The sequence below is a fragment of the Gossypium hirsutum genome, chromosome D03, assembly GCF_007990345.1.
Source record: "Gossypium hirsutum isolate 1008001.06 chromosome D03, Gossypium_hirsutum_v2.1, whole genome shotgun sequence".
Lineage (NCBI taxonomy): Eukaryota > Viridiplantae > Streptophyta > Magnoliopsida > Malvales > Malvaceae > Gossypium > Gossypium hirsutum.
Window position 1 is genome coordinate 2,378,192 of NC_053439.1, and position 72,089 is coordinate 2,450,280.

Sequence of the window (72,089 nt, forward strand, 5' to 3'; positions counted from 1 at the left end):
CTTTTAAATTTCAATTGGAACGTTTTGAAGTTTAGACGTCAATTAAATAAAAGTTCAAAGACTAACATTTGTTCGGTTAGTAGGATATCGCCAATTAGTGTTGGATGTAATAGTAAAGCACATTGCACTTATAAAGAGAGAACTCATATTTAAACCTTAAAGATGACATTGTTGAGAGGAGTCACAAACCCTGAAAAGATTAATCTCTATTAACCGTAAAACAAACATGAAAGCATATCGAGATAGTCATATTGTGAAATGATGGAGTCTATGGCACCAATATGCCATAATTTTTAATTTTGGCAACCATTTGGGATTTCATTAAACACAAAAGGCCACAAAAACGGATCATAGAACAGTCCTACGGATCAGGCCTATAATCGAGTCAGCCAACCCAACAACAACCAATGGAAAACCAAAACAAAAGCTCATAATTTGTTGTATGATCGATATGAATCTCATGTACATATTTCTGTCTAATTAACCTCGATTATCAAAGATTTAATACTTTAGAACTTGAATCAAATTTGGTATGTAATGAGATGTCCTATTAGTTTTAGCAATAGCCCAACTCCATTTAGTAACTTTGGGATTTGACCCATAATTCACTTTGATGAGTCCAAGAAGTACCCAAGGCAGGCCTTAAATAGATCATTCATGGACCACATCTATATATTGTAACCCAATGACAGTGGCTTCATTACTTCTCAACAAGTTTAGGGTTTACAAATAAGAGGTTCTGATAAATCAAGTTAAATAGATTGATACAAGTATTAATGTCATGTATAATTATTTAGGTTGGGATGAACTATGAAGTTGGAATATTAAATACAAGCCGAAGTTTCATCTTACCTAAGCTTAACTTTTTACTAAAATTCATTTTTCGAATTTAATTTTTCTCTAACCCTCACAAATATCAAATAAATATTCAAAATTAGACGAGTAACCCCATCTTTAAGCAGGCTTATTACAAATAAAGCACTATGTGTGCATCGTTTAGAATTGGATGATATTAAATTTAGATGTTATTGATTTTATAACAGACATAAAGTTATACAAGACAAATAATGTTTTTAGAATCAGATCGATGATTAAACTAGATAGTTCATCGGTTCAATTAAAAAATCATTAAAAACTTAAAATATATATTAAATTTTTTTAAATCCAGTTTAACCAATTTTTTAGTCGATTTAATCAGTCTATACTAATTCCAGATTTAATCGATTCCAAATCATTCTTTAAATCAATCCCCAATTGATTTCCAGTCCAACCAATTCATTCAATTGGTCCAGTCCAATTTATAAAAGAAAATACAAATTTCTTTTTGCATGCACAAATAATTAGGAAACAAATAGAAATATTTTGCTTTTAATTATATATTATTACCCTTTTGTCAAATCATCATTTACAAGTGATGGTATCAAATTTACAAATTATTAAGTCCACAGACATCAAATATCATCGCAAATTCTGCGACCCTAAATTTTATATCCAGTTTTCTCAAACTTTTTGGCTCAAAAGCATCAAATTAGTATTGTCGACACGAATCATCATAGTTATAGACGTTGCTAAATAAAACAGCGGCGACGAAATTAATGCAGCAATTAGAGGAAAATGGAGCAAAGCCTGAAATTTGTGCAGTGGGAACCAACCATGCAAACCTCATTAAGATATGAAATGTGTGTCAAAAATTCCCAGTTGCGAAAATCCCGAATCTGCCTGACATAACATAGACTAATGTGTCATTTCTTTGTAGATATGAAGAAATCATCATCATTTAAACTTTGCACTTGTCATTTACCCAATAGTGATTTAAGCTTTGGATGCCAAATTGGCGCAAATACACTTAATTTGTATTGCACTTTTGCTTGTCTTATCAGTCTAGATTTGTTATTGGTGGAAAAACAGTGTGAAATCTCTCTTCCAATATTCCATACACATAATCAAACAGATTCCAGTCTCAATTGAAGGTTAATTATTTAGTGACTTCTTATCTGAATGATTTAGAGTTGATTTAAGATCAAGTGTAGATTCAGAGGTTTATCCTGTCTAAATTTAAGCTCAAGTATTTAGTAGTCTTTTACAGGAATGAATAAAGTGATTGAGAGTAGATCATGAGTAGTAATGAATAGTGATGATTTTGGCATTTATAAATGGGATAAATTATAAAAATAATCAATTTTTTGTTTGTCTCATACTACATTTTAATCACTTGTGTTTAAAATGTTATATTTTAGTCATTTACATTATTGTTTTCTTATAAAATGGTCACTTTGCTGTTAAGTTCCGTTACCTCTCAAACGGCAATCTTACGTGGTAGCCCAAATGGGTTTTTAACGCCAACTTGGATGTCTAAGTGGGACGATAATAAGTTTTTAATTAATCGAAAATTTTAAATTAATTACACCATGAACTGGAAATGAAAAATTGCTCGCCTCTTTTTTCTTTTAGTTTTATTTCTCATTTTAACTAGAAAAATTATTCTCATCCCAGTTGGCATTTAAAACCTATTTGGGCTGCCACATAGGATTGTCGTTAGGGAGCTTAAAGGTAGAGTGACTACTTCATTTTTATTAAATTTTTGTAACTTACTAAATTTGGGTATTTTACAAAGTCAAATATTCATCTGATAATTAATTTAATTCAGATTCAAAATTTAAAACAAATCACAAATACAAATGTTACAAAAAAAAATTGTATCTCAATTGTTAATAAATTGGTGAATAGGGACTCAAATTTTGGGCAAAATTGCAGTGTTGATGGACTGTCTTTCAACCAAAATTGTTGTCAACAATCATGCCTTGAATCTGACCTTGTATTGATAATTATGTGAAAATAGAACATCGGTAATGATAATATATCGCAAAGAAAAGAGAAATAAAAATAAAGAACACACAGATTTTTACGTGGAAATTCTTTCGGGAAAAAATCACGGGTAGAGGAGAAGAAAATTCACTATGTTGAATTCGAATGATTACAAGAGGAGTTTTAACTACATCTATTTATAGGTTGAAAAAACCTAATTCTAATCAAAGTCAAATATATTATGCTAGTAAATGCTAAATATATTATAATCATAAATACTAAATCTTCTAGAAGGAAGATATATTTTATTTAACTTGACTTGCAAGCAATCTCTTAAAATTTGGGTCAAACAACTCTAACAATCTCCACCTTGACACGAATCCTCAACGAACAAGTTTTTCACCTCTTCCATAAAACCCCTTAAGGGTTGAACTTTAGCAATGAACACCAACCAAGTCTAAGCAATGCTCAAACTTGGTTATAGGAAGTGACTTAGTCATCATATCTGCAGGATTTTCATGAGTACTAATTTTGCTCACAACAATATCACCACGGGCAATAATATCACGAACAAAATGATACCGAACATCAATCCCGATTGGGACTCATGTGAAAGGTGCAGCCCGAATCAAGGATCCACTCATCGCTCACTTTAGAATTGTTGATAGAAGCAATTAGAAGTTCACCATCGCTGTAGTCTTCTACAACATCAGCTTCACCGAAATTTTCTAGTTGTTTTCCCTTTTGATTCGCAGCCTCCCTTTTGATCTTGTTCTGTAGCTTATAACACTCAGATTTAATGTGTCCTTTCTTCTCGCAGAATTTACAAGTTTTAGCTCTATTTGAATACTTCAATCTACCCTTAGATTTACCGCGAGGATTCCGTTCCTGTGTCCTTCCACGATCATCATCAACATTCCGATCTTATCTCCCATGAACAATGAGACCCTCTCCCTTAGAGTCAGGTTTAACCACAAGATGTTTCATCTTATCATACGAGGTCAAAGAATCATAAACCTCATTAATCGTGAGAGACTCGCAGCTATATAAAATCGTGTCTCTAAAGGTTGAATAAGATGGGGGCAACGAACAAAGTAGAATCAACCCTATATCTTCTTTATCATACTAAACCTCCATGGCCTCCAAGTTTCAGAGAATTTTTTAGACACTGTTTAGTGTTCGTGCACAGACGCACCTTCCTCCAAACGATGAGCATAAAGAAGTTACTTCATATGCAACTTGTTGGTTAGAGTTTTCAACATACATATTTGTTCCAGCCTCTTCCATAATGCAACGGCGGTCTTCTCCTTCATCACATCCTGCAAAATTTCGTTAGACAAATGCAGATGTAATTGTGTTAACGCCTTTCGATCCTTACTCTTCTTCTCTTTATCCATTAATGTCTATGTTGAATTCGAATGATTACAAGAGATCTATTTATAAGTTGAAAAAACCTAATTCTAATTAAAGTCAAATATATTATGCAAATAAATACTAAATATATTATACTCATAAGTACTAAATATTCTAGAAAGAATATATGGTTTGTTTAACTTGACTTACAAATAATCTATTAAAATTTGAGTCACACAACTCTAACAAATTTAATAATCCAAAAAAAAGTGGTCTTTCAATCGAAAGAGAAGGGCAGCACAGGTGGGTGGGTTGGTATCAAATTGGCAAACTCTATAATTCCACCTAACCAATTCTAACTAAATTTGGTGCCCTTCTATGATTGTTTGCACATGTAATTGCTGACATCAAGATTACATAAAGACCTCTCTTGATTATAATATTTGTGCACATATCCACTAATTAACCCTTTTTATATTAACATTTGACTTTTTCAATATATGTAAATTTCATGTCAATAATGGGTATTGTTTTATTAGTTATCGGGTTCCATATCTTGAGGAATAAAAATAATAATAAGGATTTTCGAGTTCCCTTAATTACAGGACTCATCGCACATCATTTACAGTAGGGATATTATCTCGTTGTCGATTTTGTAGACGAACCCACCATAAATATAAAGGAAGCACAAAAAGAGAAATGGCTAATGGAGATGATTCAAAGAACAACATAGGATGAAGTAAAGACTTATCAAAAGAAAGAAAAATATGACAAGCTTTGAAAGCAGGGAGAGCAAGCTCGATAAAAACAATACTCAACACATAAAATATTCAAAAAAGACGAAAGCAAACTTCCTTCTAAAGAATCCTAAATCTCTTATTTACCAAAGTGACAAGACGACGAAAAGACAAATTGAAAAAAAGAAAAACATCAAGAGCTATGAAATTGTTTTTCATTCAAATAAAAGGCATTCAACTTTGGGGACGAAGTAAGTTTGAATCGTAGTTAGTACAAATTTGAGTCCACTATCAATGTTTTCAATCAACCAAAGTAATTTATATTGTTATCTAATTTTTCTCTTCCAAGTTCAGCAGCTCAGCAACTCGAGATTTTGACCAAGCCTAACATTTACATCTACTTTTTTGGTTTTATTTTAATCCTCCTATTATGTTAAACTTTGGGATTTATTCCCTCTAGTTTAAAATTTGGCATAATCTGATTTCTCCAATTTATAATATTATTAGTAGATTCAAATTCTGCTAACATGATAGCATGAGTTTTTACTATTAAGAAGTTATCCGAACTATCATTTTAAGAACAACAATTAACAACGTTATAAATTTAAACCTATCGATAACATTATAAATGTATAAAGATCAAGTAAATGGATTCAATCACACTTCAACACAGTAGCGAGACTATTTGTATAAACGTGGGGAATTTTGAATTGTGTGAAGTATATTTTCCCTAAACGTCAACCATTTTTATTCAAGAGTCCTTTTCATAAAATGATATTTTATAGATTCTAAAAAGTAAAATTTCAACATTAATTGTTTTTGTTAACTTTAACCTTTAAATTGCGGCTAAAATCTATTTGCAAAGATTTTTGCAATAATTTAAAGCCAAGTTGATAGCATTTTAGAAGGAGGGGCAACCAAAAATAAAAGGTCTTATAAGAGAATCTCCCATGATATGTGGATCACTTATGTAGGTCCAAAAACCTGATACAAACAAGATTAAGATCAATATGGATACAATTAACCAAAAGTTTTAACTCAAAGAAAAAGAAAAAGAAAAAAGGGAAAATAACAATAAAAACCCCACCAATGGTGGTGTAGCCGAAAGCTTAAATAAATTTGGGACTATACAAATTGAGCAAAAACTACCGGTGGCTAAAGCCAAAAAGGGTCATAATCAAAAGGGCTGGCCCCCATGACCATGGCTAATGTATCTTAGATTCCATGAACCTGTGAAAGGTGGTTGCATATGCATGAGCTCATTTGATAGGAGTCCCCCCACAACATGAGGCTGCATTTTGTGCGTGGATATTGACTCAAGTTGGTGCATTTTAACTCCACCCATCAGATTGTGATTTGGTTTTAAAACTCTTTATGTTCAACTTTAATTTCCATTCTGTTTAGTTTAGTTTGACAATTCCATTACATTGATTATGTATTAAAAAAATATTTTTATATTTTATATTTATATATTTTAATTATTTTTATGTGGATCACTATGTCACCATCACAACGACTGAGTCAACAATTGTTAATACCTATGTCAACACTTTAACGATCAGTGACAGAAATTATTAATAAAAAAACTTAATTGATATGTTTTTACATAATTAATTTCAAAAAAAAAATACAGGCATCGACAAAGTTTAAAACATATTAATAACGTTATATTCAATTTAAATTCAACTCGAATAAACACAATTCCAAATAAAAAAATTATTTTATATAAATTCAGATTGATTTGTTACATTAATCCAATTTCGACGTATTTCTTTTAAATTTATCAATATTTTTAAATCACCTATATAGCTTAATCTCAAATATATGGATATATACACATAAATTCGGTTCATTCCATGAATCAAGTTGCTTTAGCTAGTTATTTGGGCGGTGGCTATAAATGCTTTGTTTATGGACCATCGTCCGTCGGCCGTTATTTCATGGTTTTGACAATGTGATACGTAAATAAATTGGATTAGGCGACGGTCCAGCCGTCGTCGGCTTTAATTACGGTTCGATGCATCTTGACTCACGTCACGTGAGTCGTTGCCTAATCCATTAACTGACAAAATCCCACTAATTCAATTTTATATAATATAATATAATTTATTTTCTGTTTCTCCTAGGAAAATAGACCTTTTGACTGCAAGTGGCAGATATTTTCTGGTATACAATAGATTTTTGGTACATAATAATTTTTTTATTTGATTAATTCAATAAACAAAACTTGAAATTTCATTGTTTCCGTGTGACAGTATGTATAGCAGTTCACATGTATTTTATATTCATACGATATTGTTTATTATAAAAATATATAAATTACATGTAAATTGTTATGTAAATTTTTATGTATAAAATTTTAACATTTTAATTAATATTTTCATCAAATTAATAATAATTCGGTTCTTTTTTCAAAGAATTGATGATCAAATTTGATACCGTTATAAGTGATATATTAATTATTTTTAAAGCAATTGTGAGAATATTCCTTTGATAAAAATCTACGTTGAGCCGTTAAATACATGTTCCCATGAATTTTATGTTTGCCTAAAGTACTAATGTAAAAAAGTAGGGTAAGCTAAGCTATAAGGCTCTTTTCATGCTTATCCCGTAGATTAAAAAATTGTAAGCAACTTGAATGTCACCCAACTTTTTTCAATAAAGTTAATTTTAATAACCTCTGCAACTCAATCACACAATTTGCCCATCTTCATTAACTTTATCTCATCTTTAATTAATCATAATTATATACATGATTCACTATAAAACTATCACGAAAGACCCTGTATTAATCAGATTGCATTTGATTCTTTCTATTAAAAAAATAAGATTAAAGAGTAAATTGACCACTTTATGTTAAAAATTACATTCATTTGTACTATTAAAAACTTATGTGGTTAATGAAATAACCAGATAGTCATATATGACATGTCATGTGTATCTCATACTAACGTATAATATAATTTTTAATAATAAAAATAGATGAAATTTTTAACAGAAAAATTAACTTACTTTTTAATCTAATGTTCTTGAGGAGAAAGATAAAATGTAATTTACTCATAGTACACCCAATTTGTTAGTATATAAAGGCTATATTATATATTATCACTTACATGTAACTTGGACTCTTCCTAATAAAAGAAAATAACAAACTGAAAAAAAGAAAAGAAAAAGTGAGCTCCTATATCTAATGAATAAATCACACCATTCTGCCACTTTCATGCAAAGAATTGCACAAAAAAATGAAAATTTTTATAAAAGAAAGAAGAAAATTGGGAAAAATAATAATTAGTGGCCAGAATTTCGGCTCTCTTTTTCAGTGCAGGCTTTGATGTATGCATGTTGACGTGATTTTACCCTTTATTGTCAGTTAAGTAACTTGGAACTCACACATTTTAAGCAATGCTTCAACCCCACAATTCCCCCCATTCATTCACTTTGGACACTAATTATGATGTGGGACTTTCTGGTAAACAACTTGGTGTAACTTCAGTTATATCAACTATTTTATAAAGTTTATAAATTTGTACGAAATGATTACATTATTAGTTATGGAACATGAATTTAATCATAATATCGTTTTAATAACTTCTTTCGTGCGTAAATAAAAATAAAATTAGATTTTGGGCTATGACCGCTTCTTAGAGAAATGTTCAGCTTTGGGGCAGGTTAGATGATTTAGTTTTACTTCAAAAACAATGATATAATAAGGTTACTATTTAATCGGATAATCTCAAAATCGTTTAGTGACAACAAGTTTGAAGGATCAAAATTGACTTTAATAAAGTGGATCGAAATTGTTTATTTTACCAATATATATATTATAAGGTCTGATGGGATTGATAATTGAAATGGGTTCAAAACTAAATTAAGATAAATTCACATATGATGAAACTTAAATTTAAGAATATATATATATTTAAGGGTTTAAAAAAGGTAAAAAAAAAGAAGAACCCGAACTAATTTGACCTCTCAAAAATTTATCATTTATTTTTTATCTCCTAAAATAATTTTCTAGCTTCAGAATAAATATGAAAAAAAACCCAAACTAAACCAAGTCCTCGTTGGCTTTATAATAATTGAAAAATAAATGCAACTCAAAAAAAAAACCATAAACTCTTTCCATATCCATTGAAAAAACCCCCTAAAATATACCAATAAATGGAATTACTTGAAAAAGAAAAAGTTGGGCAAGAAAGTGAGCACATGATAAGGTTAGCTAAGGTTTTTGGTTCTTGGAATTCAACTACTAAAAGCATCCAATACATGTTGATGCTATTAAACAATACCCTAAAAAAGCAAAGTATAGAATACATATAGAAAGAGGGTAAACCAAAAAAACAATGAATTGTAAAGTAAGCAAAGGCCAAAAAAAAGCTGAAAATTGATTGGGTGCTTAAGAAAGGGAAGAAGAAGAAAAGAAAAACGGTGGCCAACAAATTTCAGGGTATTAGAACATGCCAACATGTGATGGCTAAGGTTTGCTTGCAGACCCTTATTTTTTAAAATTTTTTTACAAAGAGAACTGGATTCCAAGCTAGTTAATGCGAGTGGTTCGATGAGCAACGCACGCAGACATATATAGGGTTTAGGGTTTAAACACAAGTTGGCCAAATTGATACTGAGGATTTTGATAAAATTCCATATGTAATTTATATGGGTGGCTAGCTAGTTGGACAGAGAGGGTTATCCCAAAATCCTACACCGCCTTCATGGGATATATTAATTCTCATTGCATTCGCATGTATATTATTAAAATACACTAGATATTTTGCATTGCCTACATTTTTATTATATTTTATATGAAATATAACTTTTTTTTTTATTTTAACTTTTCATATTCGTTTTATGGTATGTTTAAGGTTTGTGGCTACCCCTCTTAACAATGTGTCTTCGTTCTTACTTTGGGAATACAATGATAAAAGGTTTCTTTTATGCTTCAAAAACAAATAGGCAAAATGTTCCGCCAACGAATCTTGGGATTAAATTTTAAAGGAGTATAACTAATTTTAAAAAATTAGGGATTAAATTAAAAGATTTAGTTGTTCTAATTAAAACTTACAAAAATTTTATGGGCAAATTGATTTGATTTGATTTTATGCTTTTCTACTGATTGTTTATTTAATTTATTTTGGTAAATATTTATATATATATACATAATGTTGATTAATTGAATTTCATTTTATATAGCTTAAGCCATTGCCCATAGTTTATGAGCTGGTCAAGTGGTTAAACGTGTTTTTCATATCAATATATCTCAAAGAAAAAGGGTCAAATATCATATGCCCTCACATGTATCATGGATGACCCTAAATTAAATCCAAAAAGTCCAAGTAGTAAAGAATTTAAGGTAATTTAAGAAAAGGTTCGTGTTCGATTTTAGTGGATGGAAAAAAATGTGAATATTTGCTCTTGGTAAAATTTGATTTCATCCCTTACAACATATATAGCACTTATAGATAATTATGTAAACCTACCGTCTTTTTAAGCAACCTCAAGCATGCACACAGGGTCTCGTCAAAGTCAAGAGAAAAAAACCACTCGTTATTTGAAAGATTTTTCAGAAATAGTCAACCGCTCCTCTACAAGTATAATTGAAATATAAACACATGATTTATGCTATGAAAACCAACATATGAATTGTAGAATTAAATTAAGATTGTGAATGTTTTATTTTAAATCAACATTAAAAACGTAGTGATATAATAAAAATTATAATTATGTGAATAATAAAGTTAAAAAAAATCTTTAACGGACCCTTCATATCTACCACGTTTTTGAAGATAGAGAGGGTGGTAAGCCGTAATTTTCATACCAACATTTAGAAAATTTAAATAAAAATGAAAACAAACAAAAATAACAATCTTGCCTATCACGTGCATTAATTATACCAATTTTTATTTTTTTTCAAATCCATCCCTGCGACTAAATTGAACCCCCTACGCATACCAAAATAAAATAAGCCACATTAAATTTAAATTTAAATTTTTTTTTAAATCCCTCTCCTATATATAGAAAGGACCTCTTTGCGCCACCATAACCACCATGTGAAATCCTCTGTTTTTTCTCTGAAACAAAGACCAAAAAAAAAACAGAAAAAAGAATTCATTTTTCTTTCAAAAACACAAAGTTGGAGTCTTTAATGGAGTGGGTTCGAGGGGATACGATTGGGAGTGGAAGTTTCGGCACTGTAAATTTGGTGGTACCCAAAAACGGGTGTTCAAGATCACCATTAACGGCGGTCAAGTCATGTGAAGTGGTCGACTCTGTTTCACTCAAGAACGAAAAAGAAGTGCTCGATCGAATCGGTTCTTGTCCACAAATTGTCCGTTGTTTTGGCGATAATTACACGGTTGAAAAGGGTGTTAAGCTGTATAATTTGTTCTTGGAATACGCTAGTAAAGGAAGTTTAGCTGATGAAGTTAAAAAAAGCGGCGGAAATTTGCCGGAATCCGATGTTAAACGGTATGGGAAATCGATACTTAAAGGGTTACGATTTGTTCATTCAAAAGGGTTTGTTCATTGTGATGTTAAGCTACGCAATGTTCTCTTGTTTGGTAATGGGGATGTAAAATTAGCTGATTTTGGATTGGCGAAAAGGAATGGGGGAAAACAGGGGATGGAAATTAGGGGGACGCCGTTGAATTTAGCACCGGAGTCTGTTAATGAGAATTCTTATGATTCGCCGGTGGATATTTGGGCATTTGGATGTGCCATTGTTGAAATGTTTACGGGAAAACCAGCTTGGAACTTCGAACCAGGGACGAACATGGCGGGTTTATTGATTAAAATCGGGGTTAGTGATGAAGTACCAGGGATTCCACTAGAATTATCCGAGGAAGGAAAAGATTTTCTCGGAAAATGCTTCGTTAAAGATCCGAAGAACCGATGGACGGCTGAGATGCTACTTGATCATCCGTTCATGGCCGGCGATGAGATTATTTCATTAAATCGATGTCAAGAAGAAGAAGAATCAATATCTTGTTCATTTGAAGAATTTTCAGCTTCACCGAGATGTCCCTTTGATTTCCCAGACTGGGTTTCAACTGAGTCAACAGCTTCGAGTTACGTTTCATCGGGTTTGGATCGGATTCGTGAATTGGTTTGTGATGAAGTACCTAATTGGCTAGCTTCAGAGAACTGGATCACATTGAGGTAGAAGAAAGAAAGAAGAAAAAAAAAAGTCAGCCGTCATTAAATCTGACGGCTCTGATCCAATTGATTTTCCTTGGCAATTGGTGATGATAATTTTTTTTATTTTTAATTGTAAATTATTAGTATAAAGAAAAACCATAGATCAACTGACCTTTTTTGTGATTCAAAATTTCTGATTGGCTACTAAAATGGCCACATAATGTATAGACAATTCATTACAATTTCCCACTTCCTTTCCCATTTAGAATCGAGTCGAGTCGAATCAAATTACAAATTAATATAAAGATTGAAGTTAATATTTTTTTTAAAAAGGCTTAGATTGCATAATTAATTTTAAAGAGGGATTAAAATTATAAATATTCTATTTATTCGAATGCTTAAAAGAGTCAAAATAAATTATTAATATACTAATGATAAATACCCATTTGATTAAGAAAATTCAAACATCGTCTCTGATAATTATTGAAGTAAAAAACTAAATATTTAAATTAATAAAACAATATTATATTGAATTAAAACAAATTCGAAAAAAATAATGATTTTCTCAGTACCCAAAAGAAAGCAAAGAATATAGGGAGGCTGCCGACACCTCTGTAAAACAAGCCCGTCGGTGCAGGATAAAATGATTGTGTGGGGAGACTTTTATTTTCTTTGATGTTATTATCGATTTTAGTATAAAAAATAAATAAATCCTAACATAAATATTATTATCAATATTATCAATATAAGAAGACGTGGGTTCAAATAGAAATATGATGTCAAAAAGAATAAATATAACGAAAACCTTTTATATTAATTAATTAAAGCATGATGTAAATATGTGGACATGATTGCCCATGCCATCCAAAATGTAATTATATAATAAATCAACGTGTTAAATGTGATCCATATGTTATAAAATAATAACACCCTAATGTACTTTTGCTCATAAATTAAAATTTTCATTAAGATTTCTTAACCTACTAATGATTTGTTTGCTTTTAAATGATTGATTTCATCTTAGCTTTCCTTGTTTTACAAGTGATGTGCATTAGTTTGTTGTGTCTACTTTGATTATTGCAAATATATAATATTTTAATTTTGAAATAATTAAGAGTTTTGTTAATTCTGTACTTTAATTATGATTAAAATATAATGAATCTCTCCCCTAACTTGTCTTTTCTTTTCTTTGCTACTATGATGACTTTGAACTTTGAAGCAAATAGCTACCAATTTTAAGGAATGGTTGGCGAGATTAAATTTTAAAATTTTGAAGATAAAAAAAATTGTTTTAAAAATAATTTTTGAAAGAGTAAAAATTAAAATGAAAACCCAATACTTGAGGGGCTGTTGATTAAGATTTCTCGATTGATCAGAGAGTCAAGGTCTCTACCTGCCCTGACTTTGTCTTTGGTAAGAAATATAAGAGTTAGCCCTTAAAAGAGTTCACTTCAGGTAAAAGTATTATCGAAGTCTTTGTAAAAAGAATCGGATTGCATTTTACTCTTTCCACTCAAAAAATGGGCAAATTAGTCCATATATGTTAGATCAAAGAGCAAATTGGTCATTCTGTTAAAAATTTCATCCATGTTTTTAGTGTTAAAATTGGTCCATTAACATAAATGGTGAATTTTTATCTATAACCACAATTTTAACAATAAAATAGATGGAATTTTTAACTGAAAATGTCATTTTACTTTTTGATCTGACATGTAAGGACTAATGTATCTATTTTTTGAGTAAAATGGACAAAATGTAATTTGACTCATAATATAGGAGCCTCCATAGTACTTTTGTTGCTCGTTTCATATTCATTAACTTGTATATTTTTAAAATAACAGTATTTATATCAATAAAACCTTTTTGTCAGCAATAAAGTGTTATTCAAGTAAATTCGAACTTAAGCTTAATATTTAAAAAAAGTTTGGATAAAAATATTGTATACTAAAAATATGCCTTTTTTTTAAGTAAAAGATTAGCTAAATCTTAATGGAAAAATTTTAAAGTACGTGGGAGCAATCTCATGATTAATTGGAGACTCCCTTTATAAGTTGATTCTTACAATAATAGGCTTGTGAGAAAGGTGGCCTTACAGAGATTGGGTTTAACATTCAAAGCATAGCCCAATTTGAGTTGCTTGGCCCATTTTTAATTTTTACAATGTTTTAATTTTGTTTTTTTTATATACATATTATGCAATTTATATCAAGTTAAAATATGCTGTTAGTTTATGTACTTTTAGAGAATTTGAGGTCTATTCATTGTATTTTAAGAATTAAAAATTTTTTTTTTTTAAAATTAAAAATCCTAATCCAACTATTATCGTTGTCGATAGTTTTTATTAAAATTTGTTAAGTTAACATGTTTATTTTTTTATAATCATATGCGACGCCATAAGAGGGCAATCTAATCAACATGTTAAATTAACAAATTTTGATGGAAGATAGTTATGATTTTAATGATTGAACTATGATTTTTAAATAAAAAAAAGGAAATTTAATTTTTAACTTTTTAAATATAGAGACTAAATCTCAATTTCTCTACTAATATAGGGACTAACAACATATGTTTTTGGTACTAAATGAAAATTATATATAATACTATTATATAAATAATAAAATTTACTTTAATTTTTGATGTTTAAAAATTTAATAAAAATAAAAAAAATATTTTAAAAATTAGAGGAAAAAAATAATATAAGTGAATATTAATGAATCTAGAATATACATTTACAAATATGAAAATATTTGAAACCATAAACATATTAAATTTAAACAAATATATATTAGATTATGGTAGATCCACTTTGTGGGTAAAAATAATTATGTAATAAATTTATAAAACAACGATATGAAAACTAGGTATGATTTTGGTTGAAATGGTAAAATTAGAAAATAAATTTCATAATGTCTTAGGTTCAAATCCCTTTCATGTACATGTAATTTTTAGATTTTATATAAAATTATTAAAAAAACCTTAAAAATAATATTTATTGTTTTGCATAAATAATGAATTTTTAGTAAATTCACAATTGAGTTGGAACATGGTTTATGAGTGACACCAACTTGGTCAAAATATTAAACAATGATATAGATAATAGTAAGACAATACATAGAATCAACTCGAATACGTCACTATTGAAAGTGGATACCTTTACAAGTTGGTGTTTTTGTAGAATAGAGTCAAGCAAAATAAACTGAAAAAATGACTCAAATCGAAGTGTTTGGACAATTTATGATATACAAGGTTACAAAATCTTATTCGAATTGAATTGAATTCTTTTTTTATTTAATTTATTTTTCTATGATATAAATATTTTATATTTAAAATAGTCAATTAACTTAAAATTTTTATATAAAAATATTTTTAGAAAAAATATATATAAGAATTATTGATTATTTTTATTTACTTGAAAAAAAAGAATCCATTTTAAAAATATTTATGAAAAAAAAACACTTGAAAACTTTAACAGCTAATGTCCAAAATCCATAAAACAAAGCATATTTTGTCAAATTAAGTCCAAAAACCGAAAATCAAAATTCATATGGAAAACCCAAAAATTTAATTGAATTAAACTATCACGGACAGTTAAAAAAATTTAAAAAACTCGACTGAATCGAACTAAACTTACCCTATTACATATAAAGATTTCTAACTTTGAATATATATTTCTTCAAATTTCTAGTGGTATATACTTGGAGTTGATATAAATGTTTATTCGAGAGAGCCTGAAACCATGAAAGAGCTCTTGAAATCCGTGACGAAATCACAAATTTTGTCGTAAGGGATCGAGATAAAGTTATAAATTTAAAGGGCAAGAACACAATGAAAATTGGTGTTTATGCAAACTATTCTCTCCTTGCTATCGCCCTTGCTCTTACTTGATTGATTAACTCAGAGTGTGCTTGATTGATTAGAAAAGTTGATGGATAGAAAAAGGGGATAGAAAAGTGAAAAGAAAATGAATTTTGAATATGTTGGGAAGGAGAGAGAGAGAGAGAGAGAGCCTTGTTTCTTCATAATGCATAAAAATAAATTATTCCAAATTAAAATGAATAAAGGAGAGGGTAGGATGGAATAAAGGAGAGGGTAGAATGGAAGGATAAAAAAATGAAAGAGTAGAAAAATATAAATACAAAAAAATATATAACTTTTTTATTGGTGTGCTTTGTAGGAAGGATGAAAAAATTGAAATAAAAAATAATTTTCTTTATGTTTATTGCTTGCTTGATAAGTGTTAAAAGTAATATATTTTGACATCATTCTTAATGTGTTTTTGAGATTATCCGATGTTAATTGTGAATTTTATATTTCTTATCCTTTAAATTCATGTTTTAATGCTTAATAGAGCACTTGGGAGTAAAAAGAGCGAAAAACAAGTGAAAATCGGAATGTCAGAGCAAGCTACAAGAGCTACATGGGTTGGACCATTCCACACGACCGTGTGACCCACACGGGTGTGTGGTAGACCATGTCGATTTCACGGGATTTCACACTCAACTTTGAAAATCGCGATTTTTTTATTTTTCGGGCATTCTAAAACGTATATATGACAAAAATAGGAAGCCAGAAGTGAGCCGCCATAGAATACTCAAGAAAACAATTCAAAAAACACCATTGAAGCCGACTTTGAAGTAGATTTTCGTCAAGATTGAATATTCTCATTTAATTTCTTAGGAGATTATCATGAGTTTCTTTATTTCTTTCTGTTATACTGTATCTTGAATGTTTCTATTTTTAAGTATGAACTAATTTTCTAAATACTTAGGGAGATGAACCCTATGATGGATTCTATCGTTTGATTTTTATTTTACACAATAAATATTTGGTTTCTTATTCTCAATTATGTGTGCTTAATTCTTGGTTTGATATTTCTAGAGTATTGATCCATGTTAGATATGTTTAAATCGAAGGTTGAATAGAGTTTATTTAAGATTAGATATTGCGTAATTGAGTGGAGTTGCATGCGATTCTAGAAATAGGATGACATAAATATATCGGATTAGAGTTAAATCTAATAGGGAATCCATAACACGAGTTAATGCGATAATAAGAGTTTTAAATAAAAAGAAATTTCAATTAATCAACCTAAAGTCAGTTGCTCTTATGCTCGAAAGAGATATTTGCATAATTTAGGAATTTCTACGGATCATGTTACTAAGTAAATAGTAACAGATAAACTCTAGGTGAATTCTTTTCTGGATATTGGTTCGCTTCTTGGTTTTTAATCAATTATTTTCTTGATTTGTTCTTTGTCGTGCTCGTTAGTTAATTTTAGTTTTAATCAATCACTCGAAATTATTCTGTTAAATAATAGAAAGACGGTAATGGCTAATACTTTTAGTTTTCGTGGGAACAATAGCTTTACTTACCGTAACTATACTATTAATTAATAAGTACACTTGCCTTAGTCAAATTTTTATTTAGTTCCGTGGACATCAATTGAGTCGAAAAATGAGAAAATAAAATGAAACTTTTAAAAAATTACACAGTTTTGATCTAACTTATATTCATCTCTTATTTTCTTTTCTCTTATTGTTCAAATTTCGAATGATCTGTTTTTATGCATTGAAAATGTTCTTCCCTATTATTTTTATTTCCTACCAAACACATTGAATTGTTTTATCATTCTTCACTCGACCAAGCACGCCCAAAATTGAGAGAGGAATGAATATTAGTTCAAAATATGTATTTTTTTCTTTCAAATTTTTAATTTTCTTCTCTCATTTTCTAACTCTATCAGACAATAAATGAAAAGAAAATTGATTATCTTTCTTATTAAACACGCCTATAAAAAGAAAAGTTATATTTTTATGGCTAAAATGACCTTTGATATTGAGCAAATTAATCACAATAAAAGAAGTAAAGCAATTTAATCTCTGTCAATTTCGAAAGTGAGTAAATAAGGACAATTAATTACAACATTAATATTTCTTTATTATCAATTTTACATAGTTTTGATTGGTATAATAACAAATTTAGCCCTCAAAATTTATTAATTGGTATCAATTAAAATGATGTACAATTAATTGTTCTTACTTACTCAATTTCAAAATTGACAGAGATTAAATTATTTCAATTTATCTCTTATAAAGAACAATTTATTCAATATCAAAATTAAAAAATCTTTATAATTTCTATCTTTTCAGTTAGCCAAAGTTGAACTTTTCCTGGTTAATGAATGTGGTAATTAGCCAATTTTGAAAGTTTTATTACTAATTTATACCAAAATCAAATTGACTGACAACTCAACATTTATTTTATGCCCCCCTCTAACTCTAAATTCATTATGCTCAAAATAATAATTTCAACCTACAATTTCTATATATATAATGACAAATCAAGGATTTTTGCTTACCATTTGTATTTATTTGTTTGATTAAGAATTGAAATAAAAACATGATACCATAAACCAATCATTATAAAATATAAATCCAAAATAATTTAAAATAAAATAACTTTAAACGAGATCATATATGACGAAAGTTAAATTAAAATAAATTTAAAATTTGAACAAAATTCACAAATAATTTACTCAAACTTTGATGATCAAAGTCTCGTGACCTTAATCTTACAATTTCAACCAAGGTCTCATTAATTATATATGAGATAAAGCAGCATTTAATCTACATTAATCTCTAAATTTGGTCAATATGATAACTCGATACTTTGAAATTACACCACGTCATCAACTAACAAATTATAATATTTTTAATAAAAAGTTAGGTGATGATGTGGCACAATATTAAATGTCTCATCGCATATCAACTTTGACAAAAAAATTGTCAAATTTAAAAATTAATGTAAAAAAATTTTAAATAGCCTTTATCACTATAAATAAATAATTGCTGATATCATTATTAGAAGCTTTATGATAATTGTCTACATAAATGACAACATTTTGAAAGAGAAATTTGAAGGATGATGATGATGATAAACATTAATACTGGGACCATTTCTTTGAATTAAACCATATAAAATTTCCATGTTTAATATTTGGAAAATGGAAATAAATATAATTAATTTTAATTTTAATAAAAAATAAATCTAAAACTTAACCCTAAACCAAAGAAATAATTATTTTTATTATTATTTAATCTTTTAGAATCTTACCCCAAATTTAAATATAGATTCTGAAGATCTAATTACTAAAATAATACTTTATTTTAAGCTAGAAGATGGAAGAAAATGATGAGAAAATAATGGCCACGTCTTATCTTACTTTTATATAAAAGTATTTTCAAAACATTTAATGACCATTTCATAGTTTCATATTGAACGTGCCTAAAGAGAAAATAAACTTTTCCTCTGATTATATGGAGCAAGAGGCAGAAATTGATTGTTTGCCGATTGACTTATTGGCTCATATATTCCTCATGATTACTTCTTTCACCGATTTAGCCCAGTAAGTTCCTTTTAGTATTATTATTATTATTATTGGGTTTTTTTTTTAATTTCTGGGTTTTCATTTTTTTTTTGGTTGTTGATGATGATGATGACCTTGAAATAGTTAATAATTATGGGTTATGGTATAGGGCAAGTGGGGTTTGTAGGAAATGGAAACAAGGGGTGAAACAGGCCCTTGCTAGAAGACAAACCCTGAGTTTTGCTGGTTTTAAAATGGATGATGATTCCACTGCTCGTCTTGTTCATCATGCTTATAGCCTCAAAGAACTCGATATGTACTCAATCTCTTCCCTTTCTTGATCATCTTTCTTAATATATATATCATGTTCATTCATCCAAATTCATGAACCACACAATTCATTATATGGACTTGTTAGAACTTGTAGTGAAAATCCATGGATTTTTTCTTCATTTGGAATTGTTTCTCAATTAGCATCAATTGATGCATTCCATGACAGTTCAAGGAGTCGTTGGGGTTGCCAAATTACTGACAATGGACTATGCCAAATTTCATTAGCAAAGTGTGTTAGCAGCTTGACATCTATTTCCCTTTGGGGTATCACAGGGATTACTGATAAAGGTGTTGTTAAATTGGTACGAGACAAATCTTCTTTTTTTTCATATGCTCAACATCCATGTTAAACGGATAAAAGTATCATGAAAGCTTCTATAAAATTCAGATTACATTTTGTCTCTTTTAACTCAAAAAATGAATGAATTAGTCCATGTTCGTTACATCAAAGAATAAACTGTTCTATTTTGTTAAAAATTTCATCATTCTACTGTTAAAAAACTGGTTTGACTAATGAAATAATCAAACAATTACACGTAACGTGCCACATGTAACTTATTCTAGTGTACAAGGACCAGTTCATAACAGTAAAAATTGATTTATTTGTTTAATGAAATGATCAATTTACTATTTGATCTAACATTTATGAACTAATTTGTCCATTTTTTGAATGGGAAGAGCAAAATACAATACTTATAATACAAGGGACTATGGTACTTTTACCTGTTAAACGCATATCTGGACATGCTCACACTTTTGCCTCAAATGGAATTATCTGAAACAGATAACAAGAGCCAATTCCTTACAACATCTAAACGTTGGAGGTACATTCATTACAGATGAATCCTTATCCGCCATTGCAGATAGCTGTCCACGATTAAAGGTGAGTAACATATCGATTTATTCATCAGAAATCATCCGAGATACTGAATGTGTTTGGTCATAACTATCTAATCTACAGAGTATTGTCCTATGGAGTTGTCGTCAAGTGACAGAAACAGGGCTGTTTGTACTTGTAAGTAAATGTCGGAAACTAGAGTCAATCAATGTATGGGGTACAAGAGTTCCTCTAGATTGTTTCATTGGATTGCTTACTATCCGTCCAGCTCTTCAAATAAAACCACAAGGTTTGCCCTTAAATGTAATGTTACCTGTCGTTTAAGCTGTTCATTTTAGTGAATCATTGCATTGACAAGAACATTGCCTGTAAATATCACCTTCTATGATTTTCAGTAAATTATATTATATGAAATTATGATTCCATAAATTAAAAGTTTGTATTCTAACAGCATAGATTCTACTTACATTCCATAAAATAATGCCTGAAATAGAAGCATATATCCACTATGATGTCTAAGTACGTGAGACCTCTAAATTATATAGGTGAAAATACCCGCAAAGTCCCTTTATAGGGACTGAATCAAATTAATGGTAAAAGTATCATAGAAGCCCTTGTACTAGAGTTAGATTGCATTTTGCCCATTCTACTAAAAAAATATGCAAATTAGTATCTGTACATTAGATCAAAGAACAAATAGGTCCTTTTGTTAATAATTCCATCCATTTCTGCTGTTAAAAACTGATCCTTATACGCTAGCATGAGATACATATAACACACCACGTGCCACTTGTTGATTATTCTGTCAGCCACACCAGGTTTTAATAGCACAGATGGATGAAATTTTTAACAAAAATGACCAATTTGCTTTTTGATCTTACATACAAAGACTAATTTGCCCATTTATTGAGTAAAGGGGACAAAATGCAATATGACTCCTAATACAAGGGCCTCCATGGTACTTTTAGCTCATACTAGTTCATGTATTATTAAAAAGAATCAAATAAGGTCAAATTGGAACAGAATTAAAATTTATTGCTTAAACAATGACAGATTTTTTTTAATTACAATTCAACCCCAAACAAAATATTTCATCCATAGAATCATAAAAAGCTTTCAAAGTTCAAGTCTATTTGACCTTATTTGATTCTTTTTAATAGTATAGGGGCTAAATTGATCCATTTAATAGTAGAGGGGCTAATTTGATATGATCCTACAGTAGAGGGACCTACCATGTAGGTTCACCAAATTATATAAAGTAGTAGTGATATTGATGAAGGAAACTTGATAAGAAAAATAATGCACATATCCACTATGATGTTTAGGTAAATCATATACTATAGTGAAGCAAATCGCATACCTGAAATTGCTATTTGGTACATTTCAAGTCTCTGTCTAGGCCACTTCCTAAATCAGGTTCACATACAAACCATTTAATTTTGCCTTAACAGAAGAATCTTTGTTTATAATAAAATTGTATTCATTCTAACAAGCATTCCTTGACCTTCTACCAAATATGGCAGGGTGTTGTATACTAAGCCTTAAACTCGAAAAATTTGCGTACTAAGAAATATTATAGGCCCTCAGTAAAAGTGTAGATGCTATCCTGAAAAACTATCTATATTTCTAGTCACAATAAAAACAACATCCATGGAATAGAAAAGAACCCGATAGCGAATTGATTAGGATAATAGATTGTTGAAGCGGATTTCGAGAATTGAACAGATCCAGAAAAGCTTCCGGCAGTATTGGTCATTGGACTTGAAGAAGGCATTGTAATGTTCTTGCAAGATCCAAATGGTGCTCCAGCCTACATAAGAACAAGACAGGTTCAGAAAATGGGATTACGTCATTATAAGAAATTGACCTGTTTTCGATGAAATGCTAGCTTCTGAACTAAACCACCCAAATCCCATCATTATTGGTGAACCATAAGCCCTCAAATGACTTAACTGATAATCGGAACTAAAGTTGTCAATGCTTTCCGAACAAGTAAATTCAGTTTTATGACAAACCTGGCAAGCAGCAATTGTATTACATCCACATAATCTTTGGCCATTCATGCTATCCAAATCATAGAAAACACCGCCTCCATCACTCCTCTGCACGACGTATCTCGTGTTAGTGCTTTGCATATTTTACAACAAATATATATTATAAAGTAACAATCGAATACCATGTAGAAGTTGACTGCTAAAAAGTTTGGCATCATACTCCCTGCTGCTTTGAAGCAGGTGCCGATCATGTCAGCTAGTCGTGCTGAATGCTCTTTGCAAGCTTCGGTTTCAACCGGGTAACTTGGGAAATAATTCATGAGGAAAAGAGAAGCGCTTTTTGAATTGAGTGGCCGTGATTCTTTTCTATTCGGGCATGAGCCTGGCTTTACCCCTGGATCTCCAGCTGAAACCCGAAATACCATGAGGGCATTATTTCAACACAATATGAAGCTAGAAAAAAGTATCATATGTATAATCGTTACCTTCATTTTCTAATATGTACTTCCACTGGTAAGCAATCCCTTCCTCTGCTTCCTTCGAGGCAACCGAGGTGAAAACCAAAAGCCTGTGATTAGCTTGCACCATTTCGTTCACAGTAGGCCAATCTTCACCCTTTTTTGGCATCTTCGACACCGGAAACCAATACTTATCCAAACCAGCATTTACAAAAAGGCTACTCAGTCCTTTTGGCGTGTGCACATAGTCCTCAATTACAATTGTTACAATCTCCGATGGATTCTGACTCAAAAATGTTTCCACTTCCCTCAAGGTGTTAATTGCAGGTTGCTGAATAAAGATCCAAATGAACATATCACAAATTGTCTCGAAAAAACTGGAAAATTAAAAATTAAAAAGAAGAAAGAAACCAGCAGGCATATTACAAAGGCAGTGAAGTTGAAGCATTGTCCCCGGAACGAATGACAGAGCCAAATATCGTCATTAAAATCGTACATGTCCAACATCAACCCCCTCACTCCATTCTAAAGAAAATGTGCAAAATAGCAAATAAGTTCATCTGGTTCTTTAAGAACACAAGAGACAAGCAGATCATGTAAATGAAACAGAATATAAAAGCAAACACACCATCAATTGATTAGTGACAGTGTCTTCTTGATTGTAAAATGTCAATCTTTGAACACCTTGTAAAGATGGAGCATCCACTATACTGAAGGAATTGTGGGTCATCAACCATGAATATTTGTTGAAAGGCAAACCACCAACCTGTCCCCCAAAAACATGAATTGTTAAAACCCCATCACCAACATACACTTAAATTGAAAGCAAGGAACTTTTCTCACCAAAAAGGAAGCAAATTTACACTATAATGGCTAAAAATACAAACACCCCATCAACAATTTGCTTAAACCCCATCAGAAAAACATACATTGAAATTGAAAGCAAGGAGCTTTTTATCACAAAAAAGAAAACCTTACAATGGAAGTGGGCATAATAGCTTGGCCTCTGGTACAAAAAGGTTGACTCTTGCCCAAAGATGGGCAATTCCCACAATAAAGACCCGGACCACAATCTGTAGCTTGGGAACATGAATCAAGCAACTGCACCCATAAAATGAAATGAAAAATCCCTACCAAATTAAGCTCAAAACTGTAGGGATCATAGATAAAAAAGGGAAAAAAGGAACAATAAAGGAGAAAGGAACCTGGCAATTTCCATTGAAACAAGCAGTGTAAACGGTGATGAAGAAAGAGAAGAGTAACAAAAACAAGTACCCAATTGCAGCTGTGACTCTGCATAAGCTAAGGTAATCCGTCCAACACGCCAACATTATTGTTGTAAATTTCGGTTCTGTTTCTGCTTATGCAGAGCTCGAGAAAAAAAAAGCAAACAAAAACGAAGAAGCGATACTGAGATTAATAAACAAAAAAAAAATTAAAAATTAAAAGGTAAAGAGAACATTTTTACTGTGGATATGAAGGTGACAATGGAGGACAACAAAGGTTTTTGGACACTTAAGGCGGGCTTTTTGGTGCTTTCACCTTTAATTTTTCTCTTATTTTAAGGTGATGATGATACTTTGGTATTCTTACACTTTTCTCTTTCTTTGTTTTGTCCTGTTTTATTTTTTATTTTTTATAACCAAGTTCCGAGTATTTTTAATTTGGATTAAAAATGTAATCTTTTTTAAGTTTAAATTATTCTGAGTTTAGATCGAAATTTTGACGGTTTATATGAAATTAAATTATCTTTTTATATTTTATAGGACTCTTTGAGGATTAAAAAGTTTGATAACTGGTCTATTATTTTCTTTTTTTTCCTTTTAAAAATTGAGGACTGCCCTGCTTTGGAAGGTTATAGTGGCAGTGCCCTTCACATGGTGGGGTAGGTTACCTCTATTGAGGGACATTCATTTAAGCTTATCATTTGTTTGAAATATGGTGCTTTTGTTTTTCATCTTTTGCCCCTTGAAAGGAAATTGGGATTTAGAATTAATGCTTAATTTATTAAGCTTTAAATACATGCTTAAACGCATTCGAACTCATTGGACTTACGGCTGAACAGACTTGTTTAAGTAATTGAAAGGTAGCTTTGCTTTTGTTTGTAGGAAAGAAGCTGAAAAGTAAAGAATATACCATTAATGAAACACTTACGTGCATGATCAACCCAGAATAAATCTCACTTAAACAAATAATAAACGGCCCTTTAGCTTTTAAGTAGTATAAGCATCACTCGATCTACATTTTCACTTTCGTGTAATTAGTTGATTCATGCGATTAGTCGTTAAAAACTTGAAATCCTCAACATCGAAAACCCTTTCCTTGGAAAAGCTTTTTCCATAATCTTCCACCTTGTTTTTGTTTAGGAACAATAGCTAAAGATTTGGCTGCAGCTTTATTGTCTTCCTGGTGTTTGTTTTGATTTAAAACGAGGGTATTTTCTGTAGGCGCTATCGGTGTCGTCCCATTAGAGACGAATGCAGAACCGGGATTGCCTTTTCCGTTGGCTTTATCCTCACTTATCATCTGATCTAATAGAGAGGATCTTCGGCTATTCAACTTTGTCCATGTTGGAGTTGGAATAGTTGATGTTGTTGGAGAAACAATTTCGGTTCGAGTGGTGATAACGTTGTCAAACAGGGATGCTTTTTTTGGAGATGCCAATGCTTTTAACTGCTTTCCCAAGTTTAGTATAGTCTCTTCGCACTCGGCTAACTTTTCGGAAGCAGCCCGAATCTCACAGTTCTGCCAATGATCAAGAGTGAACATATTTTTCATTTTACAAATAAAGAACAGAGTATAAACAAGAAGATATGAACTTACAGTTCGAATCTGATTCCCATCCTGCTCGACTTCGGAGCTCGGTATTTCGTTTTCCGTCACACTAAAGGCAAGAAGACATCATTTGCATAAGACTCAACACCGCACACAAAATTGACCACAACAATGACCGTGATATTAGGTTTGAAAAGCAATACCTGTCAAGGCATGTGGTCACCAACTCTTCATGGCATTCATTTTGTTTGTATTTGGTCAAGGTACGCTGTTTATCGAAGATTTCGTTTGTCCTCCACTTCGGTTTTTCAACTTGCCTTTCAGTCATTTCCTCTGCTTTTCTTGATGTATGCAACTCCGCCTGCAATGTCTCAATGGTTTTTTCAGATTCCTCGAGTTGATTTAACAGAGAGTTACTCGCGTTAGGCTCTTTCTTTTGAATGAAGTTCTTGTCCTCATTGTTGTAAGGAGTGGTTAGGTGAAATTTATCAACAATCCCAACTTCTGAATCACTTTCACTTTGAGATTCATCCCAATCGAAATGGCTTTTAATTGCATCTCTCATGCTCGAAACATCTTGAAGGGAAAAGCAATGATTAATGATCCAGTCGAGAACTGAAGTTAATTCTTCGGTAAATTTGTTGAGGTCTGTTTTTCCATTCAACAAATCATAACAAGCTTGCACAAATTGCTCTAAAACAGCACCGAGTTCCAAAGTTTTCCATTGGAAAACTCGAACTACGTAGCCTGAAGCTGTTTCGGAGTGCTTGTACGAGAAAGAATCCCTACTCTTCTCGGACATGGTCTCAGGGATATTATAATCCGTTGACGGTAAGTTGATTCCTTCAATTAGCTCAATTATCTTGCAAATTGATTTACAAGAATCAGGATGAAACTGCGGGTTGCTATTCTCTTCTGAGCAGATATTAACATCGGCATCCTCGTTACATGAATCCACTTTCAAAGAACTGTTCGACGGTTTCCATGACACGTAGCTACTAATACAAGACAGATCAGAGGAACCGGGACGGTCTGAACCCTCTTTTTCGTCAAAACTTTCAGCAGTGTTCGGAGAGGTCATGCAGGCCAAAGCTTTTCGAATATCCTCAAGTATTTCATTCGGGTTTCTTTGAGTTGCACGGCTTTGCTCAAAGATCACTTTCGTTATGTCCTCTATCCTACGGGGAACTTTGTTAAGCAACTGACTTTTGGGCTTCATTTCATTGTTCAACATGCTATGGTCACACGGACTGTCAGGAACAAGGACTATCTCCTTTCCATTCGGTTCAGTTTGTAATGGTCTGAGCTTCCCATTACCTTGATCCAAAGAAACATGAGAACTTCCAGACAGTTTATCAACAGAGACTAAAGCTAATTTTTCCATTTCAACAAAGTCATCCATCAGATTTATTTCTGAAGACACAACAGTTTTGTGTGACAACGACTTCTTTAATTGTCCATTCCTTAAATGCTCGAGTTCAGAAATCAGTGCTGAAGCCCCGGATTCCGCACTGCTAGCTTTATCATCTATGCCAACATCCGACATTGATGCCAACAGTGAACTGTTCCTGGTTGACTCATCGTTTGGCAGACTTTTGGAGGATTCTTCGAACTGTGACTCAACATCCGAGAATTTGGTAGCAGCGCGTGCATACATGGCTCTTGCCAATTGAAGTTCGCTTGTTTTGCTATTAAGGGCTTCCATGAGAGCCTTATTTTCTTCTTCCATGGCATGCAACTGCTCAGTTAGGATGTTAATCTTCTTGCTCGGGATGTCCGAATAATCAACTATGGGGTCAAGCCTGGGACTGGTAGGACTAGTATTCAATTTTCTCCTCCTTATTTCAACGGAGTCCTTTCCCAACATTTCAGCTTCATCTTTCATCTTAGCCAAAGCAGCAGGACCCGGCAACCGTTTCCGGACTAAGAGACGCAGCCGTTGACATTCCGATTCAAGCTTAGCAATTTTCTTCACATTTTCTAAACGTTGCTTGCTTGTTGCTTCCGCCGTTCGACGATTGAATTCTCTCTCTTCATTCCTGATCTCAACTTCTTTCTCGAGCACTCTAACCTCGTATATCAAAGCAGCATTATCCTTTTCCATGGATTGTAATCTCGCCATTAGTGCATTGAAATCGGTCTCGACCCGAGCCCTTTGCTTGTTTAAATCATCAATCATTTTTTCCTTTGCCAAGAGAGCCTTACTAAGATTAGTATTCTCAACACCTAATTTATTAACCCTTTTACTAGTCTCAGCCAACTTCTCCTCTAAACCCTTCCCCGATTTCTCGAACTCCTTCGAAACACTCATCACTGCATCGCGAATCCTTCGCTCCTGCTCTTCTCGAACGAACCGGAGTTGCCGCATGCATTCCTTGAGGGCCGCATCTAAATGTGTTACCCTTTCTTCACTCGCAACTCTCCGCTGCAATGCTTCATCCAGTTTTTCCTTTAAAGAAGTTGCCTCCGATTCTGCCTTCTGCCTTCCTGGTTCATAAAAAAAAAAAAGAAAACCCACCATTAACTAAAAAACTATATAACATATACATATATGTATATGTATATGTATATGTATATGTATATGTATATGTATATGTATATGTATATGTATATGTATATGTATATGTATATGTACCTGCAATAGCTTGCAGTGCCATATTTTTATGTTCCTTCACAAGTTCATCTTTGTAATTACAGTCACAAAGAGCAGAGGCAAGCTTTTCATTTAAGATTTTCAGCTCATTCTCTAATTCCTTTTTATCAGCAACAAGAATCTGCATCTGAGAAAAATACCAGTTAAATTTCAGTGCAATCAAAACTATCCCAAAGTATAAATTATTCACTAATTATGGCTAATAAGTTCAAGTTGAAGAAAAACCCAATTTACAGCATCAAACACCGTTAATTTCTGGAGAAAGTTTATTGAAAACAATCAAACGTTTCATTAACTTTACCTCCTCTTCATTGCCTTTCTGGGAAATGTTTAGTTTGTCAGTACCAAGAATGATCTTCTCTGTGGATTTTTTCCTCCATAGCCAGATTTTTTGGTCCATTTTCTGGGAAAATGTACTTCAACACAACAAGCTAGTGCAATGTAAACTCGTTACATGCATGATGTTGATGCCAACAGATTGGAAAAAGAAGAATGAAGATGCTCAAAAAGAAATATGTTGAGAAAATGATAAGGTCAATGTGTGTTTACCTTTAATGGTGAGTGGAGTAGTGTGGTTTTCTTTAAGTATCTTAAAACTCCTGGAGAAGAAAGCAGGGGGAAATGTGAATTATTAAAAACGAAAACGTGGGATGTTGGGATTTCCACCGACAGTGTTGAGTGGAACGAAGAAGGAGATGAGGAAATCTATGTAAGCATAAAGAAGAAAGAGAAAGTGAATGTGTTTGGTCTAGTGGAAAAGTAGACTGGGAAAAGTGTGAAAGAGAGAGAACGAAGGAAAAAATTTGCCTTTTGCCCAAAGTAAAGTTGTTCATGTCTGGGTTCGAGTTTTTGAGTTACATTAGAAGAAAATTTAAATTAAATTTGATAATTCTTGAGTTAAAACTCACTAATTGAATTTGTGGTTTCGAGTTAAATACTAATATATGAAAACGATTTATAAGTTTTAGCCATTTTTGCATTTTTTAATATATATTTTAAATATTTTTATACTATTAAATTACGTTATTATTCTTATATATATATATTATTCACTTAACTTTAATTATTAAACTCGAACTCGAGTCTAAATATAAATTTTATTTATATCTGGTTATATTTATAAATAAATTAATTTAAACATATTTTAAGTCTATTCATAATATTTTTATTCTCATAAATTTATGTCATTTTTAATTATAGATATTTCTATTATTAATTTTAATCATAACAACTTAACATATTTTTTATAATTATTAAAGAATTCTTCACATTAAAAGATTAATGAAAAAGGAATTGGTAAAATAATTGCCAAAATGTTCAATTATTAATACTTTATTATTTTTTCAATATTTACTTTTTTGAAATAAAGTATTTATTTTTTTAAAAATTAGTTGTGGCTTGAGTTACTGTAATTTTTTTTTTGAAAAATAATACAACATATATATATACTTGTTAATTATATTAAGGCTTAATTCAAAAAATATCCCCTAAACCATACCCATTTTTTATTTTTATTTTTAATATTAACATTTAATATTTTTATTTTTTCCCTTTCGAATTAAAAAAAAAGTCAAATATCGTTGACATGGCAGTCTCTGATTGGTTAATTTTTTTTCTCCTAACAGTGTCAACTTTTGGGATAAAATGGGTAAAGGGAAGTTAAAATTGACCAAAAAAAAGTTTTTAAGTACCATTTTAAAAAGAGGAGTATAATTTAGGAGATATTTTTTTGAATTAATAAATGACATGTAGCCACCATAACCGTTGGGAAATATCATGGTTTAATTAACAAAATATCCTTGCATCACACTCTATCACCCTCAAAGAGTAAACGCTATTACTGTACTCAAGACAGCTCCCTATGACATTGTTTGTACCTACTATGCTCATTCTCTTAAATAATAAAGATGTTATACATTTAAATATTCTCGAACTCATAAATTAAAATAACACGAGCTCGTGTCATTTTATGTCAATTGAACTTTGATAAAATTTGATAAATGAATTCGAACTTCTTTCATATAAGTATAACATAAATAATAAAAATATATCATTAAATCGTATCAAATTGAATTACTTTTAAATTTAAATATAAAAAAATTTTGAAATTAAATTACCATCAATAATCTTTTTGTATTTAATTTGCTTTTGATTTATTCACAACTAAATTTTGAGTTAAATTATATCAAACTTTTAAATAGACAAATCTCTCTTAACGCTATTTTCTCCGTTCATAAGATTTAAACCTGATACTTTTCAAACTAATTTGTAGTCAATTATCATTTTTTCGAGAGAAGAAATTTTGATTAAACTTGTTATACCTAATCACCTCGTTTAAGCCTGAAGAGACCTCGCCATCATCAAGGTTAACCACTTCGATTAGGGTAATCCCAATCAAATTAGCAATTAATAATACTCCCTTTATTCCAATAAATTCATCACATTTTGTGTTTTAATGTTAATAAAATTTAACTTTGATCTCTCTTTTTTTAAAAAAAAATTATTATGAATAAAAATCTGAAAAAAAAAACATATTCTAAAACCTTTCAATTAAATAATTTTATAAAATTTAATTAATTAAAATTTTGTAAATAATTTAAATTAAGTTTAAAAAAATTTGCCCAAAAAAATCCTGTGGCATTAATGTAATTGGAGAAGACATATGTGTTGCATAGGAAGCAATTTTTTTTTATTTTTTATTTACTTTTCCAAGTTTAAACTACATTAAAGCTAATTATAATCAACTAAGGTGGATTTAGTAAAATAATCTTCAGTACTGCTTGATGATTCAAGAAGAAGTTGATATGGTTTTGGAGGCATTTCAAGAAATTTGATATTTGTGTCGAGTATTTCCAGTACTTTGCTCATTGAAGGACGATCGGTAGGTTTCATTTGTATACACCAAAAGGCTGCTATTATCATCTTCGTCACAATTGTCTTTTCGGTACTTGTCAACGGAGCATCTCCCAACTCTATATCCTCTCCTTGATTGAATCGATCATAAACCCATGAGGGGAAGTATGTTTGGCTCGAGTGTTCAACGAATTCGTTTAAATTCTTCCTCTTTCCTATCATTTCCATTAATAACATTCCAAAACTATACACATCGGCTTTATACGAGATGCCTCCGATGTTTTTGTAAACCAACTCAGGAGCAATATATCCTAATGTACCTCGTGCTGCTGTGAGAGATACAATGATGTCATCTACTGAATATAATTTTGCAAGACCAAAATCTGAAACTTTTGGTACAAAGTTCTCATCTAGAAGAATGTTGTGCGGCTTGATATCGAAATGTAGAATTTGTGTATCACATCCTCGATGTAAGTATTCAATCCCTCGAGCCACCCCAATTGCAATTTCAAACGTTTTCTGCCAACTTAATGTAATTTTATCTTCTCCACTGAATATAATTTTATCGAGAGATCCATTTGGCATGAAGTCATATACAAGAGCTTGTTTTGATCCTTCTACGCAAAACCCAACAAGTTTCGCTACATTAACATGATGAATCCTCCCTATCGTAGCAACTTCACTAATGAAATCTTGACCGTTTGTTTTAGCTTTGCCCAATAGTTTCACTGCCACAAGATGATTGCTTCGAAGTTTTCCCTTGAACACTGAACCATAGCCTCCTTCACCTAATTTATCTTTAAAACCTTTAGTAATTCTTTTTATCTCATTATAAGAATACCTTATAGGCATTAAATTATTCTGACTTCGAAGAAACTCTTCAATTTTATCATCCGCAGATAAATGCCTCCTTTGCCATTTATATGTAACCAATGCAATCAAGCAAATTATGCCCAACAATGTTCTTGGTATCAGAACTCCACCTTTTTAAAAAAAATATATTATTTTTAACTGATACATAACATTTTAATATTTAAAATTTTATTAGAAATCAAAGCGTACCTGTTACCATCAATGAGGTAGTGTATGATGCTGTCATAAAATAAAAATAAAAATCATTTGTACATAATAATGGAACATACACTTTAAACTCTAAATTTTAATTAATTAAAAAATTAAAAAAAAATAAGAACACACATACATGGAGGTGTGTTTTGAGTGTTAGAGGCTAAATGAGGGCCATTGAAAAGGTAGTGTATAAAGCTTTCCAAATAAATTACCAAACCATACCGCAACGATGACAACCTTCAATATTCAACCAATATATACAAATATCATAATCCAATCAATAAAATAAAATATCTTCACCAAAAATTATTAATAAAATAATATTAATATAGTTTATTACACATTTAATTCTAAATTTCATTCCTGCAATTTATAAAAATTAAGAAACTAGTTCTATTGAGTAATATTGTTAAGCTTAAATAAATGAGGGATTAAATTTTAATTGTACAAATACTGCAAGGACTTGAAGCACAATTTAACCTTTTATATGTAATGAATTAGAAAAAAAATCAACGATTCAATAATTTATATGCAACAAATTAGTAAAAATCAACTGTTGAAGTTTATGTGTTTACCCGCAATTAAATTATTTTGACAATTTAAAGTAGAAGAACTAAACTATAGATGAAATTCATAATTAAACCACTATTGCAAGTTGAAAAGAAGTGAAAATTACTTTTTGTTAAGATTTATCGAAGGAGTTATTCTTATTATTATTTTGACTAATTTCCCAATCTCATAAAGCAAATATAATTTGAAAGGCTGATTAAAAAATCTCACATATGTACGATGAAAAATCCTTGATCATCCTCGCAGCTCATATTGTAATACCTCCATGACATTTCGAACCCCTTCGATAGCTTTTCGTACACGTCTGATGTCGGCAACCCTAAGATGTTCCGAAAATCACCAGGAACACGGGCTACGACTGTGCAAGATGGATCGAACTCGCTTGGCGGCGTACGTCCGACTAAAAAATAAAAGTAACTCTGTTGGCTAGAAGATGAACCGCTACCGTTGATGCAACGAGAGGCATCGATATAAATCCGAGATTCCATTAGTGTCATACAGTTCACTATATACATGAATTGAAAATCAATTGTTTCAATCATGTATTGATCACAACTAGAACCAGATAAAGGAAAGGAACTAAGAGGAATGGAGCAATTGTTTGTATCAACCAAGCTCGGATCGACAAATCGTATCGTGTAATCGGAATACGATATGTTTTGGACATAGAATTTCTCTTGTTCGATGATCAAAACTACGCGGTCGGTACTGTTCTCACAGTCTAATTCGAACCTCGGATCACCACAATTGCGGGGTTGAGACTTTAGTCGAAATGGGTAGCCGATGGTAAGGTTTCCGCACCGCAAAGGGGCGCAATCATCATTTGCACGTACGATAGCAATTAGGGCCAAGAGGGAAATTAAGGGAAGTTGTGGTTTGAGATTCATGAAAGCTTTTGGTGTAGAAGAAGATAATAAAAAATGGAGTAGTTAAAGTATGGTACTACTAATGCAACAAAAGTTATGGTATTAATAAGGGAAACCAAGTTCTCCTTTGAAAAATCAAAAGTAGCAATAGTTAACGTAAAAATAGTTGGCAAAAAACATAAAAAGTCAAATGTGTGGAAAATAAGTTAGAGACTTTAAAAAAAAAAAAATCAAGAAATAAGTGCAAGAGCCCCCTTTGTTGACTGTCCATTAAAAATGCCCTCCTTCCTGTAACACCCCTTACCCGTATTCGACACCGAAATAGGGTACGAGGCATTATCGGAGTTTACTAATTAATTTTTAGACATTTCATTTTTATCTAACATTTATATTTATAACCAATCAAAATCAAAATATTAATGAGCTAACGTTAACCAAATTAACTTATACACGCCATAATAACCAAAATCAAATCATCCAAAACTACCGATAGAACCAATGGATAATGTGATATATCTCCAACAAGCTTCCGATAATCATTTCAAAGCATCTAATAACTATACATATTACCAATAATAATTCAGTTCTAATATAAAACACACATATATATAATATTCATTACCAAATAGCATTCACTTCAATTGAAATTAAACAAAATATAGTTCATACGAACTTACCAGGCCAAATTGCAGAAATACCAAAATTTACGAACATTTTAGAAATTTTCTATTTTTCTCGAATTTCCATCCAATCTTGATTTAAATTAAAATTTTATTCAATTTACTACTTTAAATAATAAAACAATTCATTTTATACAATTTGGTCACTTTTTTGACATTTTTACAAATTTACCCTTAAATTTTCACCTTTGTTCAATTTAGTCCCTGAAACATATAAATTGGTCATTTTTAATAAAAACTCATGCTAGTTGAATAATCATATATTTTCCTCCTCCTCCTCTCCATTCCACATCCTTAATATATATAACATGCTTATATGTAACGTTATCTATAATTTCACATTTATTTATATCCATTCAAAACTGTCCACTTGAGTCATAGTCACTAAATTATTTATATCTTGAGCTACAGAACTCTGAATTGAGATCCGTTAATTTTATCTGAAACTATAATCACATATCTTATTACCATAAAATTTTAAGAATTTTTAGTTTGGCCAATAAGTGCAGTTTATTCTTTAAAGTCATCCCTGTTCTGCTGTCTGACAGTTTCAACCCTTCTTCACTAAAAATTAATTATCTCATCGTACAGGATTTGGATGATGTTACCGTTTATTTATATTAAAAATAGACTCAGTAAGGATTTAAACATATAAATTTAAGCCTCTAATTATTTTTATCCAATTTTTTATGATTTTCCAAAGTCAGTACAGGGGAACCTGAAATCATTCTGACCTTATCTCACAAAACCTATTATATCTCATAATTTACAATTCCATTTCTTACACCGTTTATTCTATGAGAAACTAGACTCAATAATATTTAATTTCATATTTTTTTCATCCTCTAATTAAATTTATACAATTTTTAGTAGATTTTCAAAGTCAGACTACTGCTGCTGTTTCAAAACTATTTTAGTGTAAAATGTTGATTACTAAGTCTATAACACTCTTATTTTCCTTCTGTACACTATTTCTCAACACTTTCTCTTATTTTCTCTTCACTAACATATCAAGAACATATAACCTTATATAATAAAACCCTACATTAACATCAATCTCATACTTTTTCAATAATATCAAACTCAAAAATATATTGAAATCATGATGTTCTTACCTTGCTCAATTGACTTCAATCTTTAACTTGATTTTCTCTCTCCTCCAGCCTCTATTTCTTGAATCTAACTTGATATTCTAGCTCCCCATAGTCTCCTTGTCAATTTTCTCTCTTGGCGGCTATGGAAATTTCTTTGATTTCTAAGTGAAAATGGTGGATTTTTGGTGAAAGGACCAAATTGTAAAGAAAATAAAGCTTTCTTTCTTCCCCTCTTCTTCTCACGTTAATGCATGCAAAAATGGTGGGGATGGCTGGATGCTTTTCATCCTTCTTTCCACAGATATATATATTAAATAAATTAATAATAATAAAATAATATCATTAAAAAAATTAAATTAAAATATTAATAAACTAATATTTATTTATTAATTAATCTAAAATATCTCCAACATCATCATTATCTTCTAGATTTCTCTCTCTTCTAATTGACCATTTTGCCCTTTATGATCTTTTAAAATTCCATCCCTAAGTCATCACTTAATTTGGTAAAATTGTGATTTAGTCCCTCAAACTCCTTCACCTTTTTTAATTTGGTCCTAATCCATCCATTTTTCTTAGTTTCTAGATTATTCCACCCTTAAAATATTTACACTATTGGTCCTCTAACTTTTTCATATCTACGCTTTAATCCCTCAATTTTTGAGTATTTACCCTTGGGTAACAAAACTTTTCTCACTTTTGCAATTTAATCCTTTCTTGGATTAATATGTCATAAATATACTTTCCAATGTTGACATAACTCAATTACCCTTTTTATCACTTTATTTCCTTATTTTACCATATCAGTATTTTCATGCAACCTTGAACCTTGCTATCATAATGCATCCCATGTCATAATTTTAAAATAAAATTTTCCTTGTCGGATTTGTGGTCCCGAAACCACTGTTCCATCTAGCCCCAAAATCGGGTTGTTACACTTCCAACGTTAATTCATTCTTACGGGATTAAATTGATCTATTTAATAATAAAAGGATTAATTTGATAAGGAGCTTTATAGGTACATTCATCAATTTTAATAGTAGCAATTAATAACTTTGAGCTGTATCATGTGCAATTACGGATATATGAATTTTATTCTAGATATTTTTTGGTTTTCCATCCATATGGGCATTGTAATGATTTGATTGTGCTTACATTGTATTTATACTTGTAGAAGTTATTTCTTTTAAAAAATAATAATAGCATCCAAAAGGTCTAATTTTTCCACTAGTCCCTCTACTTTTCATATATTTTAAATTTAGTCATTTACTTTTAATTTCAAATTTTAGTTGTTCTATTTCTTTTTATTCAATAGTTGAAGTGCAATTGATAAAATTGTCAAAAGACTTCAGTTAAATTGGATTATGTTGCTATTTTTCTTTCTCATGTGGCCAATATAAAGTTGTATGGAACCTATGTAAGCGTATTCACTTTCACTATGCTGGATTCTCTAAAACTAGGGTATAAATGAAACACTAGTGCTTGCAAGCTACTTGAGTTTGACTTGAAAAAATTTGAACTCGATTCGATGATTATCTAGCCAATCTCGAGCTCGAGCTATCGATCTAGCATAATTTGAGCTTGGTAATACTTGATTCGAACAATTGTGAGCCTTATCGAGCTTTTCATATTTTTATATTATTAAATTACATTATTACCTTTAATTAATATATTTTATTAACCCTAAACTTAATTATCGAGTCAAGTTGGAGTTTGAATTTGAGCTTGAGTACAACAATTGATAAACGAGCTTAATCTAACTCGAGTAGCATGATTATATCTCAAGCCAAGCTCGAGCTTAAAAATAGATGTCCGATCAAGCTTGAACTAAATATTGAATTTCGAATTTCGAGTCGAACTCGAACTTAATAGTATTCAAACTCAACTCGACTAGGCTCAATTAAACCATTATCTCAAACAATGCCAAAGAATTTTATAACTATAAATTTAGAATTAAAAATCTTTATGCTATCAACCCGCATCACCATGTGAATAAACTCCTTCCTCCATAGCTCGAACTTCGTATCAACAATTTTAAAAATCAAAGTTAATTGCCTCACACTTCTTTTGGAATGAAATCCTTTAATATTTTCTCATTTCGATATTTTTGAAGGAATGAATCTTAAAATTATATAACAATAACGTGTTAATGTGTTATATGATATATGAAATTTGATATTGTATTATATATAAAAAAAATTTTCCACAAATTTATTATACTGCAACCAATATTACACCATTTAGATATCTAAAGTTTTTTCGAGTCAAAATATGTACTTAAATTTTTATTTTGTTAGCATTTTAATGTCAATTCATTAACTCCCATTAAACAAAACCTCCAAACCGATCAAATTATGACACATGATATTTTTAATAACTATGTGTCAAATCAGAAACCTCATAAAATTTAATGTATCATAATTTGATTGGTTTAGAATTTTTTTTAACACGAGTTAACTGTTGGTACCTAAAACGGTAATGGAATAAAATTTTAATTAACTATTTTGGCAAAAAGAATTTAGATACTTAAATGAAAAAAAAATGCATAATTTAAGTATTTATTTTTCATATTAGCCAAATTAAAAAGGATAATTTATGGATTTCATCCTTTGCCATAAAAATTAAAAAGGATAATTTATGGATTTCATCCTTATGTTATTTAATTGTGTTTTGTTAGAACATGTGAATGGCAATCCAAGGATGGAAGGGATTAGAGCCCAATTGCTATTATAATTTAGTAGGCTCTTAAAGGCCCCATAAAGACTGAGTCCACACTTTTGAGTTGCCCTTATTTCAATCAAGGTTGAACTCGTTCTAACATCCAAGGTTTGCTCTCTCTTTTGTAAGTGAATCATTGATGTTGAAGAGCTATTCAAATTTTACTTAAAAAAAATTAGACAAAAGTTGCACTTGTGTGATTTTTGAGATAACTTGCCAAAGTTTTTACATGAGTGGAGTACCACTTATTTCTCGAGGAAAAAGATATTTATAGACTTCACAAACGATCATTTAGTCATAAGGAGTTTTCTACATTCATTGAATTGAACGAGAATCTTTAGAGGCGAATTTAAAGGGCGAGTGGAGGCTTTGGTCCCCAAAAGTGCTTTGGTCCCCAAAAGTGAAAAATATTTAGTTTAATCTCTTCTTAAATAATGGAATTTTAAGTTAATATATGATAAAATTACACTTTACCCTTTAAAAAATTGAAATGAAATATACTTTAATCCCTTTAAAACTAATAAAATTATAAATCAATAAATAATAAAATTATATTTTGACCTCTCAAAATTTATAATTTAATTTTAGCTTTGACTAAAAAAAATTGGGATTCGCCCTTAGGAGTAGGTAGCCTTTGAGGTACGAGTAGACCCTTAGCTAGGCGGCGATTGAGCATAATGAGTTTAGTTATTAAACTTGATGGAGATCCACATGTCGTCTATGCAAGAGGTAGTTATAACTTTTTGAACCGGAGAGGTATGAAAGATGAAACTCCTCATGCTGAGACATATGGTGTGTACTACACAAACGAAGTCTCTTAATTTGACGAAGCATCAAAGATTGGTGTACTCTGTCTTAACTAATGGTTAATTTAAAATTTAGTCTTTATATTTTTATTTTTTAGGAATTTAGTCTTGTTATTTTTAGATTTTAAAATCTAGGTTCATTTGTTATCACTATTAATTTTTTTTCATTAAATTTGTTAGTGTAACATTTTAAAATTAAAAAAAAACCTACTTGGTAGCCATGTAACCAATATTTTTTAAATTGGATCGATGATCGAACTAGTCAAGCCATCGGTTCATTGGTCTGATGGATCCCACTAGTCCAATTAAAAATCATTAAAAATAAAAAATAATAAACTTAGTTCAACCATTTCATAGTTTGATCGGTTTAAAGTCACTATTCAAAACGATACCCCAACCGGTTTCCTTTTTCCTTGGTCAGTCTAGTCAATTCAAACAACACTGTATTTAATTAAAAAAGATAATGTTGTAATGAACTTGAAATTTATAAAATAATTTTAACATTATTAACAATAGAGCCTAAATTTTGAAATTTAAAAAATAAAAAGATTAAATTTTTTTTAAAATAAAAATTTAGTTGTGAAGAATATAGATATAGCATATTTTAACCATAAAAAGGTGAGTCTAAATTTCATTACGTAAGAGGTGACGAAATCCTTATACCTTACGTAACTGCTTGTAAACGGATAGATAATACTTGCTTTGCTAGATTATCATTGTTTTTATGTTCATGAATATGTAATATCATAATCAAAATGAAGGCATGACTAATATTATTACATTTTTAATTACAACTTGACTAGTGCCTCTAGCCTCCGAATATCATATATATATATAGAGATATACATATAACAGATTTCTTCAAGAAATCAAAGCATTTTGAGACTTGAATTAGCTAAGCTTGACGAGAATGGTGATGGGTTCGTCCTACTTTGTGAAAACACTGAGCAAAACTAATGTTGGGAAGAGACTGGCATTGCTTACCAAGTACATGAAGCATTTGCCTTGTATTCCATGTGGTCACCCAGTGGCGAACTTACTGGAGGTCATGGATGTGCATGGGACGGAGTGGTACTTGGGTTACACTTTCCGTCGGTTGGCTCGATTTTGTGAAATGCAAATGTCTCACACCCGGAGATCAGATCATATAAGCGAGAGGCGAACGTTGATGCTTTTTACACCATTGGTGTTTGGACTGATGTGTTTTGATTACAAAATGGAGGGGCTTTTGGACTCTGTTTTTTTGGTAGTTTTATTTTCACTTCTTGGGTATAGATATGTTCCCAGATTCAGTTGTTGCAAGTCTCTTGATTTTACTTTTCATATAGGTTAAAGACCCACACCTTTAATAAGTTTCATATTGCATGGGGTTAGAATTCTGATGAGTTAATGGAACAAGAGCACTTCTTAATGCATGAATATGCAAAACCACGCACAAACTAAAGCATTTGCGCATGATTTGACTAGATGCCATGACTTATAAAATGCTCCCACTTTATGAATAAAGTATTGCCTAAAGCATCTATATATATATGACAGATATCTTCAAGAAATCGAAACATTTGTTTATGCATTTTGAGACTTGAATTAGCTAGCTTGGGGATAATCGCAATGGGTTTACACTTGCTTCAAGTATTAGGAGACGTTCTCATTTTAATAAAACTTTACCCAAAAATAATATGTAACTCATATGATGTTAGAAGAACTTTTCATGCAAGTAAGAATTAGACCCAACATACAAGGTGTGCCTAATCCCATCCAAATAGCAGCAGAGCATTTCATGCATAGTACATGAACCTTCACCAAGTCGCATCGGATTTACAACATATTCAAATGCGTGCATTAAGAGCTCACTATAAGTCAACCACTTGCATCCCCTCAACTCGATGCTTGTACCACGGGAAATACACCAAGAAGAATGGGCACTTGGGCAGGCACCTAGGCTAAACAGAAAAATTACATTATCCATGTAAAAAATAATTATACAATTAAATGAAACTTTGCACTTTTTGGGCACTATTAAAATATATACATATATTTTGGTAATACAACAAAAATATATAAAAGAGAACTAACGTAAGGGACCACGTTGTAGAATTCTTGGAAGTGGATGATTTGCGAGTCAAGTAGTAGAGTTCCCGATGTAAAGCATGCAATATTGACAATCCAAGGATGTAAGCCATCATAATTTAGTAGGCTCTTAAAGGCCCAATAAGGACTGAGTCCACACTTTTGAGTTACTCAGGCTTGGACTCGTTCTAACATCAAGGTTGGTCCTATAATTAGAATATAAATGAGGTACTTGTAATTATCGAGTCAAATTCTAGCATTATAATACTCGATTCGAATGGTTCGTATGAAATTATATTTTTTTTCCGTTATTATATAGAAAGAACTTAATTACGAACAAGTTTAATTAAGTTCGAGATCAGGTTTGAGTATAAAAACTAATAATTGAGCTTGAGATTGAATAATCAAGTTGAATCGAGCAAAAGGCATTCATTTATCTTATATCTATTTTTTTAAATATGATACAAATATTTTAATTATTATTATAATATTTAAATTATTATGATTTAGTCGATATGTTCCGAATAAAAAATATTGCACTAAATTTAATAATTAAAAATATATTATTTAATAAACTAATTAAAAATTAAATGTGACATTATAAATTGGTCTAAAAAAATTTGAGTATAGTTTTTAATTTATTTTCGAAAAATAAGAGAACTGGGAAATAACTAATATGATTATCACATTTATTCCGTTAAGCCTAATTGCATATATTAAAATTTAGATGTTTTCAATTTCTTATACAATAAAGATAATTTAAGAAGTATCGGAATTTGTGTTCCGAAATACCTTACGATACTTAAGTCAATTCAAAGTACAACGTGATTTCTCTTTATAAAACTTTCTCCATTTTTTCCATAAGCAAAACCTTGAATGGAATCCATTATAGAAAGGAAAATTTGGGATGATTCAATTAAGGGTAACTTCATAGAAATGTCATTGAAAATTTTGGATGTTAAAAAAGGAGAATAACGACATGATGAAAAGTTGGAAATAAGATATTCTATGATGTAAGAAAAATGAATCTTTTAAATTTTGTATGGAGAGAGAGAATTACTATTTTCCCTACAGCTTCCCATGATTCTCTCCTTTCTGTCAACTATCATGCAATTGGATTCTGATCAAACTCAATATTGGCTGCTTTTTTGGATAAAACAAAATTTAGTCTTTAATTTTGGTAATTTTTTCAACTTGATCCTTCACCTTTTTTTCTTTGTTCACATTAGTCTCGGAATTTGGTAACTTTTTCTGAAATTTGATCCTTAAACCGTACATGGCTCTCCGCATAGGCTACGGACAATACATTCAGTTATTGGGGGTTTGGGTCGGTTGTTCCATGAATGACACTTCAAAGACTTCTCTGGAAGGAGTCGATCCCCCCCCCACAACAATAAAAGGCGCCTGTACCACCAACTGAAGCACTCCCTCCATGAATTGTACATGACTCTTCGCGGACGCTGATGACAAAATCCCGACACAGGGACCATGCCTTTGATTCTTGGGGGTCTAGGTCGCTACTCGACGGATGACACATTGAAAACTTCTCCTGAAGGAATCGACCCCCCTCAATAATGCATCATCTAAAATTTTATATAAAATCTTTAAAAATAATAATCTTTTTAAAATTAAAATTTCTCAGGTGATAACATGACACAATCTCGTATTGCCATGTTATCATAACTTAACGAATCCAAATTTAGGTGCAAATTAAGAAAATATACCAATTTCAAGGATTAATATGAATATAAAAATTTAAGGCACAATTTTTAAAAATATTACCAAATCTATGTACTAAATGTTGCTTTTTCTTTTTCATGGATTCCCTCTCAACAATCATAGAACTTACTTTGTCGTGAGCCACATTTTCATCATCTTTGTTCCAAAATGGTGAAGAAAAAAGAACCCAAATCAGATAAGAATAACTTGTACCAATATTCAACCAAAAGAATCTGATCCCATAATTTTCAAAATCACAAATCATACTATACAAATATAATGTGATTAAAAAATAATACAATATACATAATTAGGAAAAAAAAAGTCTACATATAAATATATTTTATGGTTTTTTTTCATTTCTCTTATTTTTTTCACCATTCTTAAATTATTCATAAATCGTCTCAAATTCTTAAATCGAAAAATAATACGCACTTAAATACAACTACACCTATATCTTCTTATTAACTACGACAAGTATTTAATATTTTTTAGACCAAAGCTTTGTTTTTCTAACAATCATTTTTTAAAAACATAAAATTTATATATAAAAGTATTTATTCCCACCATTTTTGGATTTTTATAAATATGTTAAAAGTGTGGTGGTAAAGAATTTGCATGAAAATAATAATGATAGTCATCTAATAAAAGGGTATGTTAGTCATTTCTTGATCAAGTTGGTATCCGATTAACCCGTGACACAAACTTAGTCAAGGGTTTTATTAATAGTAAGTACAGATATAAATACACAAGTTCGGTGAGAGAAAATATTTTATGTTAAAAGTTAATTTTTTTCAAGTTTACTCAAGAATTATTATTGATGTAGTGATAAAGAATTTGTTTATGAATCCATTAAATACAGGTTTAATTTCTAGACATGTTAATTTTTATTCTTTTATTTAAAAACTATATAAAACTATGAAATGACAAAAAGATCATCGAAATAATAATATTAATCATTTAATGAAATGGTTTATTAGTCATTTTCTAACAGAGTTGATACCCGATTAACTCGTGACACCAAATCAATCAAATTTTATTAATAGTTTATATATATTAACTATACATTTTGCTTTAGGTTAGGTAGCACCAATAAATTAATTAAAATACATTAATTTATGATCAAAAATAGATTTTTAAGCACTTCAAATTCCAAGATTATATATGTATTTTTTTTGTATGAAAAATTGAAGAGACTCGTAACACCAATTTAAATGTGTTTATTCGATTTCAAAATAGACCCAAACATGAATTAAAACCAAAAACATTCCGAGTTGAACTCATAAAATTCTAAATATCATAAACATGAAATAAATGATTCAAACCCAGGATGAAACTCTTAATTTAAATCGAAATCGAAACCATTCAAATCAACCCAAGTTTTATAAATAAAATTAATAAATTTACTTAGAATTATGGCATTTGTTTTGTCGAAATAAGACTGAAGTTGGAACCTAAAGAAGGAAAGAAACGAAGCAAAGAGAGAGAGATATGAAATGAAGAAAAGAATGTTATAAATATATAATTGTAGAGAAAGTGGGAAAAATAGGTAAAGTGTAAAATAACAAACGAATAATAGAATTCCAGAAATAGAAAGTGTCTGAAAGAAGAGAAGGAGAGTGTAATTTGGCAAAATAAAATAAAACCTAAAGAAGAAGTTTTGTCTGAGTGAATGAACGATGAAAGCGATCCAACACTTAACGCCACCAATATTATTTTATTTTTAATAAAGAGAGAGGGACCAATGCCTGCTTTGTCATGTCTCTATCGCAGTCACATTCATCGCCAATCTAATATTATTACCATTTTTCTATTTTTTATTTTTATTTTTATTTTAAAAAAATCTCAGTTTGATATTTTTTTAAAATACATATCGGATTCAAGTTTTGTCATGAAAAATACATGAGTGGGAGAGAGAGATGGTTAGATTTGATTGGAATTTCATATAGTTATGACCGTTGGATCCAATCGAGTAAAAAATTTTGAGTTGATCGAGTTGACGGGTCTTATTTTATTATCCTAACTCGAATCAAGTGGAATTATTCGAGTTAAATTAAAAAATTAAACATGTCAAATTAAAATATTATTACAATATAATTAATTTATGTTTGGGTACATAAATTTGAAACCATATATATTTGAATTTTTTTTTAAAATTATGATAAACTTAAAGAATCAATTAACTTATTTAAGTCCTTAAAATTATTATTGTAGAAAATTTTTAAAGTTTTAACTTTCTTTATATATTATTTGGAATTTTTTAAAATTATTATATATTTTTTAAAAATATAAATATTTTATTTTTTATAAATATTTTATTTTTTATAAATATTTTTAATTTTAAAAATTATTTTGAATTTTTTTTAATTTTGTTGAGAGACCAATTTGCTCATTTTCAAAATTGATAAGGACCAAAAGGGTATTTATGCCAATCTGTTATTTGAATTATCAAGTTATTCGAATTGTATAATTCAACTAGATTTGAACTCGAAACTCGAATTATTTATTCAAGTTAACTCGAATAACTCAATTCGAATTAGCTCGAAATTCAAAACAATTTCAAATCAAATCAAGTTTTACTTACCCCTAAAGACAGATGGCATCTGAATCCAAAAAAGTCAAAAATTCTCGAGGATTTTTCATCACTCTCTTTGAAATTTTAATTAGATCTCTAAATTTTTTTTAAAAAAAATTATTACGTTTTCCAATTTTCCAAAAGAATTCAATTAAATCCATTAAAATTTTGAGAAATTCTCTTTATGCCTTTAATATTTTTGAAAAATTTAATCAAACCCCCTCCCCATTTGTTTTTAAATTCTCATTAAATCCTTAATTTTTTAAAAAAATTTTAATAAAACTTCTTAAAATTTAATGTAAAAATACTCCACTATATTAATAATGAAAGTGGAGTAGCATTTAATTTTATTGATGACTTTTTTGCAAGAGAGACAGTGGAAAGAAAGTTGAGCCGTTGAAGAAATCCCATAAATGGAAAGCCACGCCTATAACTATAAAAGCCGATATAAAGTAAAAACAACACAGTAATTTACTAATTACCCTTTGCTTCTTCTTTTTTTAACTTTTTACTGTTTTTAGGGTTTGCTTTGCTATCATTTTCATCCACTTCATCTGTATTTAATTTCTAGGTTTATATTACCTTAATTTCCTTATGTGCTAAGTCTAGTCAACTTCTATAATAGAAAAATGGGTTAATTCCACGATAAATGCCTAAATTATAATTTTAGGTTTTAAATGGGTTTTTAAACTTAAAAAAATATTTTAATAAGAGCCTTTAAAATACTAATATCATATCAATTAGATTCTTTCATCCACGTACTAATTTAGACGTTAAATATCAAATTTAAATTAACAATTAAGTTAACAAAATGGCTTAATTGATATAATATTAATATTTTAATAACTCAATTTTAAACCAAACTAAAATTTAGGAATGTTTGCTACAATTAATCCTCATAATATATACGATAGTTTTAGAAAATAAAGCTATGAAACTAGATATTATTGATTTTCCAACATATATAATCATGCTTTATTCGGCAGATGAGAAAGTGATGCTTTAAGGAGCTAATGGGGGGATGATTCTAGGCTGGAGAGCTTGTCAATGGACCCATTATATATGTGTGTGTGTACGTATAAATGCAGCAGTGAGCAGGTACCTCAGAGTTCATCACATGCAAATTATGAAATTATGATAAAGATTCTGACATCAACCCTAAAACTAATAGATAACTTATAATGCATCGTTGATCAGCTATCATTGATTCATATCTCCATATGAGATTTCCCTATGCATTTTGTTTGACTATTTATGTGTTTTAACATAACATTCATCAACTTAGAATCTCATCTCATTCTTTATGTAATTAGGGTTGAGTCCGTGTTTGTAAAGATTGTAGTCTTTAGAGAGGCAATTACGGATCTCGAATATGAATCATAGCTCATCTTGTCCCTTAATCATGCGGTTGAGAGTTCACTTCTCGTTAATAGAAAAAGAGCATATTTCTCAATCAACCGTTTTTGTCTTCGAAATAATCTAATTTCAACCCAAAAAAATTAAAATTTTTAGAATTTTCAAATAAATTAAAAGAATAACATGTAATTATATAATAAATAAATAAAATACAAGTATTCCCTACTTATAAATCTAAAAACTTCACTTATAATTAATATTATTTATTTGTAAAATGTACTAACCACAATGATACCCAACTGTTCTTATTTATATTATTTAATTGCTTTTGTCAGTCATAATGTTTAAATAAAACCATTTTGTTCTCAACCAAAATATATTATTTTAAAAAACATTGAATTTGTTTTAAAATTCCAAAGCAAGTTCATTTGAATGAAATGTGCATGAATGAAATCCCTTTATAGACAATAAGAATTTTTTTTTTTAAAAAAATCTACATTTTTTTAAGAAAATTAATTCTTAAATATGATGAAGACAGAAGAAGGTGGCCTTGACCTTTCCCCTTATAGAAAAACTTCCCTTTTTTTTTAATAAAATAACCCCTTTTGCTCTTCCCAATATGCAATTTCCCCCATAAAATATTCAACAATGACGACCCAGATGACGAAATTGAAATCCTTATTTTATATTTTCAATTAACCACTTGTCTCTATCTTAATCTTAAAAAAAGGACATATTCTTCTAAGACCTAAGACACACACCCTTTTTCCTCGTACACTCTTGCCACATGTTCTTAATATTATTAACTAAAAATTCGTTAATAATTGCAATTAAGGACATAAAATATTAAACCCTTCATTTTAGCTTACAAATTACAAGGCCTTTTCAATAGGTAGGGGGGGTGTTTTAAAAGTTATGATTGATGAGTCCCTCTCTTCATTTATAACCATGTCTGATTGCTTTTGGTTATAGAGAACTGATTCAAAGGACACCATTGATGGTGACTATTCATCACTATCCGCTCATATTTCCAAGATATAATCCATTTCCCAATTTGTATATGAGTGAAGACTAAATTTCATATATATAAATTAATTTTTAATTGATAACATAAATAGATAAAATTTTTACTCTTTAATCTAATAAATAAGAACTAATTTACACATTTTTTTAAATAGAGAAATCAAAATAAAATCTAACTCTTAACATAAAGATTTCCATGATCGATATTTTATATAAATGAAAATTACACTAATGCAATACATAAGAAGGCAAAGCAAATTTATTGAAGACAATGGAAAAGATCATTTGTTTTAGTTGCTTTGTTAGTGATTTTGACCAATAATGCTTCTTTTTTCTCTCCTCTTTTTTGGGGGGAATAATTTTTGTAATTTTCCCTATGGGTTAACTAAGAAAATTGAGTAAAAAAAAATGGAGTGCAACTCAATGCATTGATCTATACATAGAGATTAACCAACAATGGTGGATGATAAAATATGGTGTGTATAGTGCTTTTCTCATGAGTGAGTGGAACCCATTTTTCTTAGCTTTGGAAGGTCTAGTCTGCCATGGGAATCCTGATGATGCTGCACCATTTGTAAACACAGTTGGTGAGATCCCGTTGATTGCCATTGTTGATGATGATGATCATTAGTTGACAATGAAAGATCACTCCCTATTTGAACTCCATTGTTGTTGTTGCTTGGATAATGAATCTATATATATACATACATCACAATGATTTTACATTAGTTGAAGCTTTTTTTTTTTTCCTAATCATGCAATTAAGTACTAATTATCGAATACGAACCCGATACGGATTAAAATGTGGAGGATGAATGTTGAACGTATGGTTATCAGTAGGTCTGTTCCGTTGTCCAATGGACTTAATTGAAGCTTGAGAATATTGAATCTGTGTTTGGTTCAAAAGCTGCATTGTATCATCATTTCCCCAAGGTCCCTGCTGCAGATTTTGCTGGTAGAATCACCAAAAAGAAAAATGAATCACTATTATTATACCTTAACATTTATGATTTTTATACGTAGTATGAAATTAAAACAAACCTTAGACCTATAGCCCCAACTATGTTGATCCACCATTGCATTTTGCTTATCAACACCACCAAATTCTAAATTATTTTGCTTTGAAGTTGAATTCCCTAAGCTCAAATCAAGGTTGTGATCCCTACCATTACATGATGATGTTTCTAAAACCAAAAAATAAAAATTAGAACTTTCAAAAGGAAATTCTATACAAGAGTTAGATTGCATTTTGTCCTCTTTATCTAAAATTGAATAAATTAATCTTTGTACGTTGGATAAAAAAGCAAACCGATCATTTCCGTTAAAAATTTCATCAATTTATATTATTAATGATTGACAAAATAACCAAATAGTTACACATACCTCTGATCTGATGTACGAAGACAAGTTTTTAACAGATGTACAAAAATGATTAATGAGTGTAAATCTTACTTACCACCGTTGTGAAGCTCATTATCATATATACTAGGATCAAAATTAGTTACAGCATCTTTCCCATTGCACTTAATTGCAGCTTTGTCATAAGCCCTACAAAATCAAAACACCCTATCAGAAAAAAGAAAGAAAGAAAAAAGAGCCTAATTTTCATCATATAGAACAAACCAAAGATTATATAAACTTTGCACCTTGCAGCTTCAATCTCGGTATCAAACAAGCCTAAATAAACATATCTGTATTCACAAAAAAAAACACCCAAAATGAAACCCATTGAATAAATGAACAATGAAGAAAAGGGTTAAAGGGCAAAAAAAAAAAGGGTTACTTTTTGCCTAAAAATTGACCCATTCTAGCTTCCCATCTTCCACATTTATGCAAGGTTACTCCTCTATATTTAGAACTTCCTCTAGGGAAACCAGTGCTTTGTCGACGAAGTACATGCACAAATTCTTCCTTCGTTAAGTTACTCATCTGTTTTTCATAAACAAAATTTAGTGACTTTTCATAGCAACACGATGAAAAAAAGAAGAAGAAGGGTTCTTTATTCTTAGTTTCTCACTTGTTTCAAATCTTCTTCATAATCTTCAATGCTGAAATTTATATCAGCTTCAACTCCCCGGAATTTGATTGCTGCCCTATCGTATGCTCTGACAGATATAAAAGAAATGTTCTTTGTAAAACATTTACCATTATATAAAGAGTGATACGATTGTAAAGACATGAAAGGTTACCTTGCTGCTGCATGTGCTGTGTCAAATCCACCTAAATAAACTTGTTTTCCACAATCCCTGTAATGAGAAATATAAACCCAAGGTTAAATTCTGATTGGTTAGGGAGAAAATAGTAAAACAGGTTTCTCGAGAAAAAAAAAATCTGACCAAATATGAGATTCCCATCTGCCGGTTCTTCTATAGAAAGTAACACCTCTATATTGAGAGCTTCTTGACCTTGGTCCTCTTCTGCTTTTTTTCATGGGATTTGTAGCTTCAACGGATTTAGCAACGGCGAGTGGTTCCGATTGCCGGAATTTGACTCCGACCCAGTGAGCCATAGGGAACCCTTGTGCAGTTCCGGTGGGAACTGCCCTCATTTCTGGGTCTTGGTCAAGTGGAAAAAACTGACGAGTCACCGGAGCTGGTCCACCGCTCTCGACAGGCACCGAGAACCCAAAAATCATGTTACTGTTTCGTTTCTTTAAAGCTGCTGCATCTTCTTCCTCTGATCCATCCTCGATCACCACGGCGGAAGAACTCGAATTCGAAACGGATCCAACCCGTTTACCCTTCCCTTCTTCGCCGTCCACCGGCGATGAACACCCTTCCGATTCCTCGCCTCTTGAACGATCAGGAGAATCGTTAAGATCCCACATTTTTTTTTTCACTTCACAAACTTTTTCAGCTACTAAAAATCACGAAGATACTATATATTTTCAAAGCAGAAAATTCTCAAAAAAAAAATGATCATAATCTACTTTAAACGAAGAAAAAAAACTATCATAAAAGCTGAAATTAAATATAAAAAAATGAACATCAAAGCCAGTGATTTTCCAAGGAAAAGCTGAAAGAAAAAAAAGAAAAGCCTATGAGAGAGTTAATCAGCTAAGCTAAAAAAGTAAGTATAGGGTAGAAGAAGATTAAAGAACGAAGCTTGAAAATCTTTGTAAGAACATAAAAAAACCATTACAGCATCCACAATAATATACTTTCGTTAATCATTTTTTTTTAGTTTTTCTTCTCTCTGTATTTATACTAGATATAATATTATAATATTTTAGGTCTAACTATACTTTCAAATCCCTATACTTTATAAACTTTTAAAGTTTTAATCTTTTATTGTTTTTATTCTCGAATTTAATCTTTCTAATTTAAAAATGAAACTTTAATTAATAATATTGTTTTACGGTTTATGTCTTTCATTGAGGGTGTAATGCGCTCTACCATTGCACCCAATACTTTTAATATCACATGTTGAAATTTAATTTATCAATTACACTTTGATTTTTTTACCAAATTTAATTCCTTGAATTAAAAGGAAAACAATCAAATATCAAAGGTAAAAGGTTGAATCCCTCTCAATTTTGAAATTGAACAAAATTGTCCTTCTCAAAAAACTTGGAGCAATTTAATCCCTAACCATTTTGAAAGTGAGCAATTAAGGACAATTAATTATGACGCTAATGTCATTAGTCAATTGTGCATAATTTTGATTGATATAATAACAAAGTTAGCCCTTGATGTTTACATATTTTTTTAATTTGGTATTGATTCTAAAAAAACAACAATTTTGCCCCAACAATTACACATTTACAAAAATATTGTGGACTAAATTTGTTAATCTTGACTAAATTGATAGAATGTGTAAATTATGAGAGCTAAATCTATTATTATACCAGTCAAATTTATGTAAAATTAAGGGAAAAAAATTAACATTGTGATTAATTATGCTTCGTTGCTCACTTTCGAAATTGACAAAGATTAAATTATTCCGATTTTCTAAAGAGACCAATTTTCTCAATATCGAAATTGAGAAAAACTATAGAATTTCAAAACTTTTAAAAGTATGGCCGCAAAATTAGACCAATATTTTACATAAGAAAAAGGTTAGTTCAAGTGGACAAATTGCTTGATTCCCACTTGTTAACAACAACAATAGAAATCAAACCCTAATTTTTGAATTACAAATAAAGAATCTGAACCACTGTTTTCTTCCGCTATTGACATGGAACAAGTTTTTCTTTACCCAATAGGGGAAAATTGTAGAATAATTAGATAGGGAGGGGTTAAAACATAAAAGTGGGGGGCAAAAGGGCTAAAAGAAGAAGCTAAATTGGGATTAAAGAGGTTGTGGAAATGGTAGAGAGAAAAAAAAACACACCAAAGTGATGGAAGGGGATGGTTTTTAGTATCACAAAAGGAAAGGAGAATAATGCAAGGAAAAGGAAACATTTCTAGAAAAGTCCAATCCAAAGAGTACGGTAAAGGGCCAACTTTTTTTGCCTCTTTCGTTTCTTACATCGACCAATGCCCTGTTTGTTTTCAACTTACAACTTGTACCTTGTATTCCCCGACTCACTTCTCTTGCTCGCTTGCAGTTTCTACACTCCCCCCAACTCATATTCTAGGTTTTGGTAGTGCTTTTGGTTATTCTCTATATCTCCTCCTTATATTAGTTTTGTATTCTTTAGAGTCCATTTATCTAATTATGTCATATCCTTATAAGTATTTGGATAATTGATAAATGTGATGTACGAGTGACGGATATTTTTGTCCATGCAAGGAGAGCAATCCCTATTATATATGCTTGTGAAATTGTGGGCATGCAATGTCTTGAGCTTGTGAGATCTTGGCCTTGTAGATATTCTTAGCTCGGAGGTCGATTTTTAATTCATCCCAAGATGTGAGGAATGACAAGAGATTCTTAATTCATCCCAAGCTTACAATAGGCAAGATGTTTTCGAATTATGTCCTAGATTTTAATTTGATTCTAAATTTCAAAACGTTTTAAGTGTTTTTTCAGATCAGGAATATCATGTCAATTTAATCATTTTGTGAACCTAATTATTAAGTGTTAAATACTTACTCAAATCTAACATGAAATATATATAAAACTTGTGGATTAAACTGCAAGCATGCGTGTATTATGTACTTAATACATGAAAATTTATATCTAATGAGTTATAAAAAAAACATCATAATTAAAATCTACGAGAGCTACTGCTTTTGTTAAACATGTTTTATACAAGCTACTACACAACAAGTACATGTGCTTAATATTTTATCCACGTGTTTTGAATATTTTCACATCAAACCTAAATTTGAATTTAACACCCAAGCTTATAATTAAAATGACGGAATTACCCGATTAATTTAATACTAATACTTTAAATACTCAAATGTTTTGAAATTTAAATATTAATTTAAAATTTGAGACACTATTTTAGGATATCTAATGCAATTAAACAAAAAGAGAAAGAAGGTAGCAACACTCTCTTATGCAAGAGCTTGGGTCTAAATGCAACAGGAACATGATAAATGCCAACTCAAGCATTGTATAGATATGTGTATATTGTAATAGATTGAGAGATGGATTCGATAGATTTAAGATCATGCTTGACATAAATATTTTTAATAAAGGAAAAAAATCATATAAATTTGGGGTTTTAAAAATTAAAAAAATTTAAGGAGGAAGAAGTGCTGTCAGAAAGAAACAGACAATCATCTATATGAAAGTAGGGGCCAATTGGGTTAAGATAAAAATAAATATTGCCATATCATAATGCACCTAGACATATTTCCCAACAAACCAATGAAACCCAAAATTCTAGGGGTATCGGTATAAAATTATAAAATTTTAGGTAAAAGTATTGGATAGGCACATATACTAAGAGTTAAATTGCATTTTGTCCCATTTACTAAAAAAATAGGTAAATTAATCCTTATACATTAAATCAAAGAGTAAATTGATCTTTCTGTTAAAAAAATCATTCATTTCTACTGTTAAAAATTGGTCTTTGTATGTTAGAATGAGGCACTTGTGGCACGCCATGTTTAACTAACTGTCTGGTTATTCTATCAGTTACTTAAAATAAAAATGGATGAATTTTTTAATAAAAATGATTATTTTGCTCTTTGATCTAAAATAATAATACATATCATAATTTTATCAATGTAAACAATAGGGCAAAAATGCAATCTGATTCTTAATATAGGAGCCTCCATGATACATTTACCAATGTTGGGTTATGTGAAAATAGCTTAAATTAAGATATTAATATTTGGGAGGAGCTAAAAATGTATTTTTTTTATTGTTAAAGTTTAAGAAGGATTAAAAAAATACAATTAGATCATTTAATCAAGAAGCGTCACAAAATGAAATCTCAATTAAATTTAAAATAGGCTAAATCTAAGAATAACTCTCTCAATCTTATTTTCTCAATACACAAAATTTGAACCCGAGCTTATATATACAACCCTATCCCATCTCTCAAATCCTCCATCATTTCTCTTTTGTTTGAGTGGGTGAAATGGTAAGCAAGAAGCAAACAGAAAAAACCTTCCAATAATGGAAGTGGGACGAGGCTATGGTTATTATCATTATTATTTTTCCCCTCCATTGAATTATATAAGGTTTTTAGAGGCCCACTTTCATTATTGAGGTGCCTACCAATAAGCCTACCGTCTTTATTATCTCTAACCCTTTTGCCTTAGCTTCTAAACCTTACTCTTTGTTTTTGCCTTTTCCTTTAGGGTACTTACTCTATTCTCTTTCATATTCTTTTTCCAAATGTTGTTAGTGCAAAGTCAAGCCAATTTTTTTTATTTTTTTTTTGTTTTTTGGCAAAATTTTATGGTGGATAGGTAGTATATGTGTTGGACAATACGGGTTTATTTATTGGTGCACTGATGATAAATAACTTGTGTTGCTTGCATTATTAAGTTTCAGGTTTAAGCTTTGGATAACATTTTCCCCTTACCATTCAGACAAAAAATATATATATTATATTATGATAATTATGATATTTATCTTTATACTTTACGAAAGGAGTAAGCAAGATCCTGACCCCTTAAAGTAGAAAAACTCTATTTCAAGAACTCAAATTTTATAAAATAAGACAAATGACTGAATTAGGTCATTATATCCATGTTTAAGATTTCTATACATTAAATAATTTTGTTGTGTACCCATGTATTTGGAATCTTGTATTTCATCTTTAATATTCTTAACTAATAATTATAAAGAAAATGACACTCACCCAGCAAAGGGAACTCAATGGAATTGAGCTGGAAATTCACATGACAAAAATGATTTTCTTTTTCACTAAGAAATTAAGTAGTTTCTATTATAATAATCATATATACTAACTAAATGGGTTTCTTTTTAAAAAAAATTGAGAAAATTAAATTTAATTGTACTCTAATTATGGAGACCAACTTGGAAGTTTACTACTTCATTAATGTATTATAAAAGGCAACCTTATAAAAATAATTTTTTATTACTATTTGGACAGTTCATGTGAGAAAATGGAAAATATAGTTTTAATCATGACTTTTAAGCTACTCTACTTAAAGACAACTTAGCTAGGGGGAAGTGTTTTAATTGTCTTTCAACATCCAATTAATTTTTTATACAAATAAGTTCATTACGTAAATTAAAAATATAACTAATTATATGGTTTAGTGATAACTTGTACCTGGATTCAAGTGTTAGTATATTGTTTAGGATCTGATTTTTGTGAAACCCTTTTCCTATCTTTATTTAGATATAATTATATCAATAGTTTTAATAAAAAAATAATCATTACAAATATTGAATTAAATAAAAGCTAGAGCTTATGACTTTGTCCTCCGTACAACAACTTGAACGGCCTAAGTCTCTGATTTCATCGAACCTTGAGTGGGCAACGAAGAAGGTTCGAAATAAGGATCTTGATGGTTGGGATCTTGCAGATGTTGTAATGGAGGATAAAAATCTTATAAGGAGTCGTTCAGTGAATACGAAGTAGAAAATGAGATCTAAGGGAATACTGTTGGATGATGATGATTTTGAGATATTTGAGGAAGATGTTAAGATCTTTTCAAATGGACCTTTTCCTGAGATTTTTCATGAAATATTGGATCAAAGTATGGAACAAACTATTGTGGTGCGCTTGCTGGGGAGATCTATTGGGTATAGAGCATTAGTTAATAGAACCCATGCCCTTTAGAAACCCTATGGAGACTTTCAAGTTGTTGACATAGAAAATGATTATTTATTGGTAAAATTCTCACAAAACCAATATTATTAATGCTTTGACGGAAGGTCCGTGGATGGTGTTTGGCTATTACTTGATTGTCCAACCATGAAGCCATATTTTTTTACGAAGGAGAAGCACATTTCAAAAATCGTTGTTTGGATAAGATTACTAAGGCTCCTTGTCGCTATTATACCAAGAAGTTGTTAAGGGTCATTGCGGGTGTTCTTAGTCGAGTAGCCAAACTGGATTATAACAATAAAGAATAGAGGCGAGGGAAGTTTGCTAGGTTTTCCATAGTTTTAGATTTTAACAAATTGCTTCAAGCATTATAAGTATTGGTGGTTTTGCACAGTATGTGGAATATAAGGTTACCATTGATCTATTATCACTGTGGTTGTTATAGGCATAGTAATGAGAACTATCATCAAGTTTATCGAAGGGGAGATGCACACGAATTCTACAAAAATAAACCAGCATAATCATCCATCATTAGAAGCTCTAGTGGAGGGAAAGAGTGTCTTTGGACCGTGGATATAGGCCATGGGGAGAAAACAACAGCCAACAAAGAAGGGGATAAAGCCCAACAAAGAAAAGGCTCATGCTTCAGATAAGGTAACAATTAAGAAAATGAGATTTAATATCCTTGTTGATTTGGAGCGAGTGGAAACTTTGGGTGAAATGAATCATAGGGATACTAAAATCCAATAGAAAAGTGTGGGTATATAGAAAATGGTGTGGCAAGATGTTAAAGCAAAAGGGATTCAACAAGAAAAAAAAAAGAGAGATAAGCTGTAAGATAGCCCATGAAACTAATATGGATGGGGATATTATGGTTGGGCAAGATAAGGATGTTAAACCAAGCAATGCCAGCCTAGTGGGTATGGGATCTTTTATCCAAAGTGTTAATGTGAAGAACACTAGCTTTCCAAGGCCTTTCCATAAGGTGGTAAAAGTCATTGACTATGCTAGCGAAAAAAAAAGTCGTCACCGTGAATCATGGGACACATAAGGAGAGCTTGAACAGTGTTAAAACAAAAGCACTATCAATGAAGGAAACAATAAAGAAAGGTTTAAAGGTTAGGAAACAAGTCCATCAAAAACTCCAAGCAAGCATTGTCTTAGCTGATTGGGTTGAATCGATGTCAAGAGAGTTGGTTAACCTGATTAAGTGGCTAAGGCCATAATGATTAAGTGGCTACGCAAGGTGATTTTCAAGTGGGTAATCTTGATGGGTTGGATGATTGGATAAGGGAACTGGATGTCGAGGTTCAGAGTCAGAATGATGGGACTGAATCTTGATAAGTGCTAAAAGTAGCATGTTTTAACATCATTCTTAATGCATTTTAGGTCATTATTCAATGTTAATTATGAATGTTATGCTCCTAATCATTTTTCATGTTTCAATGCTTAATAGAGCACTTGAGAGCAAAAGGAGTAAAAAATGAGTGAAAACTGGAGTGTTGGAACAAGCTGCATGAGCCACACGGGTTGAAACATTCCACACGACCATACCACACATCCATGTGATGGAAATCTAGTAAAAAAGCACTAATAACAGCACTTACGTCGTTCTATCAAAGAGCGGATACGCACCCACACGAGCATATGTTAGACTGTGTTGATTTCACGAAATTACACATCGAATTATGGAAAATCATGATTTTTAGGTTTTTCGAGCATTCTAAAACGTATATATGACAAAAATAAGAATATAAGAGTGAGCTATAAGAGAATATTCAAGAAAACAACTCGAAAAACACCACTGAAGCCGATTTTGAACCAGATTTTTGTCAAGATTAAATATTCTCAATTGATTTCTTAGAAAGTTATCATGAGTTTCATTGTTTCTTTTAGTTATACTATATCTTGAATGTTTTTATTCTCAAGTATGAACTAATTTTCTAAATACCTAGGGACATGAATTTTTTCGTTTGATTTATATTTATGCAACAAATACTTAGTTTCTTGTTCTCAATTATGTGTGCTTAATGTTTGGTTTAATATATCTAGATTAATGATCAATATTTGATGTGCTCAAATTATGCAGCAAATACTTAGTTTCTTGTTCTCAATTATGTGTGCTTAATATTTGGTTTAATATATCTAGATTAATGATCAATATTTGATGTGCTCAAATTGGTGATTGAATAGACCCTGTTTAAGAGTAGATATTGTTTAATTGAGTGGAGTTGCATGCAATCCTAGAAATAAGACGACATAAATCTACCGAATTAAAGTCAAATTTAATAGAGGAATCCATAATACAAGTTAATGCGATAATAAGGGTTTAATTAGAAATAAATTTCAATTAATCAACCTAACATTAGCTGCTCTTATGCTCAAAAGTGATATTTGCATAATTTAGGGATTTCTACATATCAAGTTACTAAGCAAAAAAATTTTGTAATTTAGATTAATAGTGATAGATGAAATCTAGGTGAAATCTTTCCTGGGTATTGTTTTGCTTATTGGTTGTTAATCGATTATTTTTCTGATTTATTCTTTGTCGTATCCGTTAGTTAATTAATTTAGTTAATTTTAGTTTTAATCAATTACTCAAATTATTTGGTTAAATAATAGAAAGACGGTAATTACTAGTTCTTTTAGTCTTTGTGGGAATGATATTTTTGCTCACCGTAGATATATTATTAATTGATAGATGCACTTGCCTTCGTCAAAATTTTAGTTAGTTCCATAGACATCAAATCCCTAAGACCCATCACTGATTTTGTTGTGGGCTTGTTGAAAGATATCCAGTAAGTTGATTGCTTTTTGTCCTATTTCTCGTTTATTTTATTTTTACATGCGGTTTAATATTATTTGCTAAAATTGACAATGAGATGTAAGCTCCAAGTTTGCGACTATTTTAAAAAGGGTTTTGTAGGTTAATAAGCTAGATATTATTGTTTTAATGGAAACAAGAGTTAGTGGGCGGACACAAAGCAGATGATATCATTTGAAGAACAACATTCAACCATTAATTCCGAGTGGAAGTGTGTGGTTTCTTGGGTGGGATATGGTTGCTTTGGAATAGTGATATTGAGGTGGAAGTGGTCTCTTTATCTAGTCAATACATCTATTATTGATGTACCAAGATTGCTTCATATTGAGATCTCAAGGAAACAAGTTGGTAAGCTACCCTTCCGTCTTCTTAGGGTATAGTTAGATGACCCTCATTTTGTTGCATTCATAAAGGATGCTTGACGATAAGATGAAAGCATAGTAGAGAATGTTGGTAATTTTGTGTGTAAAGTATTTGAATGGAACAAAACTGTCTTTGGTCATATTGGCTAAAAGAAAAGAAAACTCCTAACAAGAATTAGAGTCATAGAGGATAAAAAATTAAAATTCACCATGTAACTTTCTTATGGATTTGGAGAACCAACTAAAGGATTGCTCTGTCAAGAGGGGTTTGTTGTAAGGAGGTTTTTTTAGTATGTTGTCTGACTCTAATAGAGAGAGACTACAACTTCCGATTACTAATGAGGAGGTCTGAGGTGTTGTATTAGAGATGGAGTCGTTGAAATCTCTTGGTGTAGATGAGATTCATACAATTTTTTTATGAGAAGAATTAGGATGTGGTGGGAAATAATGTGTGTGATTTTGTTCGAAATATTTTTTAATGGGGAAAAGCTTGGTGAGTAGTTTAACCATAGTTTGCTTGTTTTGATCCCGGAGGTGGAAAATCTTAAATCTTTATTCCAATTTTTCCCATTCAGTCTCTGTACAGTTTTGTATAAGATTGTCACTAAGGTTATAGTTAATAGGTTGAAACCATTAATACCAATGTGGGTTCTCCCTAATCAACCAAGTTTCGTACCAGACGAGTGTATAACAAACAATATTATTATAGTGTAAGAAATTATTCACTGTGTAAAAAATCCAGTAAAGAAGGGTTTATGGCTGTTAAAATTGATTTAGAGAAGACTTATGACAGGCTCGATTGGGGATTCACTAAAGTCACTTTGTTAGATATTGGGCTTCCCACTTGGTTGATACATGTTATCGTGCACTATGTTACCTTTTCAACTATGCAAGTTATATGGAATAGAGAGCTAACTGAAGTTTTTACACTCACTCGAGGTATCCGTCAATGAGAGCCTCTTTCTCCTTATCTGTTTGTTCTTTGTATGAAGAGACCAGCTCAATTGATTGCTAAAAAAAATAAAGAATGAGTATTGGACGCCTTTTAAGCCTGTATGGAATGGGCTGAGTATCTCTCACTTGTTCTTTGCAAATGATCTTATCTTATTCTCAAAAGTGTCAATTGGGTAGATGAAAATTATGAAGAGAGCGTTAGATATATTTTATGCTAGTTTAAGACATCAGGTGAATGCGCAAAAGACACAATTTTTTTAAAGAATGTCACTCACCACTTGAGTGAGGTTATTAGCTATGGCCTTGGGTATTCTCAAGTTGAAGATTTAGGAAAGTACCTTGGTGTCCTTTTGCTTCATCAGTAAATTATTCAAAACATGCGGCAAAAACTAACTGGTTGGAAGGTGAAAATGCTTTCCCTAACTGGTCATATTACCCTTGCTCAGGCATAGAGGTGCTCATGGGTCGGGCGGCCCGGCCCGGCCCGGCCCGACGGCCCACCCGAAATATGGGAGGGTTCAGGTAAAAATATAAGCCCGAAATATGGGTTTAGATAAGAAATTAGGCCCGTTTTAAAAACGGGCCCGGCCTCGGGTAAAAATTTTTTAGCCCGGGCCCGGCCCGAATTTAATTAATATAATTTTTTTTTATTTTTTATTTTTTATTTTGTCATTAATACATTTCCCATTTCCCTTCCCTTCCCCATTTCCCCCCAACCCCAGATAAATCCCTAACCCCATCCCTCCCTTTTTTTCCCCTAAATCGGATCCAACTCCACCTCTACCGATTCACGACTCCACGTCCACGACTCCACGGTGCTTCACTGCTTCTAGCCTTCTTCGTCTTCTCAAAGGTGAGTTTGCTGTTAACCTTTGAATTTGTTTTTTGCTTTGTGCTTTTTGATTTTCATTTTTATTCGAATCAGTTCCCTCACTTGCTTATGACCGTAGATGTATAATTTCATTTGATGTATCCGTTCTTTTCTTGCTTGTGACCTGCTTTTCTAGTAGAAATTCTTCTGTCTACATACTATTATCGCTATTACAGAAATAGCTTAAGTGATGTTCTTATCAATATTGGTTCTCCTATGCTTCAGTAGCTATCCTTATTTCTATCTCTGCTATTGGATGTCATAGGTTAGCTTGCGGATTTTAGTTGGATTATTTCATTTGATGTATAATTTCAGATATTTGTTGAAAGCCCAGATGCTAAAACTTCAATTTTGATTTTATTATTATTATTTTTTGGCTTTGGATTTATAGGTAGTTAGGTACTTTCAATTCTGGGATTATTCTACTTTCTGAATCACTGAATTAATTTTAGCTCCTAAAAAGCATATATTTTTAAGAACCGGGATAGTGCTTGATTTTGACTTTGATCATTTACTTGAAGATTCATTTTAGATCTTTATTTAGTTGGAAACTGCTGAGAGATTGTGTTGCTTAAATCTCCCTTGCAAACCATTTTTTCTCTTCTATTTGACGCATAAATTTTGTTTTATTTGGATTTGAAATCTGTTTGAATATCTAAGTAAAACTCATGTTTTTGAGTGATTTTTTTGTTTTTTTTTGTTTGTTTTATCACAGAACTTTTTTCACTACTGGGAAAGAATACTTGGGCAATGATTTCAATAATTCAATTCCATGTCAACTTTATTTTGTTGAGTTGTGATTTGTGAAGAATTTGTGTTTGATTACATCTAGCTGAGTATCTTCAGAAAACCCAATTTGTAGATTTGAGGCTTTTTTTTATCTTTATTGACAATAGAGCACCTACCAGTTGAAGTCATTGGAAACATTTTGTCTCGACTTGGAGGTGCCCGAGATGTTGTGATAGCCTCTGCAACATGTTGGAAATGGCGAGAAGCTTATATTTGTTTTAATATATATGAGTTCGGTTATATTGTTTTAATATACTTTTTTAATATATTGTTTTAATATATTGTTATAATATACTGTTATATTGTTTTAATATAATGTTTTAACTTTTAAATTTTAGTATACTGTTATAAATATACATTTAATTTGTAACACATTAATTTCTAACACATTAAAAAAAATAGGCCGGCCCGGCCCGGGCTTCATATTTTTTTCACGGACCGGACCGGGCCAGGCCCGAGCCTAGAAAATGGGCTAAATTTTTTATGGGCCCGGCCCGAACCCGGCCCGGCCTGGCCCAGCCCATGAGCACCTCTACCCAGGCAGTACTAACGACAATTATGGTGTATGCAATGCAATATATGGTTATTCCTTTAGGTGTTTGCCATAAGATTGAGAGAATTATATGGAGGTTTGTATGGAATCATGCTAAGGACAGAAGAGGAACACACTTTGTAAGTTGCGAAGATTTGTATAAAAATATGAGATAATGAGGTGTTGCCTTTAAAAAGATAGTGTCGAAATAATGTATTTCTTATGAAGATCGAATTTAATTTGATTAATAAATTGGACCAGTTATGGGTGCAAGTGTTGAAAACAAAACATAAATGGAAGGAGTAATCCCAACATTTTTGAATCCTTCTAATATTTTTCGTCTTCGGTGAGGGTTGTGTGAAGTCTAGGATGAGCTTAGGGGTGGAATTCTTTGGAATGTATGAAGTGGCACGAAGGTGGATTTTTGGTGTGATGATTAGCTTTAAGATTGTAGACCTTTGATTGATAATTGTACCCAGTTATTAGAAGTTCCTAATGACCATGTCGATTATGACTATGGTGACATTAGAGGGAGATTGAAGATAGACAAAGTTAGAGCATTTGACCTTACCAAGTACAATATTGTGTATTGCAACTCATAAACCTCTGGATCTTAACGATATAGTGGATTTTCTGGGCTAGATGTTTGATTCTATGAGGCATTTTTCAGTGAAGTCAACCTATGCATTTTTTACTCGTACGATTGATGCTGCGATGGACAAGACTTGGGAGTTAATTTGGCATTTTCTTGGGTCGCAGTGGATTCAAGTATTCCTCTGGCTGGCAGTGTCAAACAAGTTGCTAACAAATGAGCGCCGAATGTAACGTCATATAGTTGTGTATGCACGTTTTGATTTTTGTGGGGATTCCATAGAGAGTATTAGCCATATTTTGAGACATTGTACACCTGTTAAAGCAATTTGAGAACAAGTTGTGAAAGTGGAGATGATGCATAAATTCTTGACGTTGGATATGAATGAGTGGATTCGGGTTAATCATTTAGACCTTTCATATTATGCATGTGATGATATAGATTGGAGTTTTCTCTTCGGAACCATTTGTTGGAACCTGTGGGTTCGAAGGAACAAGTACGTATTGGATGTCGACTTCATTGAAAAGGAAAGCATATTGACAAAAAGTGTGAGAATGTGAGATTTTTATTATTCAATGCAACAATTGAAGGATCAACTTAGTCTTAGTAGGAGAAGTAGTGTCTGCAAGTTTTTTAAATGAGAAAATCGAAAAATGGGTGGTACAAAGTTTTTAGGATGGTGCACCTAAAGGTGATGATGTTGCAGCTACAACAAGTAGGGTAAATCCAATACCATGAAGGATGTTGGCTATTGGGTTTCTACAGAAATATTGTTCGATGTTCTATTGTAGAAGCAGAACTATAGGATGCATTAGATGGCCTGAAGCTTTCATGGGATCTTGGTCTAAGTCATATTATTCTGGAAATAGATAGTTTAATTGCAACTTAGTTGATTTGGAATAGGTCATTAGCTCAGCGTCACTCAACGATTCTTCATGCTATTAATATGATTACAACAACCTTGGGACGTCAAAGTGCAGCATATGTATAGAGAAGAGGAAGTGCTAAACCATGTTCCTAATGACAACAAAAAAACATACGAGTATTTTCCCTAAATACAAAATAAAAACTATACAAGAAGAAAAAAAATCATTTTTTAAAGTGGTATCACCAATGTGTTAGGCGACATTTATTTGAATTTTTAAAAAAATGCACCAACACATCCCACTGGCTAAGTTGATTGGCATAGGAAAGCCATTGCTCTTCCCAAAGACACATTTCAGCTTTAGTTAAAGTGTTGTTATATGTGCCTTGAGTTGCCTTCACCATTGCTCGGTAAAAGAAGCTTTGCGCACGTTCTCAATAACCATGTTGAATTGGTGAAAGCCTAGCTTTGGTTTCTGCAGTGACTAACCTTTTTTTTCTTTTATAATAGTAATTTAAAAAAAATTCAAGCCGATGTTGCCTTAGATATTGGCTGCGCCACCTTAAAAAATGATTTTTTTTCTTCCTGTATGGTATTTATTCTGTATTTAGGAAAAATATTCATATATTTTTTGGTGTCGCCTAACACATTGGCAGCACCACTTAAAAAATATTTTTTTCGCTGATAATGATTGGCAGATGAGTGTGTGGAGTTTAAGATGGTGCCGTCTGACACATTGGCGGCATCTAGAAATACTGTAAAAAAGTTCTAGTTTCGTAAATAATCTATGACATAATTAAACTTTTTTATATTATTTTGATAAAAAAACCAAATTTTAAATTAATTGTCTTATTAGGCACTTTTAACCTTTTCTATTCAATACAAGACATTACCTAATTATCTAAGAAAATAAACCACATTGTTTGGTTGAAATTTGGAAATAATTATTATTATTTTATTTTAAAAAAGGTGAAATTATAAATATGTTAATGATAATGCTCTAATCAAAATCTGCATAATAAGTTATCTTCTTTCTTTAATGGAATTATTGGTAAAACAGTGATTTATCATAAATATATACTTTTTGTTTGCCAAATGGGTGAGCATTCTTTTTACGATATATATATAATTAATTAATTTAATTAGGTAATAGTTAAAATATTAATTGGGTTAGAGGGGTGCAGATATCCCCCAAATGAAAATTATTTTTATAGCCCCTTTAAGAATAGTAGAGTTTTAAGTTAATTGAATGGTAAATTTATATTTCAACCCCTCCTAGAATTTAAAATTCAATTAAGGCCTCTCGAGAATAAAAAGTTATAGTTTAATCCCTTGAAAATTGTAAAATTTTATGTTAATACAATAATGAAATTATATTTTTAGCTCTATAAAGAATTTACAATTCAAATTCAACCTCTCGAAAAAGAATTTTTAATTTTGCCCCTCAATACACACATAATAAGAGTTTAACCTAAAACATTATAATTATAAACATCATTACATTACCATTTCAAGCAAAACCTCGTTATCTTTTATATATATTTTTATAAATATTTATTTTACAGGATTTTATTTTTTTACTCCCATAATAAGTCTACCAAAATTTAGTATCAATGAAAAGAATGAAATCGATGTTGTTTAAAGATCGAACTTAATAACAGATGTCACTCTACTCGTAATTTAATCAAATTATTAGGATATTTTTTAAACAAAATTTTAATTTTTACCAAAACAATTTCAAGAATAGAATCTTCACTAAACTACATTAATATGAAATATTATGTCTTAAAAAATTTTTTTTTAAATAATCAAAACCTAAACAAATTCAAGACTAACCTAATCAAAACCTAAAATAAAATTATTTATATTTATATTTTTTTTATTCTTTATTATTATTTTTTGGTTGAATTACAACAACGTCACTAGTGCAACTTGAACCTAGACTACACCTGAACTATAAAAACTATATCGGTACAACACATAAGGTTCTCTTATTATTTATTTTCTATTATTTTTTTAGAGCACAAAATAATAACAAAAAAACAAAAAATAAATTAAACCCACATAAATAAATGTAGTATACTCAAGATTCTAGACATAAAAAAGTGAAATTAACATTAAAAAAAGGGCGAATAAATTAAATCCACATGCATTTCTATATATATATATATCTCTTATATAAATAGAAAGTTAACGATGAACTAGACCTCCACGTTACACAAAAATTTACCTTAAACAAAAATATTTAAATAATATAAAGTAACACTTGAGAAACAGTAAAAATATATTATATTAATATAAAAATATTATTATATTGCAATCATCATAATAGTTAAATTAATTTTATCGTATTTAATTAAGAAAATTAATGTAATTGGCCCTTCATGTCTACTTGCTATAAATGGGAAACAATCAAATCCCAATACTAATATTTTAATTATTGAGTATTTTATAGCAAAGTTTTGGGATTTCCCATGGAATCCTATGAGATTTGAGATAATGGGGTCCCTGGATTTTTGTACGTATAATTATCCCAAAAAATAGGATTTTAATTTATTTATTTGTTATTGAGGACAGGTTGTTTCAAGATCCTACAAGTATCCCCCATCCATCCATCAATCAAGAGTGCCTCTGGTTTTTATTCGGTTTTTCAACCATGTAGATGTCCTCCCATTATTGTTTCAATTTTAAACTAGTCATCCACTTCTAAAATATTATAATGGTTTAAGATTCATGGATCAGATTGTAAACACATATATGTTCGATATATAGAAACTCGTATCTTATTCCATGAATTTTTCTTCTTCCTTTTTATTGTAATGGTCATTGATATTAAATCTTTATTTTCTCAGATCTGAACTCAAAAGAAAATGCCAAGAAAGAACCCAGATATATATATATTTACAACGAAGGTAGAAGAAACAGAGAGTAGAAACCAAGAAAATTGCTTCAGAAATGAAACAAAAGTGATGAATGTTTAGTCTCTTCTTCTCATTATTAGTTTTTATTTTTAAAATATTTTGTGGATTTTTTTTTAATCTTTGATTGGAGAAGAAAGATGGTGGGTTTTTTTTTTTTTAAATAGATCAATTTGATCAAGAAAATGTTAGGGGCCAAAGTGATCAAATAGTCAAATGTTAGGGACTATTTTTGATATTATGCCAAAAAAATTAGTACATTTTCTAAAACAGATTATTTTGGGATATGATAACTGAAGCCCCCACATTGTCGTATCATTTTATTCTTCACGTGGTTTCATTCCAATAATTAATCAATAAACTTTAAATATTAATTTTGTTTTTAGTAACTATTTTTTTCGAAAATTGGGCAAAGGTGTCTGCTGAGAAAAAATATATATATTTCTAATTTTTTTGAAAGAAAATGTTGACCAATATATATGTTTTATTTATTTAAAATTAACATTTTTTTCTATTTTTTAATCAAAAGATATAAGTGGGAATAGTGGTGTTAAATCAAAGCTTAATTAGATTTTTTCCCAAATAATGAAAATTTATAAAGAAGAAGATTGTGATTAAAACATATAAAATTAGAAAATTTGGTGGGAATTAATTTCACAGTTGCCTCATTGCAATTAGCAAGTTACTTCTTCAAGTCAAGTGTGTTTGATTAATTTCCACTTAAAGGGAACATGTTTATTTCAAATAACGAAAATGACACTATATCTAAAACTAATAACATTCGTTACATTATTATCGGAGTTTTTAGACTTTATAAGTAGGGCCAAAAGGATAATAAGTGTCCTATAAGAGTATAGTCTAATATTAAAAGCTACACTGTCAGTGTATCAAATACTAACCTATATAATATAAATTATTGAAATTGGAAACTTTGTATGTAATTATATTGAATTAAAGCAGAGGTGGGTAGGCAGGGCAATGTTGTCGAAAGAGAAATGAATGGACCAGTTGAATCAAGAATTGAAAGTTTGATTGGTTCAACTGATAACATATAATTAGAAATAGTTAAAACCATTTCAAATTGATAAACGTCAAAAACTAGTAACCGAAAAACCAATTAAAATATAGAAAAAATAGATTTTCTGGGTTTTTATTTTTTGTAAATGTTGTTAAAGCATTAATTATTTTATGTCATTGTTACAACATGAGTTTCATAGAAATTACTGAAAAGTTTGATAATAGCAAGTCGTTGTGTTTTTCATTTGGTATCAGAGTTTAACTTTAAACATATTTGAAGGGATCTTAAGACCATAAAGAAATGTAACTCTATTTCACGTCCACTTTTGAATTAAAGCGACAAATTATGCTTACTTTTGTTAATAAAATGTTAAATTTATATTCTGATTTCTGAAAATTTATAATTCAATATTGTTCTTTCTAATATGAAATTTGTCACTTCAACCCTAATGAAATTAACACAAATATATATGTACAAATTGATAGGTCCAATTTATATAAAAATATTTATATTTTTTAAATTATATCATTTGGCACTCATGTTTGACGTTTTTTAAAGTGATACTTATATTTTTTTTTATTCCAATGTAGCACTTGTATATGGAAAAAAGCTATACATTTTGGTGCAAAAAGTAACGATTTCAACTTTTTAGTGTATATTTCAAGTTTTAGGGTAGATTTGACAAAAAGTTAATTGTTAATATTCTTAGGTTTGATTTTTCATGATTTTGTTAGTAGAATAAATTTTGCATTAATTGTGAATTTGTTTAATTTTGTATTTAATTTATTAAATACAATATGATGACTATGAATTTTCTCAGGTTTTAGGGGTGATTTGATGAAAGTTAATTACTAATATTGTTAGTTAATTATATTTTTTTTCTCAAATCAACGCTGTACAGCCCAATTTTGCCCTAATTCCATTACCCAATTTGCCTTGGCCCAATTCCAAACCCACCTAGACCTAGCCTAACCCGGAGCCCAAAACAAGACCCAACTAGCCCAACCCCCTCAAAGCTAAGCTAGGGTTTCAGAAAAGAAACCCTAGCGCCGCATCTATGGTCTTTAGACCTTCGGCCTTCTGGCACCGTCGCCGTACCCCGCACCCTTGACCCTCTACGCCACCATCATTTGTCGCGTCCCATCCGCACCTACTAGCTTCATCAACACCTGCAACACAAAGCAACAGAGGACACAAAAAAACGCAAAAATAGAAAACAACAGCAGATAAAAAATACATTTTGATTGTAATATTGGTTTTGTTTTATCTTGGGTATAAAAGGCCATTTTCTGGAATCTAAAAGAAAAGAGGAGGCGCATATTGTATCAAAAACAGGAAATCAATAAAAAAAAGGTGATTTTCGAAAGGCTCACTGGTTTCTTCCGTTTTTCTTTTTCTTTTTTTGGGTTTTCTTTTCGGTTTTGATTTTGATTCATCTTAGAAAAAGAACAAAAAAACAAAGTTTAAAAGGGAGGGAGATTACCTGGTGGTCGCGATCTTGGCCCTCCTCGTCGCCATCGGAGAACGGGCTAAGGTCGAGGGCCGTTTGAACGCCATCATTGTTTAAGAAACGGCGCCGATGAAGCCTTCTTCTCCTCCTGGTAAGTCGGAGTTGAATAGGCGAAGGCGAGGGGGGGCTCTCGAGCGGCCTGTTGTCGGAACGGCGCGGAGGAGAGAGCATTTGGCTCTCTGTTTTCTTTGTTTCTTTTTTTCTTTTGTTAAAGGATGAGTGTAGGCTACCAGATTAGGTTTTGGGGGGGGGCTATTGTATGATGTGAAACGACGCCGTTTGGAGTCTGATCAGTAACTCCAAAACGGCGCCGTATTGAGCTCTGACCCGCGCGTTTTTGACTCCTGGGATAATTCCTGCCTTGGTCCCTCAGCATTTCTTATCTTTTTAATGCGGTCTTCTTTTTATATTTGCAATTTTGGCATCGATTTCTGCTTCTGTTTCAGTTCGGTCCCTGGACTATGCGCATTGACTTCGTTGGAACTGTGTCGTTTAATCGACAAGGGTTATTTCCCATCCAGTCCCCCGCTTTTTCTATGCGCATTCAGAATAGTCCCTCCGCTTTAATTTATTTATGTTTTGACCCCGAATTTCGTTTAGATCTTTAGTTTAGTCCTTTTTATTTTTTTTATATTTTCTTAATAAATTTATTATTATTATTATTATTATCATTATTATTATTATTTCTTCCTATTTATTTTTATTTATTTTATTTAAACCTTTGGTACGTATATATATATATGCATATATTTGTATGACATACATGCATTATTCTTATAATATATATATACTTATATATTTTCATACATTTTATAACTTATGTACATATCTATAGATCTATATACATGTTTTCATTCTTATAAATATATACATATTTATATATAATCTTTATAGTTTAAAATATACTTTTTTATATATTTTTAAAATCCACATACATACACCTTTTCAATATATTTTTAACATGTATATAAATTAACGTATTTATTTGTATACATATGTATATTTTCATATTTTAAAACTTTAATTTGTACATATATATTTTTTTCTTTTACTTTACAATATGTATACACTTACTTTTTATATGTATTTCTTTATTTTCGTATTCCATTAGTTTTATACATCTATATATATGTACATGTTTTTATATATACGTATATTAATTTATTTTATTAAAATATACTTTATATTTTTATTAATTCATGTATACACATATTTTAGCTCATGTCTATATATATCTTTTTATACTTAATTGTATTTGCTATTTATTTATTTCATTTTTGTCATTATTTTGAATGGATGATTTAAATTTATTCGTTTTTTTTATATTGTGTTATTTTGTATGTTATAAATTTGATCGTTCAAATTAATTGCTATTGTTTGCATCGTTTTTATATTTTCATGTTCATTATGATCTTGCTATGCATAAATAATGTAATTTGCTTTCACTATGATTTTGTGCTTTATTTTTACTCGATATAACAAAATTTATTTTTTCAAAAAATAGCATTTCGTGTTTGGAATCGAGAAAATCGTGCCCTAACTTACTGGGTTTCGTTTTTCTCGATAAATCTAAATGCACGAATCTTTTCAAGCTCAAATTTTAAATGATCCCGGGATCTTAAAAAGAGTCGCGTCCTAACTTACTGGTCGTGATCTCATTTTAAATCCGAGATGGCTAAAATATCTTTTAAATAAGCATTTTTTATTCGCGTATCGGGAGTTTGAGACATTGTATTCTAACTTACTGGATATGATTCTCTTTCTCGATTAACGTGAAATATACTTCTTTTTCCAAAACTTTAATGCTAGGATCGTATTTTTTTTAATTCTTTCAAGTTCTCAATTTTCGACATCAAGACATTAGATAATCAACTAGGTACCAATTTCTGGGCGTTACGAGGGTGCTAACCCTTCCTCGTACGTAACCGACTCCCGAACCCGTTTCCTAAATTTCGTAGACCAAAACCGTTGTTTTAATAAGATCAAATTATTTATTAAAAACAACCTCTTTCCAAGGTGACCCAATCACACCCCAAAAAGGATTGGTGGCGACTCCCGTTTTTTTCGTTTTCATCAAAACCCAAGTCGACCCCGTTTTCATCAAAAATGGTGTCAACAGCATGGCGACTCCACTGGGGACTTAAAATAAGAGAGTCAAGCCACGAGTTGATTATTTTTGTCTTTTGTCGAAAGTTAAATTTTGGTTTAAATTTACGATCCTCTCGTTGCATTTCATTTGTTTTGAGTTATAGTTTTCATCAGGTTGTGTATTTTAAATTTTTATATATCTTTCTGCATTGCATTGCATGACCGTTGGTCACACCTTTTTAAGTGGGAGTGAGAAACTACGCCTTCGTGAGGTTTTCACCTCCGCATGGGATAGTGAATCGCTTCCGGGATACATCCGTACCTATGTCTTCGTGAGATTTTCATCTCCGCATGGCCATAGGGAAATGTATCCCCCTGAATCGAACTTGGTCCGTATGAGCCTATAATGGGTGAGGATCGAGGAATCTGCTGGTTCAGGTACCCTACTTTAGAGCCAAACCACATGTAATGAGCCATAGGAACTGACCTAAGTAGAGCTACTCCAATTTTTAGTGCTTACCTAAATGAGTGTTGTATTTATTTGCCGCTTATTTTAAATCTTATTCTGTGTTTAATGCTAATTTACTTTGTTTGTGATTGCATGGCATCTTCATTCTAAAAGAGGTGTCGATTTACATTCAGTTTCTCAGTAGAAAGCTTATCATGGAAAAGGGGTTTGTTGATAAAGTAGAGGATAATGCGGCTGTGCGAATATGGGCTGACACGACACAGCGGGAGAAAGGCGATAGTCTTACCAAAGGGTACATGTCAGA

General features: G+C 30.8%; 6 protein-coding genes across 13 annotated transcripts; 2 read left to right on the plus strand and 4 right to left on the minus strand.

Moving 5' to 3' along the window:
- Positions 1-10,927: 10,927 nt before the first annotated feature.
- LOC107909323 (mitogen-activated protein kinase kinase kinase 20) lies at positions 10,928-12,278 on the plus strand. Its single transcript, XM_016836805.2, has one exon. The coding sequence runs from the start codon at positions 11,038-11,040 to the stop codon at positions 12,052-12,054; it is 1,017 nt and encodes a 338-aa protein (XP_016692294.1). The 5' UTR covers positions 10,928-11,037; the 3' UTR covers positions 12,055-12,278.
- A 6,943-nt stretch (positions 12,279-19,221) lies between these two features.
- LOC107909321 (F-box protein At5g67140) lies at positions 19,222-20,980 on the plus strand. Its single transcript, XM_016836803.2, has 5 exons — positions 19,222-19,434; positions 19,565-19,711; positions 19,895-20,030; positions 20,513-20,611; positions 20,690-20,980. Exons 1-5 carry the CDS (start codon positions 19,346-19,348, stop codon positions 20,888-20,890), a joined length of 672 nt encoding a protein of 223 aa, XP_016692292.2. The 5' UTR covers positions 19,222-19,345; the 3' UTR covers positions 20,891-20,980.
- Positions 20,981-21,909: 929 nt separating this feature from the next.
- LOC107909320 (PI-PLC X domain-containing protein At5g67130) lies at positions 21,910-24,618 on the minus strand. 2 transcript variants are annotated; one of them, XM_041089576.1, is made up of 9 exons: positions 24,487-24,618; positions 24,224-24,389; positions 23,997-24,119; positions 23,647-23,784; positions 23,445-23,543; positions 23,046-23,349; positions 22,743-22,966; positions 22,582-22,668; positions 21,910-22,376 (listed from the first exon to the last, which is right to left on the minus strand). In XM_041089576.1, exons 2-9 carry the CDS (start codon positions 24,347-24,349, stop codon positions 22,197-22,199), a joined length of 1,281 nt encoding a protein of 426 aa, XP_040945510.1. In that variant the 5' UTR covers positions 24,350-24,389; positions 24,487-24,618; the 3' UTR covers positions 21,910-22,196. The 2 variants fall into 2 exon arrangements, with proteins under 2 accessions (XP_040945510.1, XP_016692291.1); XM_016836802.2 differs by having other exon boundaries at positions 24,224-24,590.
- A 517-nt stretch (positions 24,619-25,135) lies between these two features.
- Positions 25,136-29,272, minus strand: LOC107909318 (filament-like plant protein 7). 7 transcript variants are annotated; one of them, XM_041089574.1, is made up of 6 exons: positions 28,996-29,272; positions 28,748-28,877; positions 28,429-28,567; positions 25,997-28,280; positions 25,842-25,902; positions 25,136-25,763 (listed from the first exon to the last, which is right to left on the minus strand). In XM_041089574.1, the coding sequence occupies exons 2-6, from the start codon at positions 28,844-28,846 to the stop codon at positions 25,320-25,322; spliced, it is 3,027 nt and encodes a 1,008-aa protein (XP_040945508.1). In that variant the 5' UTR covers positions 28,847-28,877; positions 28,996-29,272; the 3' UTR covers positions 25,136-25,319. The 7 variants fall into 7 exon arrangements, with proteins under 7 accessions (XP_040945508.1, XP_016692287.1, XP_016692290.1 ...); XM_016836798.2 differs by having other exon boundaries at positions 28,429-28,573; XM_016836801.2 differs by having other exon boundaries at positions 28,748-28,849; positions 28,996-29,257.
- A 1,852-nt stretch (positions 29,273-31,124) lies between these two features.
- Positions 31,125-33,878, minus strand: LOC107907785 (rust resistance kinase Lr10). Its single transcript, XM_016835100.2, has 4 exons — positions 33,148-33,878; positions 32,501-32,604; positions 32,362-32,391; positions 31,125-32,282 (listed from the first exon to the last, which is right to left on the minus strand). Exons 1-4 carry the CDS (start codon positions 33,822-33,824, stop codon positions 31,177-31,179), a joined length of 1,917 nt encoding a protein of 638 aa, XP_016690589.2. The 5' UTR covers positions 33,825-33,878; the 3' UTR covers positions 31,125-31,176.
- A 14,145-nt stretch (positions 33,879-48,023) lies between these two features.
- On the minus strand, positions 48,024-51,080 carry LOC107909317 (floral homeotic protein APETALA 2). The gene is made up of 9 exons (XM_016836797.2): positions 50,181-51,080; positions 50,034-50,090; positions 49,862-49,949; positions 49,628-49,773; positions 49,491-49,535; positions 49,301-49,392; positions 48,886-49,028; positions 48,632-48,796; positions 48,024-48,536 (listed from the first exon to the last, which is right to left on the minus strand). The coding sequence occupies exons 1-9, from the start codon at positions 50,669-50,671 to the stop codon at positions 48,339-48,341; spliced, it is 1,425 nt and encodes a 474-aa protein (XP_016692286.1). The 5' UTR covers positions 50,672-51,080; the 3' UTR covers positions 48,024-48,338.
- Between the last annotated feature and the right edge of the window lie 21,009 nt (positions 51,081-72,089).

What these genes read in the sequence shown, in the direction of transcription:
- LOC107907785 (XM_016835100.2), bottom strand. Translation starts at nt 33,824, where the DNA reads ATGAATCTCAAACCACAACTTCCCTTAATTTCCCTCTTGGCCCTAATT. An exon ending in CACTCAAAACACACCTCCAT is followed by an intron (nt 32,392 to 32,500) that starts GTATGTGTGTTC and finishes ATTTTATGACAG; the next exon opens with CATCATACACTACCTCATTG. An exon ending in TACCTCATTGATGGTAACAG is followed by an intron (nt 32,283 to 32,361) that starts GTACGCTTTGAT and finishes TTTTTTAAAAAG; the next exon opens with GTGGAGTTCTGATACCAAGA.
- LOC107909323 (XM_016836805.2), top strand. Translation starts at nt 11,038, where the DNA reads ATGGAGTGGGTTCGAGGGGATACGATTGGGAGTGGAAGTTTCGGCACT.
- LOC107909320 (XM_041089576.1), bottom strand. Translation starts at nt 24,349, where the DNA reads ATGTTGGCGTGTTGGACGGATTACCTTAGCTTATGCAGAGTCACAGCT. An exon ending in CTGTCACTAATCAATTGATG is followed by an intron (nt 23,544 to 23,646) that starts GTGTGTTTGCTT and finishes CATTTTCTTTAG; the next exon opens with AATGGAGTGAGGGGGTTGAT. An exon ending in GCTTCAACTTCACTGCCTTT is followed by an intron (nt 23,350 to 23,444) that starts GTAATATGCCTG and finishes ATCTTTATTCAG; the next exon opens with CAACCTGCAATTAACACCTT.
- LOC107909317 (XM_016836797.2), bottom strand. Translation starts at nt 50,671, where the DNA reads ATGTGGGATCTTAACGATTCTCCTGATCGTTCAAGAGGCGAGGAATCG. An exon ending in ACAGCACATGCAGCAGCAAG is followed by an intron (nt 49,950 to 50,033) that starts GTAACCTTTCAT and finishes TATATCTGTCAG; the next exon opens with AGCATACGATAGGGCAGCAA. An exon ending in GTTGGGGCTATAGGTCTAAG is followed by an intron (nt 48,797 to 48,885) that starts GTTTGTTTTAAT and finishes TGATTCTACCAG; the next exon opens with CAAAATCTGCAGCAGGGACC.
- LOC107909318 (XM_016836798.2), bottom strand. Translation starts at nt 28,846, where the DNA reads ATGGACCAAAAAATCTGGCTATGGAGGAAAAAATCCACAGAGAAGATC. An exon ending in AGAAAGGCAATGAAGAGGAG is followed by an intron (nt 28,574 to 28,747) that starts GTAAAGTTAATG and finishes TATTTTTCTCAG; the next exon opens with ATGCAGATTCTTGTTGCTGA. An exon ending in ATGGGAATCAGATTCGAACT is followed by an intron (nt 25,764 to 25,841) that starts GTAAGTTCATAT and finishes GATCATTGGCAG; the next exon opens with AACTGTGAGATTCGGGCTGC.
- LOC107909321 (XM_016836803.2), top strand. Translation starts at nt 19,346, where the DNA reads ATGGAGCAAGAGGCAGAAATTGATTGTTTGCCGATTGACTTATTGGCT. An exon ending in AGCCTCAAAGAACTCGATAT is followed by an intron (nt 19,712 to 19,894) that starts GTACTCAATCTC and finishes ATTCCATGACAG; the next exon opens with TTCAAGGAGTCGTTGGGGTT. An exon ending in ATAAAGGTGTTGTTAAATTG is followed by an intron (nt 20,031 to 20,512) that starts GTACGAGACAAA and finishes TATCTGAAACAG; the next exon opens with ATAACAAGAGCCAATTCCTT.